This window comes from Rousettus aegyptiacus, unplaced genomic scaffold (genome assembly GCF_014176215.1).
Source record: "Rousettus aegyptiacus isolate mRouAeg1 unplaced genomic scaffold, mRouAeg1.p scaffold_m13_p_2, whole genome shotgun sequence".
NCBI lineage: Eukaryota > Metazoa > Chordata > Mammalia > Chiroptera > Pteropodidae > Rousettus > Rousettus aegyptiacus.
The window spans coordinates 113,569,744-113,641,832 of NW_023416295.1; positions in this window are offsets into that span (position 1 = coordinate 113,569,744).

A 72,089-nucleotide genomic window follows, 5' to 3' on the forward strand; every position below is an offset into this window, starting at 1 on the left:
GATGAGGTAGCTAAACTGGTATTAAGAGAATAGTGAATATTAGGGATAGATGATGACATAGACTTCAATCTGGACCAAAATTTGGACCTTCTCTGGGGAAAGTACTTGTGAGAAATGGAGAAAATTTTTTTTTCACCCAATCACTGGCAGATTGATAAACCATGAACTGGAAATATTGCTGCTGACCAGCACTACTGGGAAGATCTGCCCAAAGCCCAAAACTTCCAGATAAATTCTGGAGAGGAATAAAAATCTACATGAAAATGACAAAGGATCTTCTGTAAGGGTCTAAGGAATCCTCCACACTGCGCACCCACACATCAAACCCCTCGCAGTTAGTGTCAGTGCAAGCAGGCCACCTCCTTGGGTTTTTGCAGGTTATGGGAAACCTCCTTCAGAATGAGACCGTTGCTCTATAATTTGCTCGATACAGAAGTAAGTGTTTAGTAAATTATATCCATCGTGTACTTTAAAGGAACTCAGATCATCTGCCTGTGTCAAGTTGAGATACCACACACCTAGTGTTAGAATGAACAGGGCTCACTATTAGAACAAAATAAAGAGATGTCACTTGCCTACACAGGTAATACTAGTCTGGTACAGCAGAAGCTGGCATGAGAAAGCCTGGCCACTCATAGCCACCGACTCACAGAGACAAGTTTAGCTTCTTGCTGTGATTTGTTTATTTTCTCTTTGTTATTTTAGAAATTGTGGATATGCTTTACTTTCTTACCCCACAATATTAAGTGTCCCTCCATAAGAATAGAAATATAAAAATTCTGGTTTATGTGGTTTCACATCATTCATTACTTAATACTTTAAAATATATACATTAACTATTAAATTATTTTTGAATACTTTTTAAAATTTTAGGCTAGTTATAAACTCATAGCAAATTACAATAGAGTTTCCTTATATTCTTTATCATGTTTCCCTTAACAACTTATATGAATATATTACAATTATCAGGAACAGAAAATTGATATTGCCACAATATTATTAACTAAACTGTATACCTTTTCAAAATTTCACCAATTTTTCCATTAATGTCCTTTATTTTCTATTCTAGGCTCTTATCTAGAATCTCATATTTCTTTTATTTATCCTTAATCTCCTCCAGTATGTAACAGGTCCTCAGCCTTTCCTTGTCTTTCCTTATCCTGATTGATGCTTTTTAAGAGTACTCATCAATTATTTTATAAAATGTCTCTCATCTTGGAGTTGTCTGGTATTTTTTGATAATTGGAGTGAGATTATGCATTTTGGGAAAACCACAAAGATGATTATGTCCTTCTAGTGCATCATATCAAGTTTTTGTGGTGTTAATATGCTTAACGAGGAACATAGCTTGTTAAAAAAATAAGTTTGAGGTGATGGGTTAAAACTAGTGAAATGTGCAAGAGAATTTAATTCTGCACCATCTGAAAGGACACAGACTATGATTAATGTTATGTTGATATCACCATAATGAATCTGCTACTGAACAGTCTAGTAACATTATGCCATCCATAACCAGTGCACTAGTACACAGCAATGTCATTCAAAATAAAACAAAGGAATATTAACTAAATGTTTCAATTTTTTTTAATTGTTGTGGAAATATGAATCAGGCTAAAAATTGACATCTCTTGTGCAAGAAAACTCCTAGCAACAATTACATGAAACTATCATTCTGGAAGCAACACTTTAAAACCAATCACGTAAATTGCGAAGGAAAACCACTAGAATGTTTTGCAACTTAAAAAAGAAGTCTTGGCTGAGAACAGTATAATGAAAAGTGCAATTGAACAAACAAGCAGATTGCTTAAAGCTAAAATTCAGATCTGTTTTAGAATTGCACTGGAAGGTGAAACTCATATAACTGGAGAAGTTAAGTGATATTATGTATTGCACTTAAAATGAAGAGATTTCAGGTCAGAACCCAATAGGCACACTGACAACATTTTCAAATGACATACTTCACTATACTTAAATGCATTTTTAATTAGTTTAGAGACTGAAATTAACTGTGTTTTCCTTTTTCATTTTCTTGTTCTATTAAATTGTTTAGTTCTTTTTCTTCTTATTAACCATGAAATTACATGCATAAATAATTGTGTAATTTATTGTCCTTTAAAAACTACATATTAATAGATATATTCTATCTCTGTAATCAGTTCTAAATTTTTCCTAGCAGGTAAAAATTTTTATGAGTTCATTAATTCTCTATATAATTAACATAAAATGACAGCGTTTCTTTTAAAGTAACCTCAAGCATTAGCTTAAAATATATTTGTATGTATTTGTAATTATACTCAGAGGATAATTGTAAGTTGTAAAAACTTCTTGGTACAAATAACCTTCTAGCAGCAGCAAAGTTATCATTTATCATTGCGCTTATTCTTCATAGGCTTCAAACCATGGTGTGAACTGGTAGTAACACAAAATAATTTGAGAAACTTTTGCAAAAGCCACTAAATATAAAAGTATTTTAGTTAAGAAAAATAATACATAAAAGTACACTAGAAGAGTCTGATACAAAAATAAAAAGAGTCAAATAACTTTGATTCCAAGTAGACTATGAATATTTTGATCTTATAAACAAAAATTTTGCGTAACAACCTTATGTATAAAAGTAATTTATAATATGATTATTAAAGTATGCTTTTCAGCTTCAGCAAGGTATAACTGAAAATCAAATTGTAAAATATTTAAAGTGTACAATATGATGATTTGATATACAAATATATTATGAAAATATTTTCCTACTGAGTTAACATGTCTGTCATCTATATATTTAACCTCTTTTTTTATGAGAACGTTTAAGTTCCACTTTTTAAAAATCAATTTTCAATGATACGATACAGTGTTATCAACTATTGTCACCATGTTACACACTATGTTCAGACCTTAATCATCTTATAACTGACAGCCGCTTTTTTACTCTCTATTTATATGTTTTACTATTTTTTTAAGCTCGCATATAAGTGATACCATGCAGTGTTTGTATTTCTGTCTTGTTTATTTCATTTAGCTAATGCCCTCAAGTTTTATCCATGTTGTAAATGACAGAATTTCCTTCTTTTTTAAGGCCAAATAATATTTTATTGTGTTTATGTGTCTATATATTCATTCCTTAACAGACACATAGGTTATTTCCATCCTTGGCTATTGTGAATAATACTACAATAAACATAGAAGAGTAGATAATCTCTTCAAGATACTGATTACATTTCCTTTGGACATAAACCCAGAAGTGGGATTGCAGATCACATGGTAGTTCTATTTTAATTTCTTGAGTAACCTCCATGATACTTTCTACAGTTGTTGTACCAGTTTAGAATGCCACCAACAATTTACAAGTGTTTCCTTTTCTTAACATCCTCACCAGCATTTGTTATCTCTTGTCTTAATAGATATCCTAACAGATCTGAGGTGATAGCTTATTGTGGTTCTGATTTGCATTAACCCGATGACTCGTAATCTTGAATACTTTTTCATAAACCCGTTAGCCATTTAAATTCTTCTTTAGAAAAATTCAAGACCTTTGCCCATTTTATAATTGGGTTATTTGGATTTCTTTTCTTTCTTTCTGTTTTAGGAGGAGGGAGGGAGGGGGGAGGGAGGGAGGGAGGGGGAGGAGGAGGGAGGAGAGAGAGCGAGAGAGAGGAGAGAGAGAGAGAGAGGGAGGGAAGGGAGGAGGGAGGAGAGAGGAGAGAGAGGGAGGGAGGAGAGGGAGAGGAAGAAAAGAAGAAAGAAAGGGAAGGAAGAAAGGCAAACACATTCTCTTATCAGGATTCGTAAGGAATTCTTCTTCCTCCCCTCTTCACAACCATCCTCCCTCATCTCTCCTCCCCACCTCCCCTCCTCCCCATCCTCTATCTCTCCCTCCCTCTCTCCTTCTCTCCCTCCTTCCCTCCTTTGCTTCCTTTTTTTTTTTTTTTTTTTATTGTGGATTTTTTTGCTATTGAGTTGTATGAGTTCCTTGTATATTTTGGATATCAACCCTTTATTGGATATGTGATTTGCAAATATTTTCTCCCATTTTATAAGTTGCTTTTTAATTTTGTTGATGGTTTCCTTTGCTGTGAGGAAACTTTTTAATTTTATGTGGTCTTATTTGTTTATTCCTGCTTTTATTGCCTTTGCTCTTGGTTTCATATCCAAAAATATCATTGCTGGACCAACATCATGGTGCTTACCTACTATATTTTCTTCTAAGAGTTTGCAGTTTTAGGTCTTATGTTCAAGTCTTTAATCAATTTTGAGTTAGTTTTTGTGTATGTTGTAAGAAAGGGGTCCAGTTTCATTTCTTTATATGTGGCTGTTCAGTTTTCCCAACACCATTTATTGAAGACTATTCTTTCTCCATCGTATATTCTTGGCTCCTTCGTCAAAAATCAATATATGTGTTGGTTTATTTTGTGCTCTCAATTCTGTTCCATTTATATAAGTAATCTAGTTTTATAACAATAGCATACTATTTTAATTGTTATAGCTTTGTAATATAGTTAAAATTGGGATGTGTGATGATTTGAGCTTTGTTCTTCTTTCTCAAGATTACTTTAGCAATTTGGGGGTCTTTTATAGTTCCATACAATTTTTAGGATTTTTTTGTTTTGTTTTGTAGAAAAATGTTATTGGGATTTTTAATAAGCAATGTATTGAATCTATCGATCGCTTTGGGTAGGATGTTCATTTTAACTATATTAATTCTTCTAATTCATGAGCATGGAATGATTTTCCATATATTTGTGTCTTCAATTTTTTTTCATCTGTATCTTATAGTTTTCAGTGTACAGAGGTATCACCTCCTTGGTTAAATTCATTTCTGAGTATTTTATTCTTGATGCTATTGTAATGGTATTGTTCTATTATAATGGCTCCATTTTTAATTTTCTTTCTTCATTGTTAGTGTATAGAATAATTGATTTTTATATACTGACTTTGTATCTCACAACTTTATTGAATTCGTTTATTAGTTTTAAAAGTTTTTTTGTGTGTGGAACCTTAAGGGTTTTTGATATATAAAATCATTTCACCTGCAAATAGAGACAATTTTACTCTTTCTCCTTTTATTTGTATACTTTTTCTTTCTTTTTTTCCCCCTAAATGTTCTGGCTAGGATTTATAGTACTACATTGAAAAAAGTGGTGAGAATGAGCATCCTTGTCTTGTTCCTTATCTTAGAGAAAAAGCTTTTAGGTTTCATCATTAAGTGTGATGTTAGCTGTAGGTTTGTCATATAAAGCCTTTATTATGTTGAGGCATGCTCCCTCTTATAACCAATTTTTTGAGAGTTTTTTTCATGAATAAATGTTGAATTTCATCAAATGCTTTCTCTTCATTTATTGAGATGGTCATATAATTTTTATCTTTCATTTAGTTAATGTGATATCACATTTATTGATTTATAAATATTGAACTATCCTTCATCTCTGGAATAAATCCGAATTGGTCATGATTTTTAATTTTTTAGAGATAGTGTTGATTTTAGTTTGTTATTTTGTCGAAGATTTTGTATTTATGTTCTTCAGGGAACATAGCTTGGAGCTTTTATTTCTCGTAGTGTCCTTGTCTGGCTTTGGTATCAGGGTAATGTCCTTGTAAATGATTTTAAAAGTGTTCTCTCATTTTCAATTTTTTGGAAGTGCTTGAGAAGTGTTGTTATTAATTCTTTAAATGTTTGGTAGAATTAAACAGTGCAGCCATATTTTCTGTTTGGAGGTTTTTGATTTGTGATATAATCACCATATTAGTAATTGGTCTGTTCAGATTTTCTATTTTTTCATGATTCAGTCTTGGCAAGTTATATGTTTTTGAGAATTTGTCTATTTCTTATAGGTTGTCCAATTCATTGGCATATAATTATTCATAGTAGTCTCTCGTGATATTCTACTGGTTTCTATCCATTAGATAAAACAGCCACCCCTCCCAATCTGACAGAGTGGTCTTATATAAAAGATGATTCTTGTCAATCAGCTCAGTCTGAGCTTCTGGTTATATCTCAAAATTTTATAATTGACCTAACCTCGTTCTTTGTTCTTACTGGCTCCCATTAGGTGAGGGTGAACCAAAAGCTGTTTATGTCTCAACAAGAAGAATCACAGTCATCATCTAGATTCAGGCTGGTTTGATACTGGACCCTCAGGCAGTAACTAGAAAAGTATATAGTTGAGCACCTTCCAGGGAGAAACTGAGGAATGGGCATATTTGCCTGCTTCCTCTGTGCTGAGCCTAATGTGTAGCCATGGGGATGAGGGGAGTGCTCTTGCATTGGTTTAAAAACTGCTTCTTTCTTTTTTGATAGTCCCATGGAATGGACTTGTGAATGTAAACTCTGTTGGCTATTAAAATCAGGCAATCTGGAGGTCCATCTCTTGGGTGGTAGCCAAAAAAACTGGGGTGTCAGATGCATGTACAAGCTGCTTCCAGGGAGATACTGGTGGCTGGTTTTAATTTTTGGAGTGGAATAGAGGCAGCTTCTCTAGTCTCCAGGGAGATTATAGTTAACCTTTAGATGTGTGCTAATGCTAGAAGTTAGACCCTCAAGCAACAGTTTATAAAGTATGCATTTATAGAGACTCATGGACATGGACAATAGACTAGTGGTTATCAGAGGGTAAGGGGGAGGGGGAACAGAGAAAGTAGATGGGGTAAAAGGGGTCAAGTATGGGCAGAGAACACACAATGCAATTAATATATGCAGTTAAGCACTTTCAGGGAAAGACTGGAAAATTGGTGTTTTATGCCTGCCCTCCCTGTACTGAGCCCTGGGGGAATAGCTACATCAACTGTTTAGCTCAGCATGCCTGTTAAGAACTGCACCTTTGTGTACTAATGGGTGTCATGGAGACAAGCTACATCGGTTATCAGAGCTAATTGTTTGGGGACCCTATTCCTTAGGCTGTTAAAAGTTGAAGCGATAGATGTGTGGCCCAAAACCTTCACTCTTTAGGGAAAAGCTACAGTTTGTGCTTCTCTCTCCATTGTATGGTACTGAACCAGGGGTGGGGTTCAGGGGCAGAGTGTTACTCATTCTTTCCTACCCATTTTGTTGTACGTATTTTCTCATTTACCCGATGTGTAGGAGTTGCTCAGTTAGTTCTGAATTTCTTTCAAAGGAAACTGCTCCATGTGTAGCTACACATTTGGTGCATCCATGGGAGGAGGGAAGTTCGCAGCCTCCTATGTCACCATCTTGGTCCATTTCCTTCTTTCAGTGATTAAAGTATGCTTAATGAGAATTCCCTATTCTCTGTTCTTTTCCCACCCTCTTGTCTTTCCTAATCCTGTCCGTCCTCTATTACTTCCCTTCTACTTCCCCACGTCTTCCTTTTGTTTACAAAACTTTCAAATTCTTTTAGAAAAATCTGATTTTTGTTTACTATTCTTGGGGCAGACACTTTGTCTGTTCATTACTAGGTCCCAGTGACTAGAATAGTGAATTAACACAATCATATTCACTTGATTTGGTAAAAGATTCACGGGAGAATCAAGACTAGAAAGGTGTAACTAAGTTAAATGTGTTATAAGGTATCGAATGTGTTATGAAATATCAAATCTTTAAGATTAGTGTAATCAGATATTTTTAGGTTGAATAGCAGATTTTAAAAGGCTCTACACTTGTCATTTCTCTCTTGATAGATGGATATATCTGTTGTTCATTTTGGATAATTTCTATTATTTTCGAGTTCACTGATTCTTTTTTTTGTTTACTCTATTCAATTTTTTATTTGTTTCAAGTATGTTTGTAAGAGCTCATCAAAGCATTTTTTTTTTTAAATGGCTTTTAAATATTTGTCAAATAATTGTAAGATCTCTATTACCTTGGTATTGGTGTCTGTTGAATGGTTTTTGTTTTTGTTTTTGTTTTTTTAAATTTAAATTGTGTTTTTCTTGGTTCTCAATGTGATGAAACCTGGACTTTATAGGTATTATATGACCTAAGTCTGGGTCTTATTTAAACCCTTGTTTGTGTTTAAGTTGCTTCCTCTGACGACAGTCTAACAGGGGAAAGAGGGAAGTGACTCATGATTGTCAAGTACAGCTAGAAGTCCAGGTTCCCCTCGGACCTCCTTGAGGAGCTACTTGCTACTGCTCGGTGGGGGTGAGTTCCAGCTCTATGTAGGCTTCTGTTGATACCAACCTGGCTGGGAGAAGAATAGGAAATATTTCTTATGTGACTTTCACTGACAATAACTTCTGGGTAGTCTCATTACTGCTGGGTAGAGGTGAAGATCCTTACTCTTCATTTGACCCTCTCTGATACCACTTAGCTCGGCATGTTGAGATGCCATATCACAGTCTAACCAGTGTACAAGTTTAGGGTCATGACTTGGCTTTTGCTGGCATGAGGAAAAGTAGGACCACAAATTTTTCTGTGGTTCTTGCCTAGAGTTGAGTAGTCATTGTCTAAAAGGTTTCTGTCTTGTTAGTCTATCCTTTTCATTGTCTTAGGACTTTTTTTTTTTCTTTCTCTACTGGTGTTTCTGAGTTGTTGGCTTCTTTAGTTCTAAATGTGGCACATATCAGGTAAAAAGAAAACCCATAGAACTCGTCATTCTGTTCTTTGGGCCCTTAGGCCCCTATAGCTCATATACCTTCTTTTAACTTTTCAGAGTTTTTATATTTGTTTTCTATATAATGTCATAGGTTTTAGTTGTACTTAGTGGGAGGAATAAGAGAGTGTGCACTTATTACATCTACTCAGATGCAGAAGCTGAATGGAATTCGTGTTTAATTTAGACTGTATCTTTTGAGTTCAGCAACTATTTTAAGTACTTTCACATAACATAAACAATAAGTCACTGAATAGCAAAAGATAAAACAAAAAAAGAAACTCCAACAATATTTTAGTCACTCTCTATTTTGTTATAAAATTTTAAAGATTTCAAAGATCCCAGTAAAATCATTCAGTTAGTTATCCACTTAAATGGTTAACTATAAAATGCAATAGCTCATGATATACTGGAAGCAACACATGAATAGCAACATCATTTTCTATTTCTTTTTTTCCTGTATAAATCCTATGCCTGCCTCTGAATATTTTTCAAATTGTAAATAAAAACTGACAATTTCATACACGGGCAAAGTGCAGATGTCAGGGCCAATCCATTTATAAGATATTAGTAAATTTTCTTTCTAAATTTTAATAAACATAAATGTAAGTTATAACACTTTCTTTGAAAACCGAGTGAATCTGACATTGCCTGTTGGGTGTGAACTCTTTCTTTAAAGACTACATTTTAAATTAAAGGAAGAATAGGTTAAGATCAATCAAAAGTGAATTAAATTAAAAGCATCTGAGATGGGAGATTTTATGAAGGAGAAATTTTGTCAACCTTTTGGGGTGTTTAGTTAGAAAGTGAGGGAAGTTTTAGTGATAGGCATTTTCAGTTTGCTCTGTAGGGCAAAGCAGACAGAACACTGCTCAATAACCTGCCAAAAGCTGAGAAGAGCAAAGAACAATTTTCATACCTTTTTCTGATAAGACAATGAGTTAATTAAAGGCAATCAATCTAGAGGCAACTAAGAAAGAATTTCAAAGATTGTTTTAACACAAGAGCTTTTCAGTAGTGAAGGAATCTTCTTAATTGAAGAAACTGTGGAAAGCAGAGAAATCTATCTGCTTGATCTAATGAGGTGTGAGGAATAACCGATCAACCCGCTGTCACTTGAGTATAATGTTTCAGTTTCTTGTGTTTTGTATGGTTTTGACCACGGTTTCTTCATCTCTAAAATGAGGCCCTCTTACAATATAATTATTCCTAGTGTCTATTTCTTTTGTGTACGTGGACTCAAAAAAAGGTTTGAATAAGCTCAACACTGGAAATCTTGAAATGCTCTTTATATTTTACCTGGGTAATTTTCTTAGCCAATAAAAGTCTGCAAAAATGCCTGGATTTTAATAATAATAGCATGGAGTGTTATATCGACATAGCATCTTTCATTTCTAAATCTCGAATGATTTAAATATACCTCATTAATCACCAAAACATTTTTGGAGATATACAAGTGTGTGATTTTAGCATTATTATCAACAATTAACTAATACCATAGAGATCAATCTTACCTTTTACAACATAAAGAAAGTATATATATTTTTTATCTCCAAAAGACATAAAGGATAAAAGAGAAAGACATTTAAATATAAATATGCCCCAAAATGCACTGTCAAGTATCAGTAGGATAATTATACAAAATGAATTTGAGATTCATAGTGAAGAAATTACTCTCTTTAGAATATATTAGATTTTCGTGAAAACAGCATCAGTAGTTTCAGGCCTCTAGGATATGATTAAGTGCATCAAAACAGTAATTTAGTTTATTATCGAGTCAGGTATATTTCCTACTTTTGGATGGCTCTTCTGTTTCAGTCTGCTTAAATTCAAATTTTATTAAAAAAATAATGGAAAGATGTTGTTAGCTGAATAATCCTGTTTAAAGGTAAGTACAATTAGTCATATATCAGTTGTATCTAATTGTATTTACTATTCTGAATTTATTTGTGAGATTTTTACATATGTGGCATTCTTAAAAGTGAGGCTCCATTTGTACCTAAATGACATAGAAGTAAAATTTAATTTTCTAAAATACCCTGAAATATTCCTGGAGGAGAATAGTTGCTATGTAGGCAGAATCTTTATTTGCAACACACTGCCATAGTAAAACTGGTAAGAAAATTCTGTATTTTTAATAAAATAAAAAAAATAACTTGAAATTCCTCAGAATATTAAGTAGGCACATATGGTTGATTTTGATGTGAAGTATTTTGTTATGAAATTTGAATGTATCTAAATGATGTATTTACTATAGCTCATCTTTTTGTGCTTTGTCAAAATATGGTTAAATCTATAAAAATATCATCAAAACACAGTAAGGAAATTTTAATTTTGTTTAAAAATTTAAAAAACTGGTTTATTTAAATATATAGAGGACATAATTATCCCAATACATTTACCTAGACACTCCTGAAATCAGAAGATGATTCATATATAGTGCTTATAATAATAAATTATTGAAAATTGTTTTAAATTTTGAAAATTTAATTATATAATATTCAGAACTCATAAGTGTGATTTTTTGGACAATGCAGTTAAAAATCTTCAAAACAGTGTATGTAATATTAAAAGTTATTGAGAAGTATAAATGTATAAGCACACATATGTGCATAATATTTATTGTATAAAATTCTAAAGAATAATTTATTACTCAGTGACTCAGAAAAGTCAATAAATTTTTTAAAGTAAATATATGAAGTATGGCTCTACAATACAATTTTTTACTATAATATACGGTGAAACTCCATGATTTTTATTTTACAAAAGTTTGCTAATAAAATGTACTCTACATAAAAATTGACTTACTAGCTTACAATGTAGATATTTATTATTTGTATCATAGCCATTGTTTTTTTGTGAAAATCTTTCTTTCATTTGTGTGTGTACATATTAACACATAAATTTTATATGAAGCAAAAAGAATCACATTTTAAGACAGAGTATTGTTAAATGAAAGCATCTATAGAAATATATTTATATGTTCACTGAGAATAACAAGTCACTTATGCTTTTGGCATTTCTTTCTACAAAGTAGATAATATATTATTCATGTCAGGTTGACAGACATGTTAAGAACAATTTAGGACTTTTAAAGGTGGTTAAGGACATCTATCTATGCTCAGCACTATACAGTACCCTTCAAACAGTAACTAATTTATTTTCTTTTATATTCTACTTTAGTGGTAGTAGTAGTTGCAGTTGTAGTAGTAGTAGTAGTAGTAGTAGTAGTAGTAGTAGTAGTAGTAAGCATATTCCCTAAAACCATGTATGTTCTTTACTTATCAATTTTATGTTCATACAAGTATAAAAACAAACAAAGTAGACATCTATATTGATGAGATAAAATAAGGAAAAATACATGTACTAATATTTTTTCTTATACATCTGCGAGTAGACACTGCACTTTGGATATCACTTCTTCAAGGCACCCAAAGGTTTCCAATGCTCAATCTAGGGTGTTGTAAGTCACATTAATATAGTAGGCATCTGCTAATTATTCTATTGACTTGGCTTTCCCAATCCAAATTACTGCATACTAGTATTTATAGCTAGCATAGAGAGTAAGTTCACTTTCTAGCAAAAATAAGTTTAGGAATTGCTATCACATGAGAGCTGTAATCTCACCATTTAGCTCATTCTTGTCTTAGGCTCCTCAAGGGTAGTATTTCATGATTGCTGAAGGTGTAACCTTTGATGTGTATTTGTGCATACACATTTGGAAAGACACATATAAGCACTACGAAGACCTTATAAAAAGACTCAAGTTGTCTTCAACCTACATCCTTAACATTTTAGTGTGATCTACACAATTCTATTTATACCTGCCATTCAAGGATGTGGTTCCAGGTATGTATTCTGCTGAACCTATTACTGTGTTTAATATGCAATTTTGGAGACAGGAGCTGAGCAGGATCTCTCTCTCTCTCTCTCTTTCCCCACAGAATACAGAGTAAAAGATTTGGAGTTGTCCAGGGAAATCTGAGAATAAGGAAATAAGGAAGGATCAAAAAGGTTAGTAGAGGGGAAGATGGCCTAGGACTTAGCATTAGGAACTTATGTCCACTTTAACTAGGTTTTCAAGAGGCAAGGATCATCAACTCACATATGGATTGCATTATTACTATTCATACATAGAAATGAGGATTTCAGAAAAAAATGAATAAGGCAAAATATAGTTAAAATATAGGATAGTCAGCATTTTCCCCTCTGGGAATTCCAATAGTCACAAAGTTGAATATTAAAGCTGGGCAGCATTTAACATTGTTCTGACCTGAGGTAGTCACATAGGAGAGAATATAAATAACTGACACAGAGGTTTTAAAATCTAATGATAAATTTTGCTACATAAGTATTCTCCCCACATATTGTATCTGTTATAATTCTGAGTAATTTAAAAGCATAATCATCATTTGTCCAATTTCATTTTGATTTATTCCAGAGCCTCATCTCAGGAGCCCAATAGTTTATCAAAAGGTTATACTATCACAGGAAAAAATTATGAAAGCCTGAAGGCATACCTCCTAAGACTATAGGCTCTCCAACTGCACAATAGAGTATAAAAGATATCAATTTGGATAAAGTTGGGGACGGAAAAATTTTGTGAGCATGCTGGTGATTGTAGAAGTTCATACTCAGTTTTTCTAGTCACTTAATATTTGATTTTTCTTTGTCGATAATCCATCAGTTGAATTCCTGGAAAAATCACAACTACAGCTTTTACAGAAGCTAACTCCAAAATGTACTGTTCTTATATTGTACAATAACACCTAAAATTCCATGGAAGAGAATTATCCAGCAAAAATGAGACAGAAAGTTTAGATGACCTATATTAATATATTCTTTTGGACTAAGTTGTTAGCAGTAAAAACCAGATACCTTCCATAGAACAGAAACTTTTCAAAACAGGTAGTATCCAGGTATTATAGACATAAATCTGAGATGCCCTGTACATTGTGACATAGTTGGACAGTAACCTGGCTTTTTTTTCTATTAATCATATGAGTTTAGGACAAGTTTAGGAAAGTTATTTAAGACTGCTAAGAAGAAAAGGAAGTTAGAGAAGTCAGCAGCGCCAAACTCAGCAGATGCTTTATCAATTATATCAAATTCAATTATGGCCTAAAGAAGCATGCAACACATACTAGAAAGAGAGGAATCTAGGTCATAAGGTCAGTAAACTCTATTAAGCAAAGTTAAATACTTCTAGAATTTAACTTTTGCTGCTTCATAGGTTTTGGGACAGTCGTAGATAAAGAATTTAGTGGCTTGATGGCTGCTTCAAGGGGCTTCCCATTTGTAAGTCAGAGACAAAGGCAATTACTTTACATGTAAACTTAAGCTCTTCACAAAAATCCTTCCTGACCCAGTCTAGTTTAGTGATTGTTCCTCACACCTATGTAGACCTAGCAACCACTGTTCCTGCCTTTCACAAACGTTTGATTCTACAATTCACTATTTACTATCTTACCCTACTTTGGTTGGAAACTTCAGGAATACAATCTGTTTTATATCATATTGTGCCCTGAATAGTGATTAGTGTTTGATGATGTGCTCAACAAATATTTATAAAAGGAATATTTCAAATTATAGTGCATATGTAACTGCAGGTTTGAGTACCTTATCTGTCATGACAGCATGTTGCATGGAGATAAAGGACAAAACTATATGAATCCAGCAAAATTGGAGAACATACACATTTATTAGAGGCCATTTTAATGCTTGCTTATGTTATTTATCTGTCTATTCTTGGCACAGTAGTCAGCTAAAGGAATCACATATAGTGATTACCTTCTGGAGCCAGACATCCTAGATTCGAATCTTGGTTCTTTCTCTTTCAAACTAAGTAATCATGGGACTGTCACTTATCACACATTTCTTTCTCAGGGGTAGTAACAATTCCTAGTTTCATGTGGTTGCTATGTGAGTGAAAATAAATGGTTATATCTAAAGCAGTTAGAACTAGAAGTACAAAGCAAGCGCTCAATAAATATTAGCTATTATTATCTGAACAACTATTAGTCACAGATTTTTCTGTCCTTTGGTGTTTAGAATCTTTGTCACTCAAGTGTTTAATCACTGAGAACCCTGTTTCATCATTCCCCATGGTTTGGGAAAAATTATAGATTCCTAATGACAGTATTTTTTATGCCAATCAGTCTGCAGTGAAACCATCTTGCGAATCCCCAGTGGAGAAATATGTATATTTCTAATTCTCCAAAGGCCTTTTGCTGAGAAACCACAAAATCTTATTTATAGATGTGGCATTTTCTGTGGTTGCATCTTATGCAGTGTGAATCAGGAGAAACTGCTTTCTGGAAATTTGTCTTATATGAAATTCACAAGAAAAAAAGCTCCTATTTCTACAATAGTGCTTTTTAAATATATGTTTCATACTGAATTCTCACATTTATTACTTAATTGTTGGCATAATTACTTTAAATAGATGACACATCAGTGAGAGTATATGTTTTATAGTTTGGAATCTTGCCTCATTAGTTATAGTACCATGTACCTTCTTACAGAAATAAATGAGAAAGGGTGTAGCACTTCTATTAATTTCTTTAGCAACATTTAAACCAGTAGAACCATTAGTAAATTCCACTTTTTATCTTGGTGGTGAATTGTTTTAGTTGGGAAACTGAGTTGCAAGAGAAAGAAACCAGTTACAATTAGCTCCAGCAAAAGGGCAATTACAATAAGAATGCAGTGCTGTCTCACAGAGTCTTACAATAGGAACTCAGCTAAGTCTCTGAAATTATGGGAACCATAAATAGAAACTTGTGAGTGTGATCTTTATTTTTTTCTCCACATTTGTTTTATGCTCTTCTGGACTGACAGGCTTTCTCTGATACGTAGTTCACAAGAACATAAGCATCTTTAAATCTAATATAAGGCCATTACTTAGTCTTACAACCATTTTTAGCTCATGTGAGCTGGTTTAATACATCTGCTATAATACATTTATCGCAGACAAAATTGAGAAAAGAATGCAATATATCAAATATTTATAATTGTAAATGACCAAATTTTAACTTTATTAAAACTAACATGGATTGCTAAATTACAAAAAAACTCACACAAATGCATATATATATATATATGTATGTATGTGTGAACATACATATGCTTATCTAAACATGAAAATATATATGCTGAGCATGACAATTTAGAAAATTGTACTACGTACAATATCTCCAAAATGCAAAATGAGAAAGTTTTGGACAGTGTGAGAACACTGATTAAATAGTTTTGCTTAGTAGATAATATTAAAACAATGGCTGTAAGATTGAGTGAACAGCCTATATATTATTTTTTTTTTCAGGGCTAAGTACAAAACCTATCATATATAATACTAGTTTTTAAAATAAACTTCAGCTTTGTTAAATCTATTATAGGCAAAGTAAAAATAATTTGACAGGTGCAATAATATTAGCAAATTCAAACATATCCAAACATAAAAACATAGAATTTAGAGCATAATACACTATAGAGTTTAAATTCCACTGGAATGACAAAATGATAATTTTAAAGAGTACTGATAATCTAAACTTAAAGGATGAAACAGTAGAATCAAGATCGAGAGAGAGATGATTATCTCTGAGTAGCACTGAAACTTCACAAATTCTGTTTTAGACCTTTTGGTTAGTATTTATTATCCAGGCTAAAACATAAGTTTAGGGTTTCCAAAGAATTTTTAGGCTGTCATTCAAAGGGTTTCCTATTGTTACCTGTTTATTTTTCAGCCTAAGTTTTAATATAAATGCTGTACAAGTACTAACAAACAAAAGGAGATGGAATACAAAAAGTAAAAATAATATTTTTTTACTGAATAAATCTGAGGCATTACAGAAGTTCTGGAATTAGTCACTGATTGAAAAGTATTTATTATTATCAACAATGATGTGATTATAAGTAGAGGCATAACCTACATACAGGTGGAAGAATCAAGATAAAACTATGGACAATATGATGCTAATGGTTTTCTTAAAATTATCATTTTATAGAATTGACTAAGAAATATATAAATCTAAGTCAATGAAAACCACTAAATGAACTAGTCAAACAGTATTTAAACCTCTTCTTGACAAATAGAAACAAGGACCACAAGATTTTTATTAAACCTTTAAAGAAGAGATAATACACATTTTTCCCCCAACTAATTTAATGAAGATGAAATACTCTAAATTCGAAAGTAATCAAGGAGAGTACAAGAAAATAAAGTTATAAATCTTTATTGTTCATGAACAGATGCATAAATCCCAAACAAATCAAATTTACCAATGTATTAAAATATTGAATCAATAATAGGGTTTGCCCCTAGAAACCAAGGCTAGTTTACTTTAGAAAATTTATCTATATATAAAAACACATTAAGAAAAAAGCAGAGAAAAAATATATATGACTATTTCAATCAATTCAGAAAGTTATTTAATAAAATTTGGGTAAGGATATTAGTAAGGACTTTTACCATTTAAAATTTCTGGAACCCCAAAACTGAAGATAATAGTTTCTAAGTTCTCTCACTTTCTAAAGTAAGACAAAGTATTTCTAAAGCAAGACAAGTTAGTCATAGCATGCAAAAGGAGTCTGCGTCCCTTAGCCCAAAAGAGGACGCCAGGGCTTTTCTTTTTATTGTGGCTGCCATTATAAATGTGGAAAATTTAATTTTAATTATAATTGTTAAAAAAAATTAAATTTGTTTTTTAGTCATACCAACTGCATTTCAAGTGCTCAAAAGCTATGTGTGGTTAGTGACAGCCACACTGGACAGCACAGAGAACATTTCTACAACATCAGAAAGCTCGATTGGAAAGCACCACTCTAGAGTGTGAAAAGAGGAGGGCATCATTGGGCAGGATAATTGATAAAGAATATTTGACGAGAGTTGCCGAAGTGCTGTGCAACCCCTCTTTCACTCTCCAATATCATAACTTGGGATGTTGGTGATTTTCACCATCACCACAAAAAAAGTGAGCCTTTCAAATAAACACTGACAGACAACAAGGTACTTTTCAGGCAGAAAACCATTGTCTTGACACCCCTGGTTTTAGCCACAAAGAAGACTATTTCAGAGAACTGTAATGGAAGCACACCGATCTTTCAGAAACACTGTGAAAAGCCAGTTTAAATTTATTTGCCAGATAGTCAATTGGATCCATGGACTCAAGTATTTTCAGTGTTTCACTGAAGCAGATTTCCTAGCTAGAAAAAGGTGACTCTAAGAAAATAGAGACTGAGGAGAGTCAAATGTCCCTGAGAGTGGCCTTGAAAAATTCACAAATGTACCCCAACAAAAGAAGATTAGCATCTGACCATCTATCCTATCTAGAGGAAGCCAGTAGATGACAAGTGCATTGGTCAAGTAAGAGTTTTTTCCATCCAGGACATCCCTTTCTTTTATAACCCCTCTATAGCTGTATGTAGCCAGAGGCGATGCAGTAAATCGGAGGGGGGATATGAAAAAGGAAGGTAGAAAATATCTTATATAGTGCACCAAGACTTTGTAACATGGTACAGAGTTGCCTCATTTGAAGGAGTACATTTTTTGAAATTGTCTTTTGAAAGGAGCGGGGTACTCTTTTATAATTAATCTGATCACAGAAGGCATCTTTTTATAATTTGTTTATAACCTTCATTTAAGATAGCCAGAGCCAAGAAACAAATAGTAAATTTACTATTAAACTTTTTTATAATAGTAAAAATATTAATCAATATCCTCCCCTTTTCCATATCTTCACATTTACCTCAGTCTAAATTTGGAGTCTGATTAAGAAGATAAAACTCTTTCTATAAAACAGAAATATTATTAAAAATTATAGCAATTAAGGCTGTTATCTTTACAAAAATAAATATGGCAATGGAACAGAGTAAGAAGCCTAGATACAGGCTAAGAGCTCCAAAGGAACTTAGTAGACCATATTGGAAATAATACAAATAAATGAAGAGATGACCGAATCACTAAATAAAACTTCAATCAGTGAATCTTGTTGAGCAGGTGACACCTATTATCATGTCTGTATATCTCCAGCAGCATAACAAATAGCATACTAATGTCTGCTACCTGGAGCAGTAGTCTCCGATATTAACTTACTCCCTAGTTTGCAGGCAGCAGGATTTCGAAGAAAGACATAGCTCACACAAGTACACAGAGAAAAGAGAGCAAGGTCAGAATCAACAATGAGTATTGGTCCCTATGGCCAGAGGGTCTCCTCTTGCAGACGAGTAAAGAGATGGTCTGCGTGTACCTTCCTTGCTGGGAACAGTTATAGCAGTGGAGTCGGCCAGGTGACATATGGTACACACACTTAAGGAGCACAAAGAAGCACACATCACACATCGAGTCCAGAAGAAAGATATCCCAAAACAGAGATAGACCCTGTGCTGTCTGTGAGGGTTCTTTGTGTCTTTATAAGGAAATATTCTTCTTCCAAAGCACATTCTTATGTGGCCATGCAGGGGTCCAGAGACTATGCTCTCTATTACTGCCTTTCTCAACAAATATCCATTTGAAAAAATAAATAAGAATTACTACCTCATGCAATAAACATAAATTAATATCGACTGACTAGATAGGTAAAATTTATAAGATTTAAACTTTTCTGAAGAAAATATGGACTATTCACAATAAGATGCAGAAATATATAATGTTCTTTGCAGATAAAATAATAAAAAGATAAGTCAAAGACTTGGAAATATATTTTAAACATATAATATAGAATTCACATTAGTATACATCATATTAAAATAACTAAAGAAAATCTATTATTAGCAAAATAGATAAAATATTAATAGGGAATTTAATAATACCCAGGAAACCTAAATAATTTGTCAAAGAATTCTCAGTGCCATCTTAAAAATAGAGATATTTTATACTCAACTTGGAAAAAGTATTTAAGGTAAAAATTTAGAATATATTAAATTGAATTGGTTTTATATATACATTCTTTGAAAAAATCATGGTTAAAATTTAAAAAAATAGATAACTAAAAATGCTGCAAGACAAACATTCTTATTCCTTGTGGCAGAATAACTAAACATATTTTGGGAAGCACTTGGAAAATTAATATGTTTAATATCAAAATTTTACATATCTTCATATAATAATTCAACTGGCTAGCCTAAAAAGTAATTGTAAGTGGTGATCATTAAGATTTCTATCAACGTGTTATATATAATAAAAAATTTGAGGTAATATATTCATTAACAGAAGAATACTACTTAAACAATGGCCTAACTACCCTCTGGAAAACTATTTTTTTAAAAGTTTAATATATAAATAAGTTGTTACATTGAAAGAATATTGACATTTTGTTAAAAACAAAACCTGGATGTGAAATGTTAAAATAATTTTCAAAAAACTTGTAGATTTAATTATAAATATTTCAGTAAAAAACAAACAATTTTTCTAAGCATATTTAATTGAAGTAACATGAGCTCTTGAAAGCTGTTAAATTAGTTCTCTGTATTTTACATTTTGGAAAATATTTAATACATATTTTAATTCACAAATTCTCAGTGTCCTATTAATCTGAACTGAATATCTCTAGAAGGGACATAATTTACATGTTAGATATTTTTGATAAAAGTATTTTTCTCTAGTAGCACCTGGAGAAACAAATGAATTTAAAACAAAGTCCAAAAAAAAATTAAAAGAAAACACTGGAATGAAATAGACCAAAAAGTATGTACACCTGCTCTCTATGAGTGACTCTACTGACTGCTCGAATGCTTTTGTACTTCAAACTTTTCTTTTTAATAAGCATCTGTTACTTTATTTTACATTATTACCTAAAATGTTATCTTTCTCACTAATGTCTTTTAAAAGTAAGTTATGACTTTATTTGTTAATACTACTCCTGTAAATAGGTAGTGTAGTTTTACTATAGCATAAAGGAAATGAAACTCTAGTGAGAATTCTTCCTAAAAGGTATATAACTATAGTTATTTTTTAAAATTTTGATTATTATTTAACTGGTTTAGAGAGATGAGACAAATATTTTATTTTTATTTTGTTTTTTTGAATGATATATCCATGTGTTTTTTCTCTATTGTATTCTAAGTAGATTTCAGCAGCATTAGAAGAACATTTCTAAAATTTAGTAATTATAGCCTTTATATAATGAAACAAGTCTCATTGGCTTATTTTAAAATGCAAATTGCACACTTACAAATTTGGGATGTATTGCCCTGGTGCCATGCCCAAAGGGAAAACACAATCACAAACCTTGCCTTAACATTAATATCTATTTGGAACCACTGACCTTCAGTTAGTGCTATTAAAGTTTTTAAAATAATTTTATTCAACTGAATGGTTCTAGAAAGAATTTGTTTAAAAGGATGATATTACCATAATTAAAAGTGCATTTATGTGTAAAAACATAAGGTCAAATGCATTTCTGCTTTATATGTTATCCAGATACATGAACAAAATTTGTTATTAAATCATAATTAATATATTTTTTAAATTGCTATTTTACTTTCTGTCTGTGAGACTTCAGGTCCTTTTTTCAAATTAATGAAGACCAAACTGGTTAAGCATTTTTGACTGATCTAGGTGAGTATAGCTCATCTTTAAAACATTGCATCTCTACTTAAAATTTTTAAAATTCATTTTACAAAACTGTTTTAGCCCTTACCAAGATGAGTATATTAAATTGTATACAAAGTGTTTATGATGAAGATAATTGTATAAGTGATTTAGAAGACACCCTCAATGCTCTCTCATTTCCTCATCAAATTCTCATTAACAAAATTATCAAATCCTAGAGGGGTATTTTGTATTTTAATTAATTCTGAAATGAAAAAGTTTGATTACCCAATTACTCAAGTTTACATACTGATTTCCTCACATTGGATTAAGTGTAGTGTAGAATATATTAAAAAGTAAACCACAAGGCCTGTATTAATATGAGGTTAATATCTTTTCAAAACACAAGGTTTATACATGAATTCAACTAAGAAAGAGATTTGATTTGGTTAAGAAATTTACACGAAATCATCATCAAATTTATCTTCTGTTAATTCTCTTCAAAACATAATGAATTCTTTCAAATGCATAAAGACAATCTCATTTCATTGATGATCATGCTGTGTCTTCTTCTGAACAAAAGTTTATGAACAAGACGAGGGGAATAGAAACATTTAAGAGAGCCAAACTATCAGACCTCCTCTCCACAAAATCTGTATGTGGCATGAGTTGCTTAGGATACACAGTTCATGCCTGGCAGAGTGAGAAGCAAAAAATGAGGGTAGGAAAGAGACTCCAGGAAAAATTTTACTTCATTTATTTATTCATCATCAAATCATGTATTCATTCATTAATTCAACCAGTCAACCAGTCATTATCACACAATTACTACTTAGTATATAAAGCTGCCTATTCTGATATCTAGTACCTCATAACCTAGCATAAAAAAAGCTGAGCAGAAATAATTTTAATAAAATTATGAGAAATTCTATAAGGAAGTTTGTTTTTAATGTTAACAAGGACAAAGAAGAGGAAACTATTAACTGACAAAAAGACATCCAATGTTTGCGTATTAAAGGAAATTTCCGGGCCTTAAAAAATGTGTAATCAAAGAAGAAACGAGAAGACAAGCAATTCTACAAAGAAAAAATAGTGTTCTATTTTTATATTCATTAATTGTTTAGCAAATGTAAATTCCTAGTTCCAGATACAATTTAATGTTTTACATATCCATTCATTCAAATTGGAGGGGAGCAGAATATATGACCTCAAAATATGCCTGCCACTTTGGCAATCAAGATCTGGAATTTAGATAGCAGGCCTGGTTCAGGGAGATAGCTATTACCAGAGATAACTTTCACCTGAATGACCTGTCTGTACAGCAGGACAAACATCTAATTACTAAACATCTGCTCTTTTTATTGTCCTGTGAATATCCTACTTCTCTTTGAAGTTGTGGACCTCTATCTCGTTTCTTAGCTCAGGAGGGCATATAAACCTCAACTGCCCGAATTGCCCTTGGGTCTCATATTTTTATGAGGCTCTGTACAAAATTAATTTTTTCTCCTGTTAATCTGTCTTATGTCAATTTAATTTTTAGATCAGCCAAAGAATCTAGGAGGATAGAAGAAAAAACTTTCTTCACCCCAAAATAACCTATTAAATAAGCAGGCGTTGTACTAGAAACTTTAAAAACATGATCTTATTAGCACAGCAATACCTTTAAGAGATTATTATTTAAAAAAAAAAGTAACAAAGCCATTATTTTAAAGAATTTTGACTAATATTTCTAACTTTTGGCTATTAATCATGTAAAGTATTTTAAAATCTCTAAAGAACTGGTTTGCAGGATTATGGAGGCTGAGAAGTTCCGCAATCGCCCTCTGCATGCTGGAGAGACCTAGGAAAACTAGTAGTGTAGTTTCAGTCTGAATCCAAAGACCTGAAAACCAGGATAACAAGTGTTGTAACTTCTAGCAAGTTTAAAAGCATGAGAAGTTGGAATGCAGATGGTTTAAGTTCCAGTCCGAGGCAGGAGATCAATACCCTGGATGTCTCAACTCAGCAATCAGAGAGAGAATTCCTCTTTCTTCCACATTTTTAAAAAACATTTATTGGGGTAACATTGGTTGATACAATTATATAATTTTCAGGTGTACATTATCATTTGATATCTGTATATTCTATTGTGTATTTACCACCCAAAGTCCAATTTCCTTCAGCTACCATATATTTGATCACTTCACTCACTTCACCCTCCCTCTAAACCCTATATTTGACCCCTTTAACCCCATCTAACTTCTCCTCTCCTCCCCCACCCACTAGTAACCACTACCCTACAGTCAATGTCCATGAGTCTCTGTTTGTTTGTCCTGCTCACTTGTTGCTTTTAGGTTTGTATCCCACATATAAGTGATACCATGTGATTTTCAACTTTTTCCATCTGGCTTATTCCGCTTAGCATGATTATCTCGAGATCCACCCAGGTTGTCGCAAATGGCAGTATTTCATCTTGTCTTATGGCTGAGTGATATTCCATTGTATATATGTACCACAGCTTCTTTAGCCAATTATCTATTATAGGACACTTGGGTTGCTACCATGTCCTGGCCACTGTGAATAATGCTGCTATGAACATGGGTGTGCAAATGTCTTTTTGGATGTGAGTTTTCCAGTCTTTGGGGTAAATACCCAGTAGAGGGATTGATGCATCATATGGTAGGTTGAGTCTTAGTTTTTGGAGGAACTTTCATACTGTTTTCCATAGTGGCTGTACCAATTCCTTCCTCTACATTTTTGTTCTACTCTAGCCCTAAAAAGATTTGATGCTGCATACCAACATTAGGGGGGCCATCTGCTTTACTAGGTATACTGATTCAAATGCTAATCTCTTCTAGAAATACCATCACAGTGACATCCAAAAATAAAAATAATGTTTAATCAAATATCTTAGCATCACTTGACCTAGTTAAATTTACATAAAATTAACCATTACATGATTCATTAAAAAACAAAACAAAACAAACCCTAATTATTGTCTTTGTAATAAAAGCCATTAGCAGAGTTATAATTTTTTTTTTTCAAATTCTCTGAGACATTAAAATCAAACAAATGATTCCAATATTTCTAACTAAATTTAGCAATTGCCTCACAACTGTTAGGTCGGTCTAGCCAACTTATTAATCCAAACAGTTTCTTCACAAAAAAACATCCAATGATCTTCATTCAACCTCCAAAAGTATCAGAATGATCAATTTTTCAATTTATTAAATATGCATTAAGGAGGAAAATATGTAAAAATAAAGGATGCTGCCAAATAAGAATTAAGCAAAATTGAAAAGAATGGAGATGTGTAAATATCCAAGACCAGAGGAAGTCACATCACAGAGCCTGTTTCTTTGATAAAAATTTAATCAATAAATTAGTAGTAATGATTTTCAAAAAAAGCATGTATGTAATTTCTAAAGGATAAGCAGTTCAATGTGGGTGAAAAAATATGTTTCTTAAATTTATTTCTATGAGAAAATTGGAGGTCGATAATAAAATATTTCATAACATATTTTTCTTTTATAATTTTCTAAAATTTAGGTTATTTTTCAGATCTGGTTGATAATGTATGTTCTTGAAAGACATACATATCATCCGCATATTTAAAAATGTGATAGAGTTTTATTATGAAACAATTCATCGTTCATTGTCATTCCCTATTTCTTCTAGAGATCTGATAACTATATTTGTAAATATTTTGTCTATTACGTTTCCAATGGAAAAATTCTAGACAAACATATGCAGCTATGTATTTCTCCTTAAAAATAGTGTCTATAAGCAGTTTATTCTGTAAAAGTACAGAAGATTAAAGCTTATCACAAAATTATACTTATTTTTTTAATGGTTTCAAACATGTTTCTAAAATTCATTTTGTGGTGTAAGGCTGTAATGGGTAATGATCTTTATCTATTGGTGGATGTCCAAATTTGGTAAATATTAATTTAAAAAATCATGGATTATCAAGAGAGGAATATTTTCCAAATATATCATAGCTCAAGGAAGACTGTTGGCAGCAGAAATAGCTCTATAGATATATTTTTGATACTGAACTAATATTAAATGAGAAGAAATGAATGAAAAAGATTTACTATTATGCATGCATAAAGTCTACCCTAAAATATGTATTTGTAGAATTATAAAACCTAAATATATCATTTATTCTAATCTTTTGTCTCATGTATTCTTATAATATATAGTCTAAAATGACACCTATATCTTTCACTTTTGAGTTTTTCTAAGGCCAGAAATATTCCTGTGTTGGTAATTTTTTTCTTTTTTTTTTTTTATTACATGATATTTAGCTCTATACCTGTGGTAATTCTTTGAGCCTCAATTACAAAATGAATTCATTCCTCCAGAAAGGATTTTCCTTTACTTCTGTTGGAGGTATTGCCCACTACCAATCTAAGATTACCTAAAATATATTTACAGCAGCTTTTTCAGACCAAGGAGATGGTATGAATCCAGGTTGTGTGATTAAAGAGTCTTTCCAGCAATGTTTTCTTCTTCTCTTCTCTTGCAGTCAAGGATAAGACAGACATGGGTCCTCACAAGGTGGATTTTTCCTAGTTCACCTCCTGTGGAAGCTGGATTTTCCTGAGAATCTATAATCTAACCTCAGGCCCACAAGGCTTTTGTTTCCTGTCACCCTTGTCACCAAGGTTCCCTGGCCCGAGGATAAAAGCTAACCTCTGTGCTCTCCGGCTTCTCTTAATTCCCTCCATTTTGCTGAACGTATCCTCTGAGAATTTCTCTTAATTTCCTGAAGTCAGACAAACATTACAAAAAAAGTTGCCTTTTCTCACCTAACACCCTTATACTCCAAATTCTTAGATTTCTTTAACTGGAAAATGATTTATTATTGTCTTATTTAAAAATACACTTAAAACATCTTTTTCCTATTTGGGAAGAGAAGGAAGATGCCGGCAACACCTTGTAACTTAGAGAATGTCCTTACCACAAGTAGTTCAAGGTAGGTTGGCTCAGAAATTACTCCACTCTTGGTACCAGTGGGAGAAGGGGATTTAAATTTTAAATTCATTAATAGGTAAACATATCCGAAAAACAGGTTTTGAGTTAGAAGATCCCCCTGGACAATAAAACTGCTCACTAGATGAGTATGTCATATAAATGAAAAATACATGAACAGCAAAGCATATGCACCCTCTTTTTAGCTGTAGAACTGAGAAATCTAATATTCCATAAGTGGATCTTAAGTAGAGGCAAGAATGTTCCAAATATATGACTCTAGATCTGATGAAGAAAGAAAGCTTATAAAATATTAAAGAACAATGAAATACAAGCATTATCCAGATGAAACAGAGGAATAGAATACCTCAGATAATCATCTACTATGGGATACTAAAAACAATTTCTTAAAGAGTAGAATTCAGAGTAGATTCTAAAAAGGGTATTCGCATTCACCTCATAAACTTAAAAGTAAATGTAACCAGAGTTTTCATATTATTTTGGTATAAGCTATAAGCTATGAAAAAATGCATATAGGTAAATAAAGACTATATATATATTTAACTACATATTTCTAGAAATATATATTTTAGTAAAATGCAGAAATATTTCTCTCACACAATAATGTAACAATAAAAGTAAAAGCAAGTTTTCAATTGGGCATAATAATATTAAATTCATATGGAATTAGCAGATTCTAAATTCAGGTTTTCATATTTTCAAGTTTATGTCCTCAGGTTCTTCTCGTTTCTAATAAGGGGCTAGTACATAAAGCAGAATGCAAAATAGGTAATTTATAGTGATCTTTCAATAAAATAATAGTAGCCGTCAAAAAAATGTTGATCTTAAGTTTCCCTTCTTGATATCAGGACACTTTGAAAATAATTCTCTTTCTCCTCCCAATAAAGATTAATAATAACAAACTGATTCAGAAGTTCTAAGCAGAGGTTACTGCCTCTAATGGATATAGCACTTACTTGTCACAGAAGCCAGGTGGCACTACAGATTAGGGCTTCTGCTTAGAGCCTTGACAATACAAGATCTTCTGGCCTTATGCTTCTAGTCTTAGAGAAAGCCCAAGGCTTAGTTCCCAAATACTGATGGTAGTATCTTCATTTTTACCAGTAACTTGTGGCTTTTATATTTACTTATTGTTCATGGCATCAATTAACATTAAGTTCATCTAAAAAACTAAAAAAAATTAACTCTGATATAAATGAGATAGACACTGATTTTTTATAATGTAAATGCGCAGAGAGTCTGAGACTGACATTTTTCTCAGAGATCCTGGCTCCTTTTATCCTGTCATATCCCATATGTGGTCTTTACCTTAGGTCTCCAGGTGCTTCTTTCTACATATCATGGAGCAGAAAGAGGAAGACAAAACAGTAAAAGAGGGCAAGGAACACAATCCAATATCTCTTGAAGGTTCCTAGACTTGACCTTATGGCACTTCTTTTAATTCATTGATTAAACTTAGTCATATGGCTGTTTCAATCTCAAAATGAACCTGAGTAATAATCACTTTGTCTTGTACCCAATCAAACATTTTGGACTTCTATTTCTATAGAATGAGAAAATGGAAGTTAGGAGTAAGCGCACTTTACCACACTCACTGATTGGTGTAAACTCACTGTTAGTTGTTTCCTCTTTTCTTCTGTGGGCATAGAAATGCTGTAAAAGGTATACTTGTTTTGCATACAGTATCAATGTGGAGGCAGAGATACTTCAAAATATTAAGTTAGTTATATGGAAGGAAACAGAAAACATTTTCCCTTTCTGAGTGTATTAGTACTATTGTCTAGGATATGGATTTCCTTCACATTCAACCAAATAATGGCTGTTTCAGGTGTTTGCTTTGAAAAGAAAGAAAAGAAAAAAGAAAAAAGAAAAGCAGCCCCTGATGACTGTTAGAGTATGGTGTTTTCTTGTGGATCAATAAATTAGTATTAGACAAGGCTACTCTGACACCAAGATGGGGCCAAAGCAAAACAAGAGAAGTTCATAATCGGGTTTGGCAAAGACAAAAACAAAAACATTGTCAAACAACAAAATGACAAACTAACATAACTGCTGCTAGAAATGACAATTTTAGCTCTTTCCTAACTTCTACATAAAATTATTAAGATATTTAATCATACAATCACTTCTTATTCTGACAATATACAATCCAGAAAAAAACCCTGTGCTTTCCTGGACCCTCTCCAAATCACTGAACAGAAGCCCAAACCCTATAAGAAGCCAGTCCTAACACCCTCTTAAATGATTCCATTACTCTCTCACTCCTACCCCATGCTTTGATTGCTTTCTTGTTTCAGGGTGCCAAAAAACTCACCTTTGTTCAACTGTAATGCTTTCTGTTCCCTTTGACTTATATTTGTAATTTTAGACACCCAGTCCATTAAGTTTATTTCTTTTGGTAGCTACTGTGATCCATCATGTGTGGGTTTTGTCATTTTATTTCACACAGTAATTGATTTCTAGGATTTGTGGGATCTAAATACTAGCTCCACATGTCTGTAGTTACATTTTTTGTAGTAGCTTTCCATGGACAATATCTAGTATATTTTTTAATTATTAACTAAAATAAATGGTGTTACTAGTTGATATTGATGTAATTTGGAACTCTTTGTTTCTATGTAAAAGAAAAAGAATTTCCAGTGATTTAAACCAAAAGGTAGCCAATGAACATACAGGCAATCACATTTCAGATCACAGCTGATTTTCAGGTGAGAAATAGAATTAGAAGTTGTCTCTGCCTATTTTTTTTTTCTTTCTTTTCTGTATACTGCTCTGTATTTTTTCTTTTTTTGGAAATGGATTTTTCTCTGTTTCCTTTTAAGTGTCAGGCTAATGATAGCCACCCTATAGCTTCTAAATTTATAACTCGGTCAAAACGACTATTAAAAGTAAATTAGAATTACTCGATTGTAGTTTTGAAATCAAGGGAAAGTATCTGATTTTCTTAATTTGAAACCAGTGGTGGCAGAGTGAATAGGCTCATGTTATAGAAGATAGGTTATTGGGTTTGTTCCTTTAGAAAATTCTCATTTGTGCGGATATCACTGAAGAGTTTGCTATAGTGTGTCATACTTTAAGTAATTAATTTCTAGTCATTTTTATTTTGTTGCGATTTAGAAATACTAGTTTATCTATTTATTTCACATTAATTGTAAGAAATTTGGGGGAAAAAAAGAGATATATTTTTCCTTATTTCCAAGATATAGTTAGCCCTCAATCTCCTCTTTCTCTCTCTCACATCTTTTTTTTTTTTTTTTTTTTTTGCTTAAAATACTTCAACAAGCTTTAGTTGAAAGATTAAAAATAGAAAAGGCCTGCAGAAATTTTATTCATTTCTATTTTGTTTGGGGGAGCCCAAGAGAGATAGGAGGAAAAGAACAGGAAAATAATATTTTACAAGGGGCCAGTCACTTCACTCAGAGAAAAGAAAATGGCAGAAAGTGATAGGAAAGAAAATGAGATCTATACTTGATTTATAAACAGGAATCTAGAGAGATTACGGCCCTTGGTTGCCACTGGGATTGTGTATTCAGTGCTGAGTCTCTGAAAGCCAAGTGTAAGAGAGAGAAGAGCCTCCTATGAATTATTCTAATTAATTAGTTACCAACAGATAACACAGGACAAAACTCAAGAGCTAAAAGAGGTAGCAAATGGAGAAGAGGTAAAGAGAGACACTGACATAAACAAAAGACAAGGTCTTGAGCCATTTTCTGGACACCACATAAACTTCATATTTTTGTGGTACTTAAGAATCAGAGCCCAACAGACTAAATGAAACAGAATTGTTTGTTAACTTGTCAAACTGATTTATTATTAAATAATATTTTTACCGAAGCTTAACAGAGGATTTCACAACTCATATTTTTAATGACTGACACAACACAGAAAATGTACAGCTTAGTGAATTTTTAAAAAATGAACACAAATGCAAAACCACAATTCAAATTAAGAAATCCGATATTACCTATATCCTAGGGCTTCTCATGTGTCTCCTTCTGGTCTTTATGTCCATCTCCTTACATCAAAAGGATTAATATTGTCAGCTTTTGGTATTATAAAATATGCGATCTTTTATTTTTGGCTTCTTGTACTTGACATTATGTTTTTGACTTTTATCCATGTGCGTGGCATGTAGCAATATTCTGTTCATTTTCTTTGATGTTCAGTATACCTTTGTATAACTATAATACATTCCTTTTATTTTTTATTATAGGAAGAAGATAATATACTTGGTCAAACATCACTTTCAGTATGCCTATGAGGGTGTTTCTGGGTGAGATTAGCATTTAAACTGATAGACCCGAGTAAAGCAGATTGCTCTCCTAACTTTAGTCAACTGAAGCCCTGAATAGAACAAAAGGGCTGAGGAAAAGGGTACTCTTTCTGCATGATTGCCGTGAGCTGAGACATGATCTTTTCCTGTCTTTAGATTCAAACTAAAAGATCTGCTCTTGATTCTAAAGCCTAGCCTGTCAGCTTTCAGACTTGGATTTCCATCATTAGCTTCCTTGGTTCTCAGGCTTTCAGACTCATACTAGAACGATATCATTGACTCTCCTGGATCCTCAGCTTGCTGACTGAAAATCTTAGTCTCCATAATTAGTAATATTTTCATATATATTTAATCTTATACCTACACACTTACGCACAAACATACAAATATTTCCTAATGGTTCTGTTTTTCTGGAGAACCCTAATACACTCACCTGGCACTCTTTTACAGGCACATGTATTCCCATGGGTCACAACTTCCTCACTTATCTGCAGACTTGCCTTTGGCCAGCTCGAGCCACCAAACCAGGGAATTTCTGTACACTTTCCCAACCCCATCGTTGCTTATCAGCCAATAATTAACTGACACACTGGTACTAACCATACGTTTACTTCAAGGGTATGTGGGGGGGCAATTTGATTTGCAATTTATGTTTCAGATTACTCCAGTGAGATCAGGATAAAGTTAATTTTTATCAGAGACTACATTCTTATATTGCCTTTTTGTTTTTTGTTTTTGCTACAGATTTACATTGCTTTTGGCCCCTGCCCAATCCCACTTTCCTCATTCTTCTTCTTCCAAGACAACATTCCAAATAAACAATTGAAAAGAATAATATCTTCCTCAGACTCTGCCTATAAGGACCTGAGAGAAGTGGTTCTAAGAAGCAGATTTTACATAAGCAATTGTGAAGTTGTGTAATTTACCAATTAGATGGAAATGAGGGATCATCACTAGTACTAGATAAAGTACTGATGGCTATAGTCACGAGGCAGTGTGACTATTCGTACTTTTACCTGTGGTAAGTTGGAAGAGATGCAGGTGAATTGAAATGCACTAGCTGGTACAGGTCTTGGGCAATTGGGAGGTATGGAGGAAATGCTAATTATAAGGACGATGGAACTGGAATGGCTGACTCACTGAAGAAAAAAAGTTTCGGGTTGGGTATTAATCAACATTTAAAAGTGAAGTGGGAAAATTCAGAAAACCTTGTAGGCAGCATTTAAAGAGACTTTCATTTTCTAAAGCATGTGGTCTAAAACAATTAAAGGTCAGGCAAGGCATTTAATTTTATGAGTGGCAGAAATTTAAATAAGGCTAAATTCTAAGCCTAAATAATTCTATTATATCAAATCCAGAGCCTGTATAGAGAAGAAGTGGGACTGTTAGACTTGAGATGGAGAGATACAGATAGGCTCATCTGAGAAACTTGAATCCCCAGACTCCCATGAATTCCTCCCAGCCAGAATTTTTAATTTTTGAATTCCTAATTTCTATTAATTTATATTTTAATGACAGAATTTGTATTTTATTTTATTTTATTGATTTAATTTCTCTGCTAGACTTCTCCATTTTTATCTCTTCATTTTCTTGAAAATATTGGTCACATTTATTTTAAATTTGTATTTGTTAACTCCAATACCTAATTTTTCTGAAGATGTTTCTATTGTCTCTTTACTTTCTCTTTCTTTTTGGTCCTTTAATGAGGGATAAGTTGTGAGCAGATGCTTGGCATTATGTACGAAAAACTATAGAGAAGATGTTACATTTTGTATTATATTAAATTTCTCTACAGAGGGCTTACTTTTACTTCTTTAAGGTTGTTTGGCTACAAGCAAAGTGTTTTAATGCAATACATGAAGCCAATAGCAAACAAGCAAGCAAAACAAAATTAATGTCATCATTTTTTCATTTGTGCAGGAAGAACTATTGGTCCTTGTAGAAAAATTTTGCCTCCCTTTAAAAATGGAAGCTTATGACAAATTCTGTTATACATAAAATAATCATAAAAGCATAAAATGTTCTACCTTTCCAAAATGCATTTTGAGAAATTTTTTGAAAGGCAAAATATTTTAGATGTTTGCAGTTGATGTGGGTTAAGAATATTGTAGTAACTAAACAGATCGAGTGTACAGACCAGAAGGTAGAATGTAAGCCAGGAGAAATTGAAGCAGAATATGTTTGTTGTTGTAATTTTGATCAAAAGATCAAGAGGAATGGCTAACAAAGCCACAAAATAGCTCTATAAAAACACATTAAAGAGTCTTTTGTAAAGACATTCCTCATAACAATGAAAAAAGATGTCTGGCTGTGGACAAAGTGGATGTTGGGGGCCAAAGAAAATTACTAAATACCTAAACTAGTCATTGAAGGGTCTGAGAGAGCTATTGGAAGTGGATGATAGTGAAAAAAAAAAAAGAAAACAGTAATTTTGTGGTTTGTGATAGCAGTGAATAGCTGATGACTGCAATTCTATGAAGATTTTGTAGTGCCGTCCCATACCGCAAACACAATCGGACTGTGTAGGAAGTGACATGACAAATTTCATCTCAACAATGCAAGCAGGTACTAAGTATAGGGTTTGTTGTTTGTCACAGCGGGGAATGGAGTTGAAGGTAGTTCTGCCAAGCCTCACTCATTAAAGTGATGGTCACTCTGTTGAGATTAATCTAAAAGCTATTTTTAAAGGATCCTGTTTTTATGCTAGAGATTTTCTGTCTATTTCCTGAAACTAAGAGTATTTTGTTGTTTTTATTGTCTGTATACTTTTTCTAACTCGTTTTTTTTGTTTGACAATCCTAAAACAAATAATGAAATAATAAAATAATAGCATTTTAAGAAAATGTTTGTATAGTATAGCATCCATATGGCCATAAATTCTTAGTTATATTATATATATAAATATAAATACATATTCATAGTATGTAAGTTATATATATATTTGTGCATATATGTGTGAACTTACAATGCAAAAGACAACTCCCCTCCCAATAAATTATTTAGCCCAAAATATGAAAAATTTGTACACAGATAAATCACTTCTCATCAGAAATAATGACTGAATATGATTCTTTTCTTGCTATAATTTTAACAGGTATGTCTAACAAGAAATGCAAATTGAATGCCTCTAGTATAATATACACTTTTTTTGCCCCATGATGACATTGGTTAATGAAATCCAGTAAGTTTCAGGCATACAATTTAACAGTAAGGCATATATACCCATTGCATTGTGTGTTCACTGCCCATAGTTAGATTTCTTTCTGTTACCACATTGTCTTTTAAAACAAGGATAGAATAAACACTATCCAGTTCAAACAGCAACTAATTGTAAATTATGCCCCATTGCCGCCATCTGTCAAATAATTAAATCTGTGATAATTCTGACATTAATGGTAATCCTCGGAAAAGTGAAATATATAACTACAAAACTATATACAGAAGCTCTGATAGGATGATCAACTCACCTCAGTTTTCCCCAGCTATTCTCAGTGTGAGCACTGAAAACCCCACATCCAGGATAACTCAGTCTCAAGCAAACTAGGGTGGTTGGTCATCATACTAGAAATAGTGGTAAACAAGATAAATGAAACTCCTGCCTTTAAAGACTTTGCATTTAAGTTTTCAAAAAGAGACAACAAAATATAAATGAATATATAAAACAAATTCTTCCAAGTGCAGATAAGTCACTTATGAAGTGAAAAATAATGAAATTCAGGATAGCTCAAGGTTTTTACAGGAGCAATAGGGAGTACAACTCTGTCTGCGATTAAGAAAAAAAAATAATAATTCAATCTTAATTCAGTGCTTACACTATGTCTCAAGTCAGCCTCAGAAAGTACTCAAGACATTTGTGTTCTGTTCCCAGAATTGTCACTAATAAATAACTTAACCTTTCTGAACTTGAATTTATTTACCTGCAAGTTAAGCAAGATGGGCAATTTGATCTCTAGGTTCCATCTAAGTCTAAAATTCTATAACAGAACCTTTACAACCAAGATTTAAATTATTCGTACTTTGTCCTCAGACATAATAGACATCATGTTACCTATTTCTGTCCAGCTACTATTCAAACAGTTAAGAAGTAAAAAATAATTGGCCTTTTGCCTTTTGAACAATGTTATTTATTGTTTCATCAGAAGTATATGGTGAATAAAAAAATATTATTATGTCACTTTTTACCTACTGTTTACAGAAAAATGCATCTGTTCAAAAGAGTTTGGCTTCTGTATGAAGCTGATGAAGGATTTTGTGCTAGATCATTTCCTCCTCATGATTTCTTAAAAAGCCTTTCCACTTGCTGTGCAATCACTTAAAAAGTAAAGTGAAGTTTATAGTTTTGTATCCCTTGTGGCATATATAAGAGGGACAAAGAGTTTCTCAATGGTAGGATATATAAAATCATTTAGGCTGCAATCACTAGCAATTATTTCCCAAATGACTATTCCAGGATCCTTTTTACTACACAGATGTATTAAGCCCATACTCAGAATCAAATGATTTGGTTTGGAAACCAGCTCAGTTGCTTACTAGTTATGACACTGTGGACAGGAGGATAATTATCCTCTTTTATAAAACAGAGATAGTAATTCTCATATTATAGAGTTGTTTGAATCTAAAGTGTGGTAATACAATTTAACTGCTAAGTACAGTACTTGAAACATACTAACTACCCTCTAAATGCTAGAACCATGATTATTTTAAAATCCAAAACTGTTCCTGTTGGGCACACTAATAACAAAGCAGTAGTTCACAAATTTCTATTACTGAGCAATCTTTTAATATACCTAAGCCACTTTTCTCTATTATGACAGGGTCTTTATAAATGTTGTAAATTTCATGATAGACTACAGGTCAGACCTTAAATTTTAGCTATTTGAGGTACATTTGTCTCTTCTATGTGTGGCATAAATGCACATAATGAAGTAACTGTTTTTAGTTGAGAGTAAGTGCACCTAGCAAATATTAAGTGATACCAGAACCATAAAATATGTAAACGTAAGATGCATGTTTAACCTAACTAGTTCATAAGAAATATAAAATGGGATTAAATCATTTTTAGAAAAAAAATCAAGACATTCACAAGTTATAAATAAAATCAATTATTTTTCTTTTTGTTATCTTGTTTTAATTATGAAAACTAGAAAATTATTCAGACTTTTCTGGAAAGAGAATTATTTTACACAAAAGAAAACAGTTGATTTGAAAGAAGAAATAGTCTTTAAAACCCAAGCTCAAGAGCAATGGCTTAAAATTTATAAAAGCTTTCTTTTATGTAAGGTTGAAAAATCATTATTTTAGACACTAATAAGGATTAGATAAACACAAATAAAACAACTCTCATGAAAGTTCTTTTATAGTACAAAGTAGAATGCACTCAAATTGCTTTATGTTTTACTTTTGTTTATAGACTGGGTAGAGAAGAAAGTAAAATTTGAAATATTTAATATCTATGTTTATCTATTTATCTATGCATCCAACAACAGAAGTAAAAAAAAAAAAAAAGGAAAAGACAACTCTGTCCACCAAAATATTTCTGCTAAAGATATTTGCTTTATTAACTGCTAAAGCAAACACATATATCAAGATATACAATATCCATATATACATATATATTTATTTTATATATTATATATTTAAATATATTTTGTTTTTAAATCTTTACTTATAAAATATATGAAATAGCCAATTTGATATTATATATTAACATATAACAATAATTATTAATAGCTGAACAATATTATAAAATATATCTCTAATCCTCAAATTTTAATAAGAATATAATTAAAGCTCTGTGAAAATCAAATCTTTCTCTCAAAAGTGTATAATTAGTGACTGTCCCCAGACTATAGATATTAATTCACCAGTGTTTCTCAAACTTTTGAGGTCATAATTCCTTTTAATAAATAGAAAAATCTTATCCTTATCCTAGAAATTAAGTTGCATTCTTTTCATCACAATGTCTCAATTTGCTTTGTTTTGAGAAGATAGTATGTTCTCAGTATCCCTGCAGTCTAGAAGATTTTGCATATCATGGCTTAATTTATATTATTTAAAATATAAAAGTAATACTTTCTATTTATAATATAAATTACACAACAATATTTATGCCTTTAAAAAAGCATATTCTCATCCTTTATAAAATTCCAATACCCTACCACAGGGGGCTAAGTTATAGAAGCTCATGCCTTCTCTGCTCTTTCTTCTGTACTATACTATTCTGTTATTCTCTGTCAGTGAAAAATCATATCCTTCAATGGTCATGAAAGAGTTTTGAAGTATCTCATTTGTGCAGGTTTATCCCGTATTTACCCTGTTTTGGAGGTATTGGCATACCAGACTTACGAAACTTGTTGTAATGACTTAAAAGTGGCTCTGTGTTTGAATGAAAAACTGGTATTTTATCATTAATAGAGCATTTAAACTGGCATTTCATCATTAATAGAGCATTTTCTTTGTGTCAGGAACATGGCATACTCATACTATTCTAATTATCACAACATTAAATAGTATACATTACTATCCTGATTTTTTTTTTTTTGAGATAAGAATATAAATAGGTTTTTAAGAAGCCTAGAAATTTCCCAGGGTACTGCTTCCAGAAATATGTGTTATGATTTCCTGACTTCAAAGTTTTCTACTTTCTGTTATGCTATGCTATGTTATTAAGAATTCAAGGGTCACCTTTTGAAGTTTGGTTTATGACACTGGTACTCAGACAGTGATGGGTTCTTATCAAAATCAGCTGGGGAGCTATTAAATATACATGTCCTCTTGGACCAATTCACTTTTAATGAACAAGAATCTCTGGGTATTAGATTGTGGAACATGACAATTTTTAAGTCTTCTCCAAGTTACTGTTATGTACAGCTGTTGGGTTCATTGACATTCATGGATCTGTGGATTCATAATTTTTATCAAATTTGGAAAATACTTGAAAATTATTTCTTCAAATATATTATTATTTCTCTTCTTATTCCCCCTTTTTCTTTTTGAACTCTTAACATTTGCAAGACATTTAATATTTTCCCACAAGTTACAGAGGTTTGTTTTCTAATCTTTTCCCTTTCTGGGATATTTTTTTATAGTTGTTATTGCTACGTCTTAAATTACATTGATTTCTTGCCCCCACCCAAAGCTTCTAATCTGACCTAATATTATTTCCAGTAAGTTTTTTCATTTCAGATTCTGCATTTCTTATCATTACAATTTCACTTGTTTTTTTAAATAACTTCTATTTCTCTAATTATATTAATTTATTTCCTTCAAGTAATTAAGACAGTTCCATAAACAAAAGCTGATGGAATTCATTACCTCTAGAATGTCCCTTACAAGGAATTCCTTTAGATTGAAACAAAAGAACATTAGACAGTAACTCAAAGCCTGATAAAGAGATAAGGTTCTCTGGGAAACAAATGAGTGATTATAAAAGTAAGTATTGTATTTTTGGTTTGTAATTTTACCTTTAATTTAATACAGGCTACAAAACAAAAATAAATAAGAAAAATTATTATCAATCAATGGTAGTCAGTGCTAAGGAAGTGAAATGTGATTACAGCAATAATATAAAGAAGAGGGGATAAATGTGTATATAAGCAAAATTTGTGATGCTTTTGAAATTAAAATTGTTATAAGTTCAAATGACATTGTTTTAAATTTAGTATGAGAAATGTAATATCCACGGTAACCATAAAGAAAGTATTTAAAAATTATACACCCAACAAGAAGGATACCAAAATGATTCATTACAAAAAATCAACTAAATGCAAAGACGTCAGTAATAAAGAAAAAAAAAGGATAAATTCTATATAAGACCTATAGATAATACCTACAGAAAACAAAAAGCAAAATGGTAAAACTAAGATATTTTTTTACCAGGAATTAATCTAAATGTAAGTGGATAAAACTATTCAATAAAATAGCAGAGATTGGCAGAATAAATTAAAACCACACACACACACACACACACACACACACACTCACACAGAATCTAATTATGTAATGTTTACAAGAGACTAACTTTGATACAATGATACCTGTAGATTAAAAGCGTAATAATGAAAAAAGATATTCTATGTAAATTGTAAACAAAAGAGAATGGGGATGGCTATAATATCATCAGATAAAATAGAGTTTAAATCAACAACTGTTAAGAGACAATGAAGAATATTATGTATTGATAAGTGTTTCAAATTATTTATAAAGAAGATATAAAATTTATAAATATATGTCAAATAACAATGTCTCCCAAAATACATAAAGGAGACACTGAAGATGAATACACTTTCATTAAAGAAACTAAAAAAATAGCTAAATAAACGAAAAGGAAGTGGAGATACAGAAATAACAAAAAAATGTAAAGTAACTAAAAAAAATAACACTGATTAAATAATAAAATAACAATTCTTTAAAAAGTCAAAGGAAAATTTTAGTAATTATTTTTATAAATGGGTAGGCTTGTAGGCAGAAATTAACAATATTTATAAAAATGGTATAACTAAAATCGAATTAAAATCTAATTAGAAAGAAAAATCTATTTCTAGGTAAATTTATTTGGCAAAAAATAACTGAGAAAAAATAGAAAACTTGGAAAATGAGTCACAGAAGAATAAAATTAATTATTAAAAGTTTGCAATAATAGACACTGAGCCTACATAGTTACAGGGTTTGGCTTTAACTAATCTTCATAATAAAAACACTTAGATCTTATAACCAGAACTCCAAAACACAGAAAAAATTTGGGAATTTACAGATAATGAATTGCACATAAGTTCGGAACTAGAATCAGTAAAGGTGAAAACATTAAAATAATGCAAGAGACCAATATAACTTTAGAACATTCATGCAAACATCCTGAATGATATACTGGCAAATCATAGTACAGTTAGTTATGCAAATAGTATTGCATCTTACCCAACACGTATTTGTTTAGCTATTCAAAATGCTTCAATTTTATGAATTTTGCCAATGCCATTCTCTTCACTATAAACGATAATAACTGACAAATTTGACTTTGACAAAATTAAGAATTCTGCTGTTTTAAAGTCACTAAGAGAATCATGGAAAAATATCACGTATATAATGAAAGACTTGTATCTAGAATATATAAAGATTTCTCAAAGCTTTGTAATGAGAAAGTGACCAACACAATTTTAGAAATGAAGAACAGGGTCATATTGTCAAGATATTATTTAAAAATTTGGATAATTAAGTGACTTTGGTTGTGCTGGCTGGGAAATTACTCCTTGGCTATTGGCATTGGAGGCTGGCGGCTACAACATGGTGACCTTGTCAGAGAAGTTTTGGGGTGGTAAAGGTAGAACACAGAGTGCAATTTAGTTGAAGATTGAACAGTAGCCCTAACACGTAAAGAGCTTAGAAGTCATCACTTCTGGTTTACAAGAAAAAATTTGATAAAATTGAAAAATCAATAATTTTTCTTAGACCCATCAGAGCCAATCACAGCAGAAACAGCCAGCCTGAAGTCTAGAAATACAGCTAAGATCTGCTTACAAGGAGCCATAAGCTGTCAGACCACTTATATGGTAATTTGACCAATTGCTGAAAACTGAGAGAGATATAGAATGAGACTGAGAAATTCCTGGTTCTCCAAGTTTAGGGTAGGCTCTATATTTACATGAGATTTATGTCTAGGAACCTCAACATTTTCTCATGGTGAAAATCCTAAAATATCTCCTTATGTTTCTGGTAGGGGGAGTTAAAAAGTACCCATTGTGAAATATACTCACAGCATATTTTCCATTAACAGAATATATTCTCCATTAACAGAAGTCTATGATACAAGGAAAATAATTTATCAGAGCCTTATCCATCCTTCCTGGAAATGGATTATGTTGATAGTATAAATGCTTGACATGAGGTAATGAGGATGGTACTTTAATTATGTCGTCTTGCTCCTCAAAACCTATTACCCTAATCTATTCATGAGAAATATGTTAAACCAATCCCCTTGAGGCACATCCTACAAAATGTTTTACTATTACTCCTTAAAATTGTCAAGGTCATAAAAAGCAAGGAAAGTGTGGGAAAGTATCACAACCTAAGGAGACATGAAAATTAAATGTTCTATGGAAACCTGGATGAGATCCTGGAATGGTAAAGGATACTAGGTAAAAACTAAAAAAATATATGAATAAAGTATGAACTTTAGTTACTAATGTATCAATATTGGTTCATTAGTGGTGATAGTTTAGATACCATGCACTCTTATCCACTGTACTCCATTACGCTCAAGAGATGAAAATCCACCCAGTGAAAGTCCATCTGATAAAATTTCTCTAGTGTTTTAGTTACAGCATTTGGAGAGGATTACTTTTTAAACCCTTTCTAGTCAATACTTTTCTAAGCTACTAATTAAAGTTGTGGTAGGCAGAATAATGGCCTTCCAAAGATATCTGAGTCCTAATCCTCAGAATTTGTGAAAATTTTACCTTACATTGAAAAGGGGACTTTGCAGATTTTAGTAAACTGAACAACTTTGAAATATGAAGATTATCCTGGATTTCCTGAGTGAGCCCATTCAAATTACATGAATCTTTAAACTTTCCAGGCTGAAGTTGGAGTCAGAGGGATATATAGCCGTTACTACATGGTCAGGAAGATATATAGTTACTTGCTTTGAAGATGGAGGAAGGAGATAGCATGCCGAAGAATGCAGGAAGTCTCTAGAAGCTGGAATTCTGATCTATGGAAATATAAGGTTAAATTTTACATTGCTTTAAGCCACTCAGCGTATAGTAATTTGTTACTGCAGCAACAAAAACACACAAAATCTGATATATATATATATGATTGCTAACATTTCTATAAGGTCTCTTTTCTCTCTCTCTCCCTTTTCATAATTTCAGTAAGGATACATTGAGTAAAAGTGGGCAAAACAGTCCAGGTCAGTAAAAAATGCTAAAACCCGAAGTGTAAATTTCTGACTGTTTTCACAGTGATTATGCGAGCTTTAATCCCTGTAGGTGAAATGATGGAGTTGCTACCTGAGGAGACCTGCATATTTTAAGTGTAGACTGCTGGGAAGGCCCGTCTAACCACTGTGGTGTACTGATAGAGTACAATCTTCTCAGCTTAACGACAGGACAAAATTAACTTCTGTGAAAACATAATGAGTCCACGGTTAGAGCCACAAATCAGAAATTAGCTGAACGGGACATGGAGTAGGAATAGGGTCAAGAGGGGAAAAATGTTTAGTACAAGACATGGCTGAGTGGGAAAGAAAACGAAAGTTCAAATACTATTGTCTGAAAAATATAACTGAGGCTAAAAGACTCTTTTGAGATTGTTTAGGGTTGCTAGTTCAGCTTTTTCTAGTAAAAAAGGACTTTTGAGGAACACATTGAGATCTGGCAATGAAGTCGTAATTTTTTGCAGCTTTGATATGTGACAGATGAAATGAAATGCCTGTTAAGTGTTTAACAACAGGCCATTGTAGCTAACAATTTTTTAGTTGCAATGAATATTAAAATCTTCTGGCTCAGATAACCAGGGAGAAATAGTTTATGTCTAATTATTGTTATATGTATCTATACCTGATTTCCTAGACTTGTTACAAAAAAAGGAAAATGTCAAATACCTCATTTACAATTTCTTTCAAAAATTGATTACATGTTAAAATGTTAGTATTGGGTTTATTGAGTTAAAATAAATATAGAAACCTGAGGGATGTGGTTTCTTTTTTGAATTTTACTTTTATATCTTAGATAATCTCCTATTTTAGATAATAACTATAGAGGATGAAATAAACCACACATTTGAGAATTTATTAAGAAAAAGTTCTATATACCTCCCTGACCAAACCTGAAAGCTGCTCCTGAAGCAGAGGTATCCCCAAATTATAATATTAGGAAAGAGACTTTCATTTCTCAGAGTTTAGTATATTATTGATGGGTCATATTGAAATTTGATTAGCAAAGTTATATGAAAGGTGAGTAAACTTTTTAAATCATAAATTTATCATGTCATTCTCTGGATTAAAATATCTATAACTAAAATGCTATTTTAGCGTAATCACCAGTGATTCTCAATACTAAACCGCAAGTAGTTACCCTTAATTTATCCCATCTGCATCCAGTCATCCATTTCCATTTGCCTGAGACAAAATGCAGGCAAGAGGTCTTAGTAAATCAAGTCGAATCAAAATAGTATTAGAAAATTATATCAAATTGAATCAAGGCAAACAAACCAGGTTAACTCCTACAAATAAAAATCCCAATGAGAACATTTTTTAATAAACAGAGTGAACAGAAAATAGGAATTACATATTTTTGATACATCTCTCAACAAAATTACTTTCTATAAGTTAGTTCTTGTATTTATTATGAGAATGTTCAAAATTTTTTCAAACTCAGAATATATTTCTTTGATATCAATTATACTTATAGTTCAACCTAAATAATAGCTTAAATAATTGCTTGAAAATAAAGCAAAGCATTTAAATATATTAAAAGTAGAAGATTGAGGGAGAGAGAGAGAGATAGAGATAGAGAGAGAGAGAGAGAGAGAGAGAGAGAGAGAGAGAAAGAGAGAGAACGAGAAGTAGCTTTTAGCTTATGTATATGGAAGCCAAGAAAAACCATGATCTTCTATCTGCAAGCTGGAGAATAAGGAAAACCTGTGGTAAAATTCAGTCCAAGTATGAAAGCCTGAAAATGGGGGGACTGATGGTATAAGTCCTGGTATGAGTCTGAATGCCTGAGATTCAGGAGTGCCAACATCCAAGGGCAGGAGAAGGTAGATAACACAGCTTCAGCAGCGAGAGCTGATTCGTCCTTTCTCTACCTTTTTGTTCTATTCCGGCCCTCAACAGATTGGATGATGCCCATTCCCATTGGTGAGGGTGATCTTTTTTCAGTCTACTGATTCAAATACTAATCTTGTCTGGGGATATCCTCAGGGACATCCCTTAGCTTGGTCAAGCTGACACATAAAATTAACCACCATATGAATAAAATATGATCTAACAAGCAAACAAGCAAAGAAGGCATACCATTACAGATATGTAATGGACAGCCTGGTGGTGGGAAGAAAGAAAGTCAGAATTAAAGCAGAAGAAAGAGGAGACAAGTTGAGACAACTAGACTCCCCACCCAGGGTCATTGCTGCTGCTTACCAGCTCCCTCTCAAACAAAATCTCTAGTGGGGAACATGTAAAAGAAGGTCCTGTGCTGCTGACTCTGATTTATTATTAGAACACTTACTAACAGATAGCATATGATTCAGGCTTACATCTCTGGGATTTGTAGCTATTTACTACATGGCTTCTGCTTTGCCTCTTTTAAGGGCCTGAGTATCAAGATTATTAAATTTATTGGCATATGAAATTTAAGAAAGGAACTAGAAATCAAAGCTAGATATTATCAAGACCTTCTGATATAACATTCAGCATTTAAAAAACAAATTCTTAGATGTGTCTTCTAAGTAATATGGCAGTCTTTATTTTCCTCCTCATCAGTATTTAATGATAACATCATGACACCATTTGAATAATGAATATTGCAACTGAAGATTATATCAATATTATAATTGTTCGTAGGTGGTCACTTCTGTTTAAAAAAATCAATTTTGAAGAGTAGTTGGAAGCTGGGAATTCTAGGTGGGTTTGATCTATTTCTCTTAATGTGATTATGATCTGAGAATAAAAGATACATTTCCAATAATCATTGAAATTTTCAAATTAATTTCCATATTAACAAAATTAAGTACTAAATAATAGAATTGATTAAAACATTTATGACTACATTTGTTGTAAACACAAAGCAATTAATATAAGCATGTACCTTAAAAATAGACATATTTCTTAGAATCTACTGGTATGTCTAACAGGATATTTATCAATATGTCCTAATATGACTGGAAATAGACACTCATAGATCTTGAGCTTGGAAAAATGCTCAATAAGTGGCAACTTTGTGAAAATGTACTTAAATGTGTTATCTTCCTATGAACTTACAGAGCTTTTGCTTATTACCTGTTACTGCAAAAAACTAATTCTACGTGTTCTAGAACTAATGAGGTAGATGCTTAAATTAACAATAAGAAAGATTTTAAATAACCAAACTGTACACCACAAGGAACTAGAATAAAGAACAAACTAAGGCTAAAGGTATAGGAGTAAAGAAATAATAAAGATTAGAGCAGAGAAATAAATTAGAAACTAGAAAAGCAATACAAAAGATCAATAAAAAAGTTGTTTTTGTTTTTTGAAAGGATAAAATTGATAAAACTTTAGATAAACTAAGAAAAAGAGAAGACAAATAACATTAGAAATAAAAGAGGAAAGATTACAACTGATACTGCAAAATTACAACAGATTAGAAGAGACTACTATAAAAAATTAAATGACAACAAAATAAAAACCTAGAAATGGATAAATTCCTAGAAATATGCAAATTCCCAATGTTGTGGTGCGATCAATTCTAAGACCCACGGATCCAATTGAGATGAATTATGAGCCTTTATCAGCCGGCCAGCGACTGACTCTCCACCACGCAGGATCAGAGAATCAGCCCTGAGCTCCCCAAAAGAGGCAGTTTATAAAACCTAGAACCACACCTTGATTAACATCAAACAAGCAAGCAGATTACAGAAACAGAAGTTGGCTCACTTGAAAATTTTCCACTCTTAGCACCAAGACAAATCATGAAGAAATAGAAAATGTGGATAAATTTATAACTATTAAGAGAAGATTTAATCAGTAATAAAAAAATATCCTACCAAAAAAAGCCTAGGACTAGAGGGCTTCATTAATTTCTACCAATGCCAATCTTTCACAAACCCTTCCAAAAAATTCAAAAGGAAAGGACACTTCCACCTCCTTTTACAAGGTCAGCATTACCCTGATATTAAAGCCAGACTAGAACACTGTAAGAAAATGAACAATCAATATTTCTGTTTCATATAGATGTAAAATTCCTTAACAAGATACTAACAAGCCAAATTTAACATCAAATTAAAGGAATCATACATTATAATCAAATGAGATTATCTCAGGGATACAAGATGATTCGATGTATGCAAATTAATAAATGTGATACACTGTATTAACAAAATGAATAATAAAAATAGTATGATCATCTAAATAGATGTAGGAAAAGCATTTGACAAAATTTGATGATATCTTTTCATGCTCGAAACTCTCAAATTGTGTGTAGAAGTAATATATTTTACTTAATATGGCCACATATGACAAGCCCACAGCTAACATACTCAGTGGTGAAAAGCTAAATGCTTTTCCTCTAATATTAGTAACAAGAAGACAAAGAGTCTCACTTTCACCACTTCTGTTTAACATAATAATGAAGTCCTAGCCAGAGCAAGTGGTAAAAAAAAAAAAAAAATTAAATTAAAAAAGGCTGAAAAGCTATCCAACTCAGAAAGAAGTAAATTATCTCTGTTTTCAGATGACATAAAAATAGACAACCCTAAAGACTCCACACACATGCACATACACACACACATAAACCTGTTAGAACTAATGATAAAATTTGTATGGAACCACAGAACACCCCATATGGCCAAACCAACCTTAAGAAAAAAGAATAAAGCTGCAGATATTTTACTTTCTGATTCAAATTATATTACAAAGCTATATTAATCAAAACAGCAGGGTATTGGCACAAAACCAGACACATAGACCAAGAGAACAGTATAGAGAGCACAGAAATAATGCCATATATACAGACAACTAATCTTTGACAAGGGCAGCTAAACCATCTAATGGAGAAAAGGATAGTTTCTTCAATAAAAAGGAATGGGAAACTGGATAGATACATGCAACAGAGTAAAACTAGGTCTGTATCTCATAGCACTTATAAAAATTAACTTGAAATGAATTAAAAACTTAAAGACCTGAAGCCATACATCTCCTATAAGGAAGCATAAGGAAAAATCTCCTTGACATTGGTCCTCTCAATGATTTTTTGGATATGACACCAAAAACGAAAGCAACAAAAGCAAAAATAAATAATTAAGCTTACATCAAACTAAAAAACAAAAACAAAAATAAAACAAAACAAAAAATCTTCTGCATAGCAGTCAAGAAGATCAAAAGATATTCTATGAAATAAGAGAAAATATTTACAAACCATATATCTGATAAGGTGTTAATATCAACAAATATATAAGCAGCTCATACAACTCAATAGGAAAAAATAAAAATTAAAAAATGGGCTAAAGACATAGATAGAAATTTTTCACAAAGAAGATATACAAAAAGTCAACAGGCACATCTAGAAAATGCTGAACATCACTAATCATCAAGAAAATGCAAGTAAAACCACAATATGCTATCACCTCATCAATTTGGATGGTTATTATAAAAAAGACGAGAGATACATTTTGGTGAGGAAATGACGGAAACAAAACCCTTGTACACTGTTGGAGGGTATGTAAGTGGTACAGCAATTATGAAACAAAAATAAAGATTCCTTTAAAAGTTAAAAATAGAACTATCATATCATCCAGAAATCCCACTTCTAGATACATATCTGAAGGACTCAAAAATCAATGTCTTATAGAAACATATGCATTTCCATGTTTATTTCATTTTCTTAACAGTTGCCAAGATATGGAAACAATCTAAGTGCTCATATGTGAATGAATAGATTTTTTAAAATGCAGGTATTATGCAATGGAATATTATTCAGCCAAAACAAAGAGGGAAATCTCACTATTCGCAACAACATGGATGAAACAAGGGCTTTATGCCAGGTGAAACAAGCTAGGCAGAGAAATACAAATACTATGTAATATCACTTATATATGGAATCTTTAAAAAAAAAGTTTAATTCACAGAAAGCGAGAGTAAAATGGTAGTTACCAGAGGCTGGAGGGTGGGGGATGTGGAGAGAGGTTGGTCAAAGAGTATACATTTTCAAGTTATAAATTAGTTCTGAGGATCTAAAGTACAGAATGGTGGCTATAGTTAATCATATTGTATTGTGTACTTGAAATTTGCTAAGAGAAGAAATGTTCAGCATTTTTACCTACTCCCCTAAAAAAGAAAAGTTAACTATGTGAGGTGATGTATGTGTTCATTAACTTGATAAAGGTAATCATTTCACAATATATGTATATTTAATCATCACATTGTATACTTTACTATTACAATTTTATTTTTTAATTTTTGCTTTATGTATTTTTTTAATTTGATAAAAGAACATCAAGTCAAATAATTAAAAAATGATGGCACAACACATTTTTTTTCATTTTCTCTATATCTCATGTTATTTTAAATTCTGGTGTTAGGTGAAAAAAAGAAAGTATTCTCCTTATTCGTCTTATGGAATAGCTGAGTAGCAGAAACTCTTATTTTGATTAGCAAACATTTGGTCCATGCCAAAATGTTCACAGAGACCTGTGATTCACACTCAAAGTCCTTGATATTTGGTCCTGTATAAAATGTCCATGGAGACATTTGTTCTGCAAAGTTAATACAAATCCTGCTGTTCCATAAAATTCAAACCCGAATCCATATATCTAACGCCATGTACACTTACCTGCTAGTCTACCAAAGCAAGAAGGATTATTATCAGCAATACAGCCAAAACACAATTATCAGACCAACAAAACATGAGTATTTTTATGTTTTATTTCTGTTTATCAAAAGTATAAACAAAAGTTATATGCTATTTGAACTCAGGAATGTTTTCTAAGAATGGATGTTTTAGATAGCACTAAATTTCAAGGACCTTTTGCTAAGAACCAGATATCTCTGTGGATATTTTGGACAGGACCAAATATCTTGCAATGATTATTTTGGGTTAAATTTTGAACTAACCTTCAGGATGGGCTGTCAAAACTCATGCAAATTAAAGATAATAATATCACCAAATGTCAAATGTAATAATTTTAAGATTAAAGACAACCAAGAGGCATAGAAGAAGCAGAAAGAGGTCTGGGCATTGAGAGCAATTTCCTGTCTTTCTACACTAGTCATGTACTACTTGCCCAGAATAATAAATGAGGTCCCCGAGTCAAGAGTCTGTGGGGTCATCTCACATAGCTAGGAGGGTTTAAATTGTGAAAAATCTCCATTGTATACCACAGAGAGTTATAAAACTAACCCTGTCTCATAAATCCATAGATCTTGGCTATCAATTATAAGTAACCTTTGCTAGGGGTATTGCAAAGAACTTTCTGTAGGTTAGAACTTTTACAAATATCATTAGTTTAATCATCCAGAGTTCAATCTGACAAGGATATTTAGAGTAGATTATCAGTAGGTTTTATTCCTGGTCACGTGCCCCTATAAAAGAAATAAATTGAGTACAGATCAGCTCGTTGAATTCCTTCCTCCCTAGTCTCATTGGCGATCAAATAAACTTGGAGGAGGCCCCATCATGGGATAATCTGTTGTAGAGGCTGCTAACGTGGAGGAAAGCAGCCAGCTTTAATTCACGATAAAGTCTAGCTTATTAATAACCCTTATAACACTCTCTATTTTTTATTTAGATAATAAAAATAAGTAGAGAGGCAATCTTAAAAAAAAAAAAAAACACTGGAAAGATCTGAAAAGAAAACATAAAAATGCAGACAATAATAAATAATAAATACAAATGGCTCTTATAATTATCTAAAAAATGATAATAAGCAAAGACTTTGACAGTTTGGTTGCTTTGACTATAACATATAGTACGCTAAGAACACGTGAAGAGAAAAGCGACATGGAAGAAATTTCTTCTCCCCTCATAATCAAGAAAAATAAGCTGCCTTTTTCTTTAAATTCCAGAAATCTGTGTAGGAGGAGCCAAGCAATAAGATCTGTTTAAAATTTGCAAAGCATTCTTCGTAAATTCCATTCCATGTTAGATACATGGACACAACTTTTCTCAATTTTATCATTCTCATTATCATCTATAATTGGATTTGAGGGCATTTTACAAAGACAACTAAATGGAGATATTTAACATTTGTGATTACAATTTCTCTTTTTTTAATAACATCTGTGAAATTTAGTTTTCCTATTAGTATTTCTCTTTTGACCTTCACAACTAACTATAGCAGCTGAGTGGATAATAAATAGTATAATATACAATAGTTTTGTTAACTTCTTTTCTGTTTATCTTAAAAAGACGTTCTAAATTCTAATGTATTTTTTAATTTAAGTGTGAAATGGGATTTTGTACTCAAATTTGATGAAGGCAGTATGTCTCACCATCAGTAAAGTTAGAGTGCATCATTTTAATGATGATAATTTTACTTCATAATTTTATCAATTTATGTCTTTGACTTTTATTCTTTTACAAAATTGACTTTTTCCTGTAGATAAGAATAAAAACAGAACACAACAGAATATATATTCTCTTGACGGAGAAATCAATTTTTGAGGTATATTTATTTATATTTATATTTGAGTCTTTATTGATATCTAGAGAGACATGTAGATATAGGCTATTATTTCTAGCAAAAGGGTTTTTCACTACCATGGCATATGGAATAAAAATCTGTATGTCCATATGGCCTTTTCAGATTACCCATGTCAACTAATAATAAAATCGGAAATTGTTTAGTTCCACTGTGCAGGAGGTGCTGCGCTAAATTTTTTATTTATTACCTCTTTTTATAGCACTAGAATTTTTCAAACTTCAGTAGTGCTTAGATCTTTCTTATAAGAAAGTAATTATAGACATCTAATGGAATTTAAAACATTTTATTAAGGTAATGTTCCTATAAATAGTATGTCAATATAAAATTTCTTATGATTATGATTCTTTCAGTTAGAAAAAGAAAAATTTACAATTATTTATAAGTACCAAAAATAAAATTAACAAGAGTAATAAAAGTGACTGATCATATTTTCCTAAAAACATCAATTAATTTTTAATTTATCCAGTTTATAAACAAGATTTTGGTTTCAATAATATCACTAAAAACAATGCATATTGAAAGAGAATGGTATATGACATAGTATTGATATCAAATTTTTGTTGTTAGCATAGCATAATCAGACCACATACACAACCAAAGAAAAATTAAATATATTAACATCAATTATGTGTCACTGGACCTTGTTATTAACATTCTCATTAATGTAAAGGTAAGTTTAGGAGTGTAGCATTATGAAAATATGCCAAGTGCACATTATATCTAATTATTAGTAGAAATAGAAAAGGTAGTAAAAGTTTTCACATTTTGACTTAAAAATGTTGTGCCTGCAATCCATGTACTTAAACTTTAACTTATCCTGTATTCTGTTTTATTTTTTATTTTTTACTTTTTTTGAGTTAGGACTGCCTGGATACCATGTACCATGTAATGACTCAAATCTTCTCTTTTCCTCTATTTGAACTTCTGAAAAAGTGTTCATATAGTACATTACGATGTAATTTAGGCAAACACAGTAGAGTATACTGTAATTAAATATGCTAGAACATGCTTTCTTTTGGGTTGTCATCATGATAAAAGATTACAGAATATGCTGTTTTTCTTTTGTAGATGACATGTAACTCTAAGTTAAAGAAAACTTGTATTTCATTGTTATACCTCAAAAATACATGAAAAAATGATGATTAAATGTAAAAAGAAATACTTGGATATTATATGTACTACCTAAAAAACAAACAAAAAAAGTCTTGTTAGTTTTATTTTTTTAATGTTTACATTTTCCATCAGCCTTTATATTATTCAGCACTTCAAAATGAAAAATTTTTCCTCTTGGCATAAATATTCTCTATATTCTCCCATAAAGTCTACTCTAAAAGTGACATTCAGCTAGATAATGCCTTTATATGGGTGCTTAAACAGACAATAATGCTTGAAGCAGTTCTGATGGGGGTTATACCACATTATATAATATTTTAACAACTAAATTATATGCAAAATAATAGAGAAATGAGAAATGGTAATGTCACCTTTACATTTAATTAGAATTGTCTTAAAGTTGTAGCCTAGAGTTGCATATGTTCAAATGATTCCAGGTTGAAATTTCAGTTATGTTACTTAGAAATATTGTGACTGAGAAATTTCTTTAGTCAATTAGAGACTCAATTTATTTACATATAAAATATGACAGTACTACCTATAAATTATTTTGAAAATTAAAATGGTTAATTACATTACACTAAAGACAAGGTTCTATATGACAAAGAATAGGCATTTATTAAGAGTGTTATTGTTATTAGAAACTGAATCTGTGTCTGGTTTCAGGAAAAATTATAATTCAGTCTCTTCTTTGATCAATGGAAATGGGGAGATCAAAGTACAAAAAAGAGACCTGTTTTATCACATTTGTAAATAACTTTTATACAAAAAAGTTTTGCGCAGTTAGTTATTTAGAACTAAGGAATAATTTTCTCATGGAAACAATCTCTTAGACAAGCCCATAGAACTCTAGGCCATAATGTAGTTGAAATAAAGTATAATTGCAATGAAAAAAGTCAAAAAATAATACTGTTGTAATACTATCAATGAAATAAAACAGAAAAAATTAGTTCTCTTAATTGAATTTTGGGGTTGACTAAAAACATTTAATTAAAAGATGAAGGAATGACCACCCAAGACTTCTGTAGAAATTCTAAGGGTCAGTTTATGGCATTTTTAGAGTCTTTAGAGGATAATTACACTACTCATTAAAGCTAATCTGACTTCACTTTGTTCGTGATTTCTTTCTATTTTTTCCACTTCAAATAAAGTAGATAATTAAGAGGAAAAGAGAAAATGAATATAGAGGAAATATTCTGATATCAGAAGAGAAAAGGAACTCAGAATAGAAAGAAAAGAAAAGGCAGGTAATAGAATAGGTGAGTAGATATTTATTGAGAAAGGAAAGAGAAACTCTGGAGGGCCCAGTTTAAGGCGCTCATACACTTGTGAGTTTACCTAATGGAATATTCCTAATTCTCAATATGATAATCCTAGAAAATCCCCTCATGTTTCCTGTTTTGGACAGGTGGGTGGTGGGACACAAAATTTTAAAAAAATATTGAGAACATTCTATATGGTAAAGACCTATTTTATAAAGAAAATTTATTTTCCGGAGCCTCATTTTACTGGGAAAAGGGATATTAGCCAACTTCAGCCCTTCTGGCTTTCCCATCTTACCTAAGATGAGGAAAAAGAAAGCTAAGAAAAAAAGCTAAGAAACACTTCTGATGGTCATAGCTGCATACACTCAAAGCTACTAAGAGACTCAATCACAAGATTACAGAACACTTTACTCTCCCACACCTTACCACATCAAAAGGGCTTCATTACAGCAACAGTGGTTTATAATGGAAAGAACTGCACTGCAGACTATAGTTAAGAAAAAGTTCTTAGAAAAACCCAAAGACAGCAAGGAGGAAAAAAAAATCCAAGGACACTGCAGGAAACAGAGGCCTCTGACATGTACAACTACAGCAAGTTTTAAACACATCCAAGCTTCTATCTTAATTGCCATAAAACCTCACACTAAAGGCCTTTTTACCCCAGTTTTTATTACCTGGTATATCATGTCTAACTTTTGACCCCCCAAAAAAGACATATAAAAAGGCAGTAAAACATATAGTCTGAAAAGACAAAGCAAGCATCAGAACCAGACTCTTTATGACACAGATTTTGAAATTACTAATAGAAAATTTAAATATGATTGCTATGTTAAAAGTGCCAATAGAAAAAAACAACAAACAACATGCAAAGCAGAATTTTAAATGTAAACAGAGAGAGAAATTCTAAGAAAAATTATAAAAGAAACATTAGAAATCAATAACACTGTAACAGAATGAGCTCACCAGTAGACTCATTAGAAGACTGAATACAGCAGAAAAAGAATTTAGGATCTCGAAGATAAGGGAATTAATTTTTCCTGAACTGAAATGCAAAGAGGAAAAAAAAGAATAAATTAAAAATAAAACAAAACATTCGAGGACTATGAAATAGAAGCAAAGGATGTAGCATTCACATATATTTATAATCGAAATAGCAGAAAGAAAAGAGAGAAACATAAGAAATATTTAAAGCAATAAAGGAAAAATTTTCCAAAGTTAATGGCAAACCACCTAACCATAGTTCCGGAAAGCTCAGAGGACAGCAAGCAGGGTAAATACCAAACAATGTACCGCTAGGCATGTCATATTCAAATTGCAGAAAACCAAAAACAAAAAGAAAATTGTGAAAGAAGTCAGAGTAAAAAACAGAACAAAACAAAAATGCCTTACCTATTGAAGAAAAAAGTAAAAAATACATTAAACTTCTCTTGATTCACACAAATGAAAGTAAACTAAATCAAAATATTTAAAGTTTTGAAAGAAAAAAATATCAACCTAGAATTCTATATGCAGAAAAATTATTCCTTAAAAGTTAAGGAGTTAAAGATGTTCTTGGGTAATATTGAGAGAATTCATCATAAGTAGATGTGCCCTTAAAGAAATATTGAATAAGTTCCTCAGAGAAAAGAAAATGATATAGGTCATAAACTCAGCTGAACATAGAGAAAGCATATTGGAGACAGAAGGTCATAATGCACCTGCACTTCCCATGAAATATTATTTGAAAATGGACTTAGATTAGTTGTAAAGATATATTATGTGTTTTGCAAACTCTAAAACAACCACTAAAAAAATAATAATGTAAGTATAAATAAGGTTTATTAATAAAATTATATAAATAATCACCTTAAATGTAAATGGTCAAAATACAATAATTAAAAGACAGAGACCATCAGAGTAGATTAAAACAAAAAAAAGAAAACAACAACAATGAAAAAAAAAAGCAAAAAAAACAAGACCCAACTATATGTTGTCTAGAAGATATCTACTTTGAATATAAAAACCAAGATAGGTTAAAAATTATGAAATAAATAAATACACTAATACTAACCAAAAGAGAATAAGAATTGCTATATTAATTTCAGACAAAGCAGACCTCAGAGAAAGGAAAATTATTAAGATAAGGAGCCCTGCCAATGATAAAGTAGTCACCTCTCCAAGAAGATAGAACAAATATGTAGGTATTCAACAATAGAACATCAAATTATATGAGGCGAAAACTGATGTAACTACAAGAAGAAATAGATGGACTACTCTTATAGTTGAAGATTTTAACACCTATTCTCTTTCAGCAACTGATATCCTGTAGACAGAAAATTAAAAATAAAAAGTGACTTGAGAAACATCATTATCAATGTATCTAACTGACATTTTTAAAATGCTTCATCCAACACCAGCAGAATATATATTCTTCTCAATAATACATGGATGATTCAACAGATAGATGACACTGTGGATCATAAATCACACTGTAAGAAACTTAAAAGAAGAGAAATAATATGAAATGTTTTTAGATTACAATGGAATTAAATAGAAATCCATAATAGGATAGATAAAAAATCAAAAACAAAATATTTGGAGGTTAAACAACAAACTTTTTATAACATCTGGGGCAAAGAAGAAATATGAATAAAAATATTTTTTAAAAAATTAAACTAAATCTAAATAAAAAATGTAACCTATTGAAATTTGTGGAATGTAGCCAAAGCAATGATTACAGAGAACTTTATAACAGTGAAAGCTTATATTAGAAAAGTAGAAAGAGCTGAAATTAATAGTCTAAGCTTCTACCTTAGGAAACTAGAGAAAGGAGAACAGTTTAAGACTAAAGTAAGCAGAAGAACGAAAATCAGATTAGAACTCCTTGACACTGAAAAAATAAATAAATAAAAAGCAAATCAATGAAATCAAAAGCTAGCTCAATGAAAAGTTTATTAGAATTAATAAACCTGTAGCCTCAAGAACAAAGGGATAGGGAAAGCATTAATTAATAATAAAAGAAATAAGGTCATCATTTCTAATCCCAGAACATTAAAAGGATAATAAAGAAATATTATGAGCAAGTCTATACCCATAAATATGATAATTTAAATGCCATACCTCATTTCTTTGAAAGATATAAACTACTGAAACCCCCACAAAGAGAAGGAGGTAATTTGAGTAGGCTTATAACAATTAGAGAAATTGAACTAACACTTTAGAATCTTTTCACAAAAGAAAAGCTCCAGAATTAAATATTTTCACTCATGATTTCTACAAAGCATTTTAGAAAAAAAAAATAATCCCAAATTTCTCTAATCTCTTTTAGAAAATAGAAACACAAAGAACACTTCATAACTCATTCTATGAGGCCAGCACTACCTTAATGACAAGAATAAATAAAGAAATTACAAGAAAAGAAAACTAGGGTCTTATATTTTTTAGGAATATAGACACAAGAATTCTCAACAAAATATTAAAAAATTGAATCCAATAAATTATATGCCAAGACTAAGGGAAGCTTATTTCAAACATTCAAAGTCGGTTAACAATACAAAAATCAATTACTACAATCCACCAATCAATAGACAGGGTAAAAGCAAAATCATATAAACATATCAATTAATGCAGAAAAAGCATTTGACAAAATCCAATACTCAGTCATGAAAAAACAAACACTCTCATCAAATTAGAAATAAAGAACTTCCTCAACATAATAAAGAATATCTACAAAAAACCTTTCGGTTAACATAATACTTAATGATGAGAAGCTCAATGCTTTTCCCTTAAGATTGTGAGCAAGGTACCACTCCTATTCAACCACTCCTCTTTTACCACTCCTATTCAACCTAGAAGTTAGTACAATAAGGCAAGCAAAAATAAAAATAAAAAATAAAAAATGTGTACAATTAAGAAGAAGGAATAAAATATTCTTTTTTCATAAGTTGCCTAATGATCTATATACAAAATTGCAAAGAATTGACTAAAAATACAAACAACTTGTGCAACTAATATGTAATTATAGCAAGGTCACAGGATATAAGGTTAATGTATATAAATCAGTTGCTTTCCTTTATAATGAATCATTAGAGTTTGAAATTAAAAACACAGTACTGTATATTTAGAAAAATACAAAACTCTGATGAAAGCACTCAAAGAATTAAATTAAGATATATTTAATGTTTATGGATTGGAAGACTCAACATTGTTAATATATCAATTATTCTAATTTATCAATGCTATCCCAAGAAAATAAAGCTATTTATTTTATAGAATTTGGCAAGCTAATTTTAAAGTTGATATGGAAAGTCAAAGTCCCAGAATATTTAACACAACATTGAGGAAGTAAAAAGTTTGAAAACTGACATTATCCAACTATACGACTTACCATAAAGCTGCAGTAATCAAGACATGGTAGCACTGAGGAAAGAATACCAAGAAACAAAGGCAATTTAATGGAAAAAGAAGAGTCCCTTCGACAAATAGTGCTGGAAGAATTGAATAGCTGTATGCAAACAAACAACTCATACACACAAACAAAAACAAAAGATTGTAGATGCAGACTTGATATTTTTCACAAAAATTACCTCAAAATGTATCATTGATGTAAAGTGAAGAACTACAAAAACTGTTAGAAGATAACAGGAAATAATCAAGATGACCTCAGGTTTGACAATGAATTTTTGATATAAAAATACATAAACATTTACAAACACACACACACATAAATGTAAATAATGACCCATGAAAGAAAAAAAATTGATAACTTGGACAACCCACTGTATGGGTAAAATATCTGCAAAACACAAATCTGACAAACAACTTGTATCTAAAATATTTTTTAAAAAAATCCTAACAAAACAATAAGAAAACAACAACCCAATTTTAAAATTGGCAAAAATCTGGGCATCTTACCAGAAAACATTCAAATAGTAAATGGACATATGGACAGATGCTCAAGATCATTTTTTATTAGGAAATTACTAATTGAGACAACAAGATACCACTGTATACCTTTAAGAATGGCTAAAATCAAAACCACTAAAAGTACTAAATGCTAGCCAGGATGTAGAGTAACAAGTGTGACATTTGTTACTGGTGAAAATGCAAAATGGCACAACCACTTTGGAAGACTGTTTGACTCTAACTTACTGTACAGGACTCAAGGGACTTCGTTATTGCACAAAGAAAAAGATGTGGCCATGAGAAGCAGTAACACACAAGCATTGCATGCAAAAAGGCTATTATCCAGAAATGAGCAAGGCAAGGAAACTATTGGGAAAGAGGGGTATTAGAGAGGGTATTTTGTGTTTCAATGATTCTCTCAGCATCATAGTGGACCATCTCTGGTTAGGTGAACTCTGAAGGGCATTCGTGGTCTGTGGGTCTTATAACTAATCATAAGACTCTATCTCCTCAATGCCCAGTGAACACTGGATAAGTTTTACGATGCTATGAACTGAACTGTGTACCCCACTAAAATTCATACCCCCCAATGTGACGGTATTTGAAAATGAGGCCTTTGCAAGGTAATTAGGTTTAGATGAGACATGAGGGTGGGTACTGCATGACGGGATGACTACCCTTATAAGAATAGATACCAGATAGGTTGTTTTTCCTCTCCTAGTCATTTGAGAAACCAGAGAAAAGGTAGTCATCTGGAAGTCAAGAAGAGCATTAGCGCACTTGATCTTGAACTCTCGGGCCCCAGAACTGTGAGAAAATAAATTTATTTAGCCCGCCTAGTCTATGGTATTTTGCTACAGTAGCCCAAGCTACTAAGACACACAGACTATACCAAAAAGAAAGTCTCTAAATAGCTGAACAATTGTTTCTTTAAGTTGATTAAACTCAAAAACTTGTGAGATAATGGGACTCATCCCACAGTGAAGAAATAAACTACCTAGAGGTCAACATATAGAGGCCATCTTTTGTTCAGTCATATAACCCTTACAAAGTTAAGCATAGCCTTATCATATAATCTATCAATCACTCTCTTAGGTATTTACCTTAGTTGAAAGCTTTTATATCCAGACAAAAACTGGAGCATGAATTTCATGTTATGTGTAATTTTCAAAAAACCTTTGGCATCCAAAATGTCCTTCAATATTTGAATGGATAAACTGTGTTGAGTACATACAATGCAATATTATTCAGCAGAAAATAAAAAGTTAGTAAGCCATAGAAAGATGTGGGAAACATCAAATGCACATTTCTAACTAAAAGCGCCCACTCTGAAAAAGCTGCAAACTCTATAATTCTAATTATATAATATTCCAAAAAAGGCAAAACTATAGATAGTAAATATTCCTGAGTCCATATTTATATATAAAAAAATGGTTGCATAAGTTAACAAATGGGTGAAAAGAGATAAATCTGTGCAGAAGAATTTAAAAAGTTTGTGTAGATATCCCACAGTAAAGAACAGGAAGCACCCAATTTCTTAAGTGTGGGCTGCACATGGTGTATTTCTTTCAAAGAGTAAAGCATGGAAATATGAGAGGAAAAAAGGTAACTCTATATCAGAGAAACAACAAACACAATAGCAGCCTGGTGATCATGATAAACATCATAAGTCAAAAGTCCTGATCAACAGACTGATCAAGGTCAACAGTCATAAATTATACTGATATTATGATGGGACAAAAATTATAATTATCTCTGTGTAATTATTCCCCAAATCCATAACCTAAATTTAACCATAAAAAATATCAAGCAAATTTCAATAGAAAAATATTGTACAATGTATCTGTCAAGTATTCCTTAAAACTGTCATGGTCATAAAATATAAGGGCAATCTGAAAATATGTTATAGAGAAGACTAAGAAGACAGGAGAACTCAGTATTCTTTGGAATCTCAAATGAGACCTGGAACAGAAAAAGACATTAGGTAAAAATTAAGTAAATCTGAATAAATTGTGGACTATGGATTGATAATTATATTTTAAATTGGTTCATTAATTTAAAAAATTTATCATACTAATGTAAGTTGTTAATACTAGGGTAAAGTCTTTGTGTGTGGTGGGTAGTATATGGAAAGTATATGTACTATAGGCTCAGATTTTCTGTAAATTTAAAATTGTTCTAAAATATAAATTTGTTAATAAAATTATTATATTTGATGTTTCTTATTACGATTGATGTTTCATTTCTGTTTTAAATTTCTTATAACAGTCTGAAAAGCAAGGTCCTAAGAAAAAAAGAAATTGCAGACAAGTTATTGACCTATATATTCCCCCAGGAGATATAAGCTTATATTAATTGGCTTTCCTTTAGGACATTTTGTTGCAGATATTTTATTTCATTACTTTGAGCATTTTGAAAACAAGAAATCATTGAGTGAAGAGTGTATCATTCCAGAATGGAAGATACATGCATGGTTGACCTTTGAACAACACAATTTGCACTGTACAGTTCCAGTTATATGTGGATTTTTTTTTCACTAAATATGAATAACTATGTTTTTAACTAACAAATTACTATAACATATTATCTCTATTAATGAAGAGAAGGTAAATCAAAAAAACTTCAGTGTCAGTAACTTTATTGTCAAATGAGGAATAGAAAAGTATACCATACATAATTCTTACTATCAGAAACCCATAGATATTAAAATTCAAAATGTCTTAGAAAACAATTGCTCATTTTCCAGTATACATGTGTGTGCACGTGTGCGCGCGCGCGCACACACACACACACACACACACACAACCTTAGAACAAAGTGTAAAAATGATTAAATAAGAAAAACTTGAAAGTATTAAACAATGCTCATGCAGAAAAAGATATAAAAGTTAAATTCTGGAAGTTAAATATCATCCAGCCAACTATCAATTGCTTTATTGCATAGATACTTATTAAATGGCTGCTGGACATCAAACTCTTATCTATACCCTGGAGCTATAGTGGTGAATGAGACAGAAAAGGACTCTACTTCATGAATTTAATGATTCCAGATGGATACAATAGATAAAAACAACTAGATGAGTATATAGTAAATGATATAATTCAGGTAATACAAATATCATGAAGAAAATGAAGCAGAGTAATTATATAGACGGTGACTGGACTAGAGTAAGGTGATCAGATGAAAATCTCCAGAATTTTGATATTAAGAAAGAACATACATGATCAGGAGAAAGTTAGCCTTGTGAAAATTTGAGAGAGAACATCCCAGGCAAAAGGAATAGAAATATGTAAAATTTATAAAAATTGGAACTAGCCTTGATGGTTCCAGGAATAATAAGACTTAATGTGATAGCATATTGTGAATTACATGTTAGAGGAGAGTCTAAGTTGAGAAATGGAGTGACATAGGTAATTATTAGACCATGTAGGGCTCTGTACACCTTGGGAAGTCTCTGGATTGTATTCTTAGTAAGAAAGAAAGCAATCAGAATAGCTAATAAATGAGAATATCTGACTCAAATATTAAAGAAATATATTGATTGCCATATAGGCTATAGATATAGTAAAACAAAGTGGAGGCAAAGTAACCAAATTTATATTATTAAAGTACTCAAGGAAATAGCTGATAATGATAGATAGAGTATAATAGAATTGGAGTGAGTAACAAGTGGTTAAATTCTGTATATATTTCTGACAGGAGAGTAAAGATAATTTGCTCAGAAATTACATATGGCAGTGCAAGAAAGATGACTCTGATTTCTTTTGACCTGACCTACTAGATAAACAGAACTGACACCAATTTACCTGGGGAAGGCAGGAGAAAAAAGATATTTTTGTGAGTGTCATTATCAAGTGTTATGCTTGAAGATTTATTTTAGACATCTATTAGACATAATGAAGATATTAAGTAGGTAATTGGTATTTGAGTTTTGAACTCAGGGTAGATATTGGTCCTATAAGAAAATAGACTGTGTTTAAAGACATAGAAATGGGTAAATTAACTTACCATTGAATTACAGAAAAAAAAAGAAATATATTTAGTTTTAGACAGTAGGTTTTCCTAAATTTAGATATTGATAAAAGAAGTTACCATAAATGAGAAAGAAATTGCCATTGAGATAGAAGAAGTAAAAAGGGAAGGTATTATGTAAAGTCTAATTAAGGATAAAGAAGTCAAGCAAGTTGAGTTCATAGAACCAACTATTACTCTTGTCAAGATAACCTTCGGCAGAGTGAAATGAAGAATGATAGTAATAATGTTTATTAAAGATATAATCTAGGCACCATACTAAGTACTTGTATTACTTATTTCTCACAAAACCAATTATTTTCATGATTTTACAGATGAGAAAACAATGAGGCATTGAGTGATTAAGTTAAATTTATTTCAAGATTTCACAATTAGGAAGTGAGGCAGCTAAGATAAAATCTTGAGACATCTGATTTTTTATGTTTATATTCTTAACCATTGTGAGAAATTTAATGATGAAGTCTTGGAATCGTTCCCTTTAAGGGAGAGAAGTAGACAAGTCTTCCAGTTAGACTTTCTATTGCTCAAACTATTTCCAGAGATACTGGTTAACCAATAAAGTAGAAAAAAAAATTAAGAGACGTGGAGATTGAAAGACTGATTTATTATCTATATACGAAATTATCAATTCAGTTCCCATTTAAAAATAGGCTAAAGGAGTTCATGGACACCAAAACAGTAATATAAGAAATGTTAAAGAGATTTCTTTAAGAAGAAAGGGAAAGGATTATAAATAAAATAATAAAGCAGCAATAACTAGATACCTATTCATAATCCCTTTAAATGTAAATGGATTAAATGTTCCAATCAAAGGACATAGCATAATAGCAGAATAAAAAATCATTCTAAATCCCACCACATAAAAGCAACTACTATTAACTTTTGGTATATTTCCTTTTCTCTATATAGTATGATTCATGCCAGCGATAATCATTCATTCATTCAACAAATATTTACTGCATGCCTACAATATGCCAACTACTAATTTAGAATGTGATAATACTATGCAAACAATTTTGTATCCTCATGTTCTGCCAACTGGGGAGTACATAAAAATGATATTTTTATATTATAAAAAGTAGCACAGCTGAATGGATAAGAAAACAAGACCCATACATATGTTGTCTACTAAAGACCCACTTCAGAACGGAAGAAACACAAAGACTAAAAGTAAAGAGATAACACAAATGAAAACAATAAAAAGCTGAGATCACAATACTTATATCAGAAAAAATAAGCTTTAAAACAAAGGTTATAAAAAGAGACAAAGGAGGACATTTTGTTATAATAACAAAATGTTATTATGTGTTATTATATGTTGCACCCAACATCGGAGTACTTAAATAGATAAAAATAAAGAAATATAGACAGACATTAAGGGAAAGATCAACCATAATACAGTCATTGTAGGGTACTTTAACAGCCCATTGACATCAATGGACAGATCTTCCAGACAGAAAATCAACAAGAAAACAGTGCCCCTAAATGGAACATTAGACCAGATAGGTTTAATTGATATTTTTAGAGTATTCCATTGCAAAGTAGCAGAATATACATTCTTTTCAAGTGCATATAAAACTTTTTCCAAGACAGACCGACCATGTTAGGCCACAAAACAAGTCTCAATAAATTTAAGAAGACTAAAATCCTATCATACATCTTCTCTGACCACAATATTATGAAAGTAGTAGTCAATTACAGAAAAAAAAAAATATACAAACACATGGAGGGTAAAAAAAATGCTGCTAATTAATGAATTGGTTAACAATGAGATCAAAGAGAAAATCAAAAGATACCTTGAGATAAATAAAAATTAAAACACCCTGACATCAAATCTATGAGACACAGAAAAATTAGTTCTAAGAAGAAAATTCATAGCAATACAAGCCTACTTTAAGAAACAAAAAAATCTCAAATAAAGAATCTAACATTACACCTAAAAGTAGTAGTAAAAGAATAAACAAAGCCCCAAATGAGTAGAAAGAAGGAAATAAAGCTCAGAGGGGAAACAAACAAAATAAAGTCTAAAAAAATAATAATTCAAAAGATCAGTGAACCAAGAGTCAGTTCTCGGAAAAGAAACAAACGGATAAATCTTTAACCAGACTCATCAAGATAAAAAGAGAGGACTCGAATAAAGAAAACCAGAAATGAAAGAGGCGAAGTGACAACTGACACTACAGAAATACAAAGAAGTATATGAAAATACTACAAACATTACGTGCCAACAAATTGGACAATCTGGAAGAAATAAATAAAATCCTAGAAATGGACAGTTTTCCAAGATTGATTCAAAAAGAAACTGAAAAATCTGAACAGACCAATTGCTATTAATGAAATTGAATCGGTAATCAAAAAACTTCCAACAAACAAAAGTCCTGGACCAGAGAGCTTCACAGGCAAATTTTTTACTGAACATTCAAAGAAGAATTAACACTTATCTGTCTCAAACTATTTTAAAAAATTCAAGAGAAGGAAAGGCTCCCAAGCTCATTTTATGAGGCCATCATTACCCACATACCAAAAGCAGACAAGACATTACAAAAAATAAAAATAAAAAAGAATATTATAGGCCAATATCCTTGATGAACATCAATGTAAAAATCCTCAGCACAATATCAGCAAACTGAATTCAACAGTACACTAAAAAGATCATATACAATGATCAAGTGGGATTTATTCCTGGGATGTAAGATCGGTTCAACATTCACAAATCAATTTACATGACACAACCATATAAACAAAATAAAGAATCAAAATCATGTGATCATACCAATAGATGCAGAAAAAGAGTTTGACAAAATCCAGTATCAATTTATGATAAAAACTCTCAGTACAGTGGGAATAGAGGAAACCTAACTCTACATAATAAAGACAACATATGACAGACCCACAGGTAATATCATACTCAATGGGGAAAAGCTGAAAGTGTTTTCTTTAAGATGAGGAAGAAGGCAAGGACATCTACTTTCACCTCCTTTATTCAACATAGGATTTGAAGTCCTATCCACAGAAATAAGACAAGAAAAAGGAAATAAAAGATATCCAAATTAGAAAGGAAGATGTAAAACTGTCATTATTTGCAGATAACATGACACTGTATAGAAAGAACCTTAAAGATTCATTAAAAAATATTAAAACTAATTGATGAATTCAGTAAAGTAGCAGGATACAGAATTAGTATTCACAAATTGATTGTATTTTTTATACACCTATGATGAAATATCAGAAAGAGAAATTAACCCTTTTTTCATTTAGAAAAAAGTGCGGCTTGCTGCCAGTGTTAACATCACGCATAGAAATGCTATGTTTTCTAAGATTTTACATTTTCGGCAATCAAGAATTACTATATTTTGTAAATGGAAATACCATTACTAAAAACAGAATGCTGTAAATAGAATGATGTTATTTGTTTTCAAAGATATCTAATATATTAGAGAAATGCAAAGATAATAATAAAAATGAGATATTTCATGGCAAATTTTGGAGGTAATGTTAGTACTATAATCCACCAGTTATCTTGGGATAAACACTGTAGCTGTAAGTGCCACCAGCAAGTATTCTCAGGGCAAACGGGAAACAGGTTAAGAAGACAATCTCATTTGCAATTGCATCAAAAAATATCTAGGAGTAAATTTAACCAAGAAGGTAAAAGACCTATACTAGGTAAATTATAAGACAGTGAAGAAGGAAACTGAAGAATATACAAATAAATGAAAGCATATGCTATGTTCATGAATAGGAAGAATTAACACTGTTAAAATGTCCATGCTACCCAAAGCAATCTACAGATTCAATGCATCTCTATCAAAATAACAATGACATTTTTCACAAAACTAGGAAAAAACATTTCAAAAATTTATATGGAACCACAAAAGACTCCAAATAGCCACAGCAATCTTGAGAATGAATAACAAAGTTAGAAGTATCATGCTACCTGATATTAAAAGATAATATAAACTTAGTAATCAAAACAGCATGGTATTGGCATAAAACAAGCACACAAGTCAATGGAATATAATAGAGAGACCAGAAATAAATCCAAGCCTATATGGTCATTTAATTTATGACAAAGGAGGCAAGAATATAGAATGGGTTAAAGACAGTATCTTCATAAATGGTGTTGGGAAAACTGGACAGATATGAAATTAGACTACCTGCTTACTAGAATGCAATTGAAATGGATTAAAGACAAATGTAATACTTAAAACTGTAAAACTAAAGAGGAAACATAGGCAGCAAACTCTCTGATATTGCTCTTAGGAATACATATATTTTTTTCTGATATATCTCCTCGGGCAAGGGAAACAAAAGAAAAATAAACAAATAAGACTATATCAAACTGAAACGTTTTTGCACAGCAAAAGAAATCATCAACAAAACAAAAAGATAACATACTCAATGGGAGAAGATATTCACTAATGAAAAACATCTGATAAGGGTTTAATATCCAAAATTTGTATAGAACTCATGTAACTCAACACCAAAACAAACAAACAAACAAACAAAAACAAACAATGCAATTAAAAATATGAACCAGCAATTCTTCTTCTGAGTATCCACCTAAAAAATTAGAAAACATTTATCTGTAAAGATATAAGCACCCTGATGTTCATTGCAGCATTATTCACAGTAGCCAGGACATGGAAACAACTGAAGTGCCCTTTGATAGATAATTGGATAAAGATGATATAGTACATATATAAAATGAAATAGTACACAGCCATAAAAAAAGATGAAATACCACCATTTGCAACGATATCTATGGATATTGAGATTATCATGCTAAGAGAAATAAGTCAGACAGAAAAAGTTGAGGACCATGTGATTTCACTTATAAGTGGGATATAAAACTAAAAGCAACAAACGAGCAAGACAAAAACTCATAGATACAGACGACAGTATACTGTTTACTAGAAAAAAAGGGGAGAGGTAGATAAGGATAAAAGGGGTCAAATATATGGTAATGGAAGCAAATTTAACTTTAGGTGGTGAACACACATTGCAATATATGTATGACATATTATTGGATTGCACATTTGAAATCTATATAATTTTATTAACCAATGTCACGCCAATAAATTTAATTTTTAAAAAGGGGCAGAGAGTCCACAAATAGATATTTATCCAAAGAAGACATACATGTGGCCAATAGATACATGAAAAATGTTCAACCTCATTAATCATCAGAGAAAAATGAATTAAAATCACAATAAGGTATTACAACTGTCAGAATGGCTATCATCAAATGAATCAACAAACAAGTATTGGTGAGCATGTGGAGAAAAGGGAACTCTTGTGCACTGTTGGTGGGATTGCAAATTGATACAGCCGCTATGGAAAACAGCATGGAGGTTCCTCAAAAAATTAAAAATAGAACTACCTATGACCCAACAATTCTGCTCCTAGGTATTTATCAAAAGAAACTCAAAACACTAATTTGAAAAGATATGTGCACCCCTATGTTCACTGCAGCATTATTTACAATAGACAAGACATGGAAGCAACCTAAGTGCCCATCATAGACAATTGGATAATGAAGAAGTGTTACATATATTCAATGGAATATTACTCAGCCATTAAAAAAAGAATGAAATCTTAGCATTTGTGACAACATGGATAGAACTAAAGGGTAATATGCTAAGTGAAATAAGTCAGACGAAGACAAATATCATATGATTTCACTTATATGTGAAATCTAAAGAACAAAATAAGGGAACAAACAAAACAGAAACAGACTCAGACACAGAGAACAAACTGATGGTTGCCAGATGAGAGAGGGCTGGGAGCTGGGTGAAAAAGGTGAAGAGATTAAGAAATACATATTGGTAGTTATAAAATATTCCCAGAGGCGTATAGTACTACATACAGAATATCATCAATAATATTGTAAATAACTATATATGGTGCCAGGTGGGTACTTGACTTATTGAGAGGATCACTGCATAAATTATATAAATGTCTACCAACTATGATGTACACCTGAAACTAATATAAAATAATACTGAATGTCAACTATAATAAAAAAAATTAAAAAATAAGTAAAAAATATCAATTAAGAACACATAAGAATAAGCAAACAACCAAGTAGAACTAAAAAAAAAAGGAACTTTGGTAAGTTGTCCTGATATATGATAAAAATATAAAACAACAGCATTTCTTTTCTGGGGAGTTAGAATTTAGATGACACTTATGTGTCATGATTTTACCTTTTTCCCTTAAATTTATTTCTGATTTAAAAAAAATGCAGCAAGCAGTTATTAAATACCACTTGAATAGCCTTAAGGAACAAGGAGATTCGTAGGATATAATAACTGCCATGAGGAGCTCAACATTTAGTAGAGTAGAAAAAACAATTGATAAATAACAACTGTGAAGTATTATATATTAAAACAAACATGAAAAAATTATTATGTAAAAAAGGACAAAGGAGTATTTAATTATCTCAGTCTGGAATGAGGCATTTGTAAATTCCCGAAGACTTTACTGAGGACTCTGAAGCAGATCATCACAACATAAAAAAAAAAAAAAAAATCATAAATTGATGGCAGTAAGGGCATTCACAGGGTCAAGGAAGTTAAGACAGAGTCATACATGTGCTCAAGGGAAGACTAGCAGTGTGTTATGGATGAGGCAGGCATTTGAGAATAAGAAAGGTGGGCAACATGGACATAGTATCTAAGAAGTGAAGGACATTATATGTTATAGGAGTAATTGAGTTTTTATCTCTTAGAAAGTGTAAAGTAGAAAGGCTTATATTTTTAAAAAACAAACACAAAAAATTTTTACATGTGTCAAAATGAAGGAGAGTGGACAGAGACAATGAAGGGAAACCAAGTTGGTCAAAGGAAGCAAAGTCTGCTATTTTATTTCCAAAGGACTCTCAGGTTTCCTTTCCTTCTGAAAATCTGTTTCCTTCATTCTTTTGATTACAATGTTGCTGACCTCTTAAGATTAATCTTTTCTGCATAACTCCAGCTATAAACAATTCCCTCTTTAAGATAAAGATCTTTCAGCACTGATCTATGTAGTTTGGAACTGATCTTCCTATTTTACTAATATAACATTACATCTTTTCTATTTGGCTGTCACTCATTCAGGACCATTTCTGTCTTTCCAATATTGTCTATTTTAGTTAATGGATAATTGGGACAAGTGTGGAATTTTAAGGAATTCTAAATTTAATCTCTAGTATGGTCTTCTCTCCTACACTACAGATTCATGTATTATTTAACTACTTACTGAACATCTCCAATTGATATTTAACATGCACCTAAAACTTAACATGTAGAGAGTGAACATTTGATATTCTCTCCCAACATGATCTCCCAATAGTGTTAGCCATTTCCCTAAATGGCAACTCTATTCTTCCAGTTGCTGAGGTCTTAAAAGTTGTAGCTTTCATTGACTATACTTTTTCTAACAGTCCGCATGAAATCTATTGTTCATTCACAACCATGGGCATTCCCCAGGTGAAATCTGAAACTGGGCACCATACATGGAGGGCAAGCAGAGACTGAAGAAAGAGGCGGGCCACTCCAGATTGGTAGGTGGCAGTTTTAATAAACAAGAGGACTTACATACAAGCTTGTCTTGGGTAAGTAGATCTCCAACCCACCCATTAAAATCTTAAAAGTTTATGTAGAGGTCTTAATGGGTTTCAATCACAAATAATCTCCAGATGATCTGAACAACACATTATTAACTCAAGGTTGTGTCTTTGAAACAGCTCCAGCTATGAGAATGAAGGGCAGAACAAATATTCCAAGGACAAAGGAGGGGGCCTTCTTATTGCCCAGGTCCAGCTCACAGGTCAACGAATTGTCATGTCCTCTTTATAACCTCTTCCAACATCCATTGACAAATTCTATCAGCTTCACTATTAATATTTATTCAGAATCTGTTTACTTCTCCCTGCTTCCATGAATCTGTAGTGTAGGAGAGAAGACCATACTAGAGATTAAATTTAGAATTCATTAACATTCCACACTTGTCTCAATTATCTATTAACTACCTTCATTGCTACATCTCCAGTCCACACTACATCACGCAAACCTTAATTTTTCTATTAGCCCCCTAAATGGTCTTCCAGTTTCTTGTTTGCATATACATGCAGTATATTCTCAACAACAGTTAGAATGGCACTATTAACATGTAAAGTGGATCCTGTTGCTTTTCTGTTGATTTCAGTGCCTTCTCACTTAAATCAAGATAAAAGTCAAAGTCTGCATAATGACTTGCAAAGCCTTTCATGAACTGACCCTGTGCCAATTTCTTTTTCTACTCACTTTGCTTTAGGTGCTTGGACTCTTGACTGTTTCTAGATCACACTAGATAGTCTCCTACGACACACTAAGCCTTGGCTCTTCTCTGTGACTGCAATGTTTCTCACCAGATATTTCACAGCTGGCTGATTTGCCAGCTTAATTTCTTCACTCGATTGTGCCCTTCTCAGTGAATCTCTTCTAATAAATTCTATATAAGCAATATCATTGTCTTATCTCTAAATTTTTCTCTTAACTTTATCATGTTCCAAATATTTCATATTGATCTATTCATCTTTTTGTCATCATTGGGAGGAAAGCTCTGTTAGTGCTGCAATGTATTCACTGACCCTAGAAAATTCCCTGGCACCTAATCAACACTCAAATATTATTTGTTAAATAAAAGAACAAATGAATTATCAAAGATAGTCTGTTAATTTAATTTAAAACAGTACATCTGATGTTCTGACATATCTTGTTTCAGTTAATGTGACTTATTAAATTATGGCACTAACTTAGTCACTGTAATAAAATATTTTCATGTTAATTATGTAAATTTGTTGGGAGAGGAATTTTTGTTATAAAACAAGTTTCTGCTCAAATTTAAGTAACTTCAGATTTCAAAATGATAATGTGTATCTTTATTTATTTATTTTGGTGTTTTCTAAACAAGAATACTAAAATAGATGATAACAGGAGTATGGATTAGTGTGGTTAAAAAACAAAAGGAGAAAATACAAGAGAAACATTCACTGATTTCTGCTTTATTGTTGACTGCAGCAAAGAATTATTTTTTCTTGTTTCTCTTCCCTTCTAGCTTAACCTACTCTCATTTACTGATGCCTTCTTGCCAACCTGACAAGTTGACCCCCTGCCTAGAAACCTCCGCTCTTCACAATCCATTTTTCTTTTCCTACCACCACCTGATTTTTTCCCTTATTTATACTTCCTCTCCATCAAGTTTCACAATGCCTAATACATTCTTTGTCACAATTCTCTTTGCCGTCCAGTGCATATTACTTATTACTTTAATATAAGCTTTATAAAACTCTCGCTTGACAAATCTACTGATCTTGAAGAAAGGTCTTTCTTTCTTTTCCATATAAAATATCGAACTTGCTTATCTTTAAAGAGACAGCTTACATACAACCACCTCTCTGATTTTCCCCAACCTACCTAGTCATAATTCTCCATTCTGAACTGGTTCTTTATTTTCTTCCCATTATAGTTTAACTAATACTTCAATTCTAACATTTCTCTTGTTATAGTACGAGTACTTATATTTCTGTCATCCTAGATATATGGAGAAGCCTTTGAAAGAATAATGTGAGACATTTTCACTTTTGCATTGTTTTCTGGCATTAAGTAACTACTGAAAAAGAAAATATTTTTATACAAGTTATTCTCAACTCATAAAAAAAGATTAGAGCTAAGATTAATTTAGAGCCAAATCTTTATACAAGCTAAATCTTAACTGACTAACATGAATGTAAAAGTTAATTTGGAAATTAAACATGCTAGCATTTTCACATTATGATATTATAATCTTTATTTTCCATGTATGTATGTATGTATGAGAGACGAGAGAGAGAGAGAGAGAGAGAGAGAGAGAGAGAGAGAGAGAGGAGGAGGGAAGGAGGGAGGAAAGAGAAAAGCAGTATAGATAGTTATCAAATATGCAAAGAGTAGCTGAAAAATAATTTTAATGTTTTATTTTGCCTTTTACCCATATTACTCTAAATTCAACTTCTCTAGTCATTTACTTTTATAGTTTCATTAGATTCTTTAGATGTCAAAATTTTATTTTATTTTTTACATTATTTTATTTAGTTATAAAATAACTAATTATTTTATATTATTGAGTTATAAAATAAAATCGTTCTTACTATTTAAGCTTTTGTTAGCTAGCATACTTTTATGTTCTCAATGTAGTAAAATTAGAGAGATGGTAGCTTTTCCTGGGACTCTCTTCCCATATTCTTCATTCAGGGCAGAGAGAAGCAAAATATAGATTAATAGTCTCACTTCGAAAGCAAATACCAAGAAATAATCCCTTGTATACGATGTTGAGAGTATTATTCCTAGAAGTCTCACATATAAGATCTATCCTATAGACTGATCTAAATACTTTTCACATGATATAAATGAAATAACATGTGTATAGTGACAACATTGCACCATTTTTGGAGTAGTAGTTTATTAGAATTAACCCAAGTACCTATTAACGAGGGAGGGAAGAGTTAACTTAACTATATTGTATTAGCAATGAAATAAAACATAACTATAAGGAAGAATAATGAAGTTCTCCACATTCTGCAATGTAAAAATATTCAGGATACATTGTTTATATTACAAACAAGAATCTGTTTGATTAATAAAGAAAATAACAATGTATTATAATACACTAAATTTATAATATAAAATAGATGAACATTAATATGATAAAAAAATCCCATTTTGAGAGTTAAATAGAAAGTATATGAATGAAGTTTATTGCTTTGAACCAAATTAGAATCTTGCACCTTATTATAAATTCATAAAAGAAAGTAGAAATTATTTTTTTTCTCTTAAAAGCATATATTATTATTTTACAGTCTAAATTAAAAAATCAGGTAGAGTTATTACATGACTATGTTGGCAAATGTGGGATATTTTTATTTTTTTCCCAGAATATTTAGATGGGAGCTAGACTGTTTTTCTTAATTCTGATTTATTCAAATAATGACATAAATCTTCTACATTAAATTTCTGATAGAAACTTGGCTTTGAGGAAAAGATACTATACACAAATTCAAGACAATCTAATTTCAAAGCACAGAT